General features: G+C 30.9%; 7 protein-coding genes and 1 long non-coding RNA gene across 12 annotated transcripts in view; all 8 read right to left on the minus strand.

The window, feature by feature from the left end:
- Positions 1–19485: 19485 nt before the first annotated feature.
- Positions 19486–24495, minus strand: LOC119684827 (lipopolysaccharide-induced tumor necrosis factor-alpha factor homolog). The gene is made up of 3 exons (XM_038098957.1): positions 23549–24495; positions 19895–20024; positions 19486–19823 (listed from the first exon to the last, which is right to left on the minus strand). The coding sequence occupies exons 1-3, from the start codon at positions 23868–23870 to the stop codon at positions 19700–19702; spliced, it is 576 nt and encodes a 191-aa protein (XP_037954885.1). The 5' UTR covers positions 23871–24495; the 3' UTR covers positions 19486–19699.
- Positions 24496–43761: 19266 nt separating this feature from the next.
- On the minus strand, positions 43762–44582 carry LOC119684898. Of its 3 annotated transcripts, none has more exons than XR_005252768.1 (4): positions 44304–44582; positions 44097–44228; positions 43952–44034; positions 43762–43887 (listed from the first exon to the last, which is right to left on the minus strand). It is a non-coding gene; the product is annotated as an uncharacterized LOC119684898 (long non-coding RNA). The 3 variants fall into 3 exon arrangements; XR_005252769.1 differs by having other exon boundaries at positions 43952–44027; positions 44088–44228; XR_005252770.1 differs by having other exon boundaries at positions 44088–44228.
- Positions 44583–46227: 1645 nt separating this feature from the next.
- On the minus strand, positions 46228–46910 carry LOC119685475. Its single transcript, XM_038099760.1, has 2 exons — positions 46833–46910; positions 46228–46778 (listed from the first exon to the last, which is right to left on the minus strand). The coding sequence occupies exons 1-2, from the start codon at positions 46893–46895 to the stop codon at positions 46293–46295; spliced, it is 549 nt and encodes a 182-aa protein (XP_037955688.1). The 5' UTR covers positions 46896–46910; the 3' UTR covers positions 46228–46292.
- A 4100-nt stretch (positions 46911–51010) lies between these two features.
- LOC119684509 lies at positions 51011–51687 on the minus strand. Its single transcript, XM_038098564.1, has 2 exons — positions 51587–51687; positions 51011–51532 (listed from the first exon to the last, which is right to left on the minus strand). Exons 1-2 carry the CDS (start codon positions 51647–51649, stop codon positions 51047–51049), a joined length of 549 nt encoding a protein of 182 aa, XP_037954492.1. The 5' UTR covers positions 51650–51687; the 3' UTR covers positions 51011–51046.
- Positions 51688–55508: 3821 nt separating this feature from the next.
- On the minus strand, positions 55509–56268 carry LOC119685578. The gene is made up of 2 exons (XM_038099898.1): positions 56202–56268; positions 55509–56138 (listed from the first exon to the last, which is right to left on the minus strand). The coding sequence occupies exons 1-2, from the start codon at positions 56265–56267 to the stop codon at positions 55644–55646; spliced, it is 561 nt and encodes a 186-aa protein (XP_037955826.1). The 5' UTR covers position 56268; the 3' UTR covers positions 55509–55643.
- Positions 56269–62767: 6499 nt separating this feature from the next.
- On the minus strand, positions 62768–63408 carry LOC119685705. The gene is made up of 2 exons (XM_038100062.1): positions 63337–63408; positions 62768–63273 (listed from the first exon to the last, which is right to left on the minus strand). The coding sequence occupies exons 1-2, from the start codon at positions 63400–63402 to the stop codon at positions 62779–62781; spliced, it is 561 nt and encodes a 186-aa protein (XP_037955990.1). The 5' UTR covers positions 63403–63408; the 3' UTR covers positions 62768–62778.
- A 1826-nt stretch (positions 63409–65234) lies between these two features.
- LOC119684841 (lipopolysaccharide-induced tumor necrosis factor-alpha factor-like) lies at positions 65235–66550 on the minus strand. Its single transcript, XM_038098969.1, has 3 exons — positions 66239–66550; positions 66041–66176; positions 65235–65404 (listed from the first exon to the last, which is right to left on the minus strand). Exons 1-3 carry the CDS (start codon positions 66444–66446, stop codon positions 65296–65298), a joined length of 453 nt encoding a protein of 150 aa, XP_037954897.1. The 5' UTR covers positions 66447–66550; the 3' UTR covers positions 65235–65295.
- A 3038-nt stretch (positions 66551–69588) lies between these two features.
- The window catches only part of LOC119685639 (lipopolysaccharide-induced tumor necrosis factor-alpha factor homolog), a 5633-nt gene continuing 3132 nt past the window's right edge, over positions 69589–72089 (minus strand). Inside the window, exon 4 of one of the 3 annotated variants that reach the window (XM_038099985.1) lies at positions 69589–69853. In XM_038099985.1, the coding sequence (XP_037955913.1) occupies positions 69745–69853 (109 nt within the window). In that variant the 3' untranslated portion in view covers positions 69589–69744. The remainder of the gene's footprint in view (positions 69854–72089) is intronic. The other 2 variants (XM_038099984.1, XM_038099983.1) reach the window with 2 other exon arrangements.

Here is a 72089-nt window from a genome sequence, read left to right on the forward strand (position 1 = left end):
TGCTTTATTGGTTAATATCATTTTTAAAAGGTTTCCTAAAAGCTAGGAATTACATCAATTTTCTCCATCTGGTTCCTAATATACTCAATTAAGTATTTTTCTAAGAGTATTTAGCATCATTTGTTAAGATGTTTCTTGTATCGTAATCGAATTTCTAATCACATCAATTTTAATTTTTTCGAAAAAAATTAAAAAGAAAAAATTTACATCATTGGGTTGTTTTTAACACTATCTTAATAATACCTTAATCTAGTTTATAGCTACTATTTACATTATATACAAGTAGACTAGCACCTGATGCTGCTTGCTGCCGAAAGGTAGGTATTTTTTATCACTGCATTCGAGCGATACGACCCATGCGATTCAAAAGGTGATGCACCACTTCACCAACGATCTCGCTCTCCTGTGTACAACTCCCCCAATGCGTGGTGTGAGTGATCAATTCTCCTATGTTGGATTCAAACACGTCGACACGATTTCTATTTATTAGTTGAATCCATATCTCTATTTCTATTTCAACTATTTTACATTTGTCAAATAAAAGATTATTGTCTATTTTTAAGTTTGACAAAAATAAATTATTTTTGGCTCTTTCTAGTTCTCAGTAATTCTAGGCTTTTAAGAAAACTGACCACATTTACCTGAAAAAGGCTACATAAAAACCTAGTTTCATGTGAAGGTTAGTTATCAACTTTTTTTAATCAGCAGACTTGAACCTAAGAGAACTTAACAGTATTCTGAAGTAGTTAAGACAACATTAAGATCGCGAAAATGATGATAGCACACATTAGGAGCGGGTTTATTAACTATATAAATTTGAAATCAAAAAATTTAAGGCATTGACCGTGTATATTGAAGAAATTCAATGCAGCAAGCTTTGATCCACACTATGAAATAGCTATGAATGATGACGATGATCTTCAATCTGTAATTACGAAATCATGGGCATTGACCGACCATTTATATAGAAGAAATTTTGCGAAGGAAGCTCAAATCACACCGTATCTTAATAATAATGAGGTTGAATTCTATTTATTAGTATTATTTATTATTTGATTAATATAATGTTTCAAATGAAATCAACTATTTTAAATTGATCAAAATTAAGATTTTTTGTCTACGTTTGAGTTTGACAATAATAGATTATTTATTTTAGTTATAGTGTACAAATAGAACACTTAAAATTCTTCAGCTTGCTACTCTTGATTCTTGATGTACTCTTCATTCTAATGACACTGAGATTATGAGAGCGTAATAAATAAAATTTCACATTTATAAAATTTAAAAATTAAAGGTTCTAAAATGTTTTATCCAAAAGTCATCATTACTATAATTAGCTGTCATATTTCTAAATTATAAATTTTATTTGAGATAAATCAATTTGAAATAACAATTATATGTTATAATTATTCATTATATTTATATAATAGTTATCTATTCGTATTTATAATAGTTATCTATCTATAAGTAAGAAACTAAAATAGAATATAGAAATCTCCAAGATGTATATAAGAAAATGAACTTGGATTCACGTCCACAGACTGGTTTGTGACAATCTTGATATATATAATATACATTTTTATATATAAATAATTAACATGATATATTACAAATGACATGCTAAGAGACCTTAGAATAGGCCCGGTCAAAAAATACATAAGGTATAGAGCTCTGAAGCTATATGCGAAAACCGACAGGTTGCCCTACTTAGCACTATCTAATCTCAGAGTAATCACTAAGCGCACGGGGCGGCACGCATATTTTATATCAATCAATGAATAATCACGAAGATGATCAGGAATACTCAAATTAGTCAGTGAGATGGCTATGATAGAGTAAAAGTGCCCAGATGCACTAACTAGGAAAAGGCTTAACATAACACAACATATATTCTATTTTCAATAATATATTTGATATATATTGTATACATTTTATATAGTATTTTATAATAAATTAAAATATTTTAAAATAATAAGTTAAAACATGTATCTCAGTTTAAAAATTATACTACAATAAATACATATATAATATAAATTTTTTAAGGAAATTTAAATTGATTTCATCATATTTTTGTTCTCTGTACAGATTTTGGAGTACTACGAACTCATTGTTTCAAATAACAGGCATTATAACTTTCTAAACTGTTTTGGTGAGAACGGAATTCGAATGAGTGAATGCTTGTGCTTAAAAGTGAATAGAACCGAATATGTCAGAATCTGCTGCTAAAACAGAAAATGAATAATAAACTGACTTGTACGTCGACTGGCTTAATAAATGACTTAATTGGCCACTCTCTCGTTTTAGTATGCAGTCAATAGACACTTACTAAATAACTGCTACTATAGACAGATGACATGATCTTTAGTCACCTCATAATATACAAACCATAATTAATTCGCGGTGATATTTAGAACTATTTGTGGTTTATATCAGAGTATTGCATGATAAAACATCTGCTTGTATCTTATATGATTAATCAAAAATGACAAAGTACTGATGTGACAACTTCTTGGTATTAGTCATAAGCAAATTTTATAAAAAGCAAGATAAATTTATCTTTTAGTTATTAAACATATATTTGATTTATTCAGTCATATATAAAATTCTGATACTGTAGCACCTATTCTCGTAGAGTAAACTTATTTTATTTTACTTATTTAATAATTATTATTTTAAAAATCGTACTTTTGTAATACATTTTTCTGTTTTAACTAGCTCTGCGAGCGAGTTCTTAACTGTGAACCCAAAACTGATAAAAACTGATATTATTTGCGCGAATTAAATAGGTTTACCTCTATATCACAATGTGAGTGAGGTTAAGTTAGATTAATTTATGTTGAGAGAGCAGATGCTAATACGACTTCAACACTTTCATCTTTTACCAATTGTGATGCCTAGGACAGGTTACTTACACTAACCGATATTATCTCCATGTATTATTAGATTTGCTAAAGCCCAAAAAGCCTTCGTTTTATATTGATTTACCTCAGGCTATAAAGTCCAAGTGAGTTTACTGTCTTGACAATCAGTTCACAAGTGATTTAGTACCACAATGGGATTTGTTCGGAAGTATTGGTATTATTCAAATGAATTTAAGAGCCTCTTGATATTATCTCGTCTGGTGTCTCATTTTCTTCAATTTTTCTATGTCCAGGAAAAAAGCAAAAATAGACTTAGTGATTTTCGGTGTTTTTTTTAGTAAGGCTTGACATATCTTTATAAACTTAGTTTTTTCTCTTTCTGAATTTGTTTGCTTTGATTAGTGTACAGTTACTCTAGATACAGTAATAATCGAAGTTCGAGTTGTGCTAACTTGTATAAGCCGCGCTGTTTTTTGAGTTTCGTATATCGCAATCATTAGGTCCTATGCTCTACAAGGAAAAGTGGACTACAGTAACTAAGTAAGTAAGATCACAATCTAAAAGATAGTTAAAGTTTAAGGAGTCGGGATGACTTCTGCATATCTCGGAATAGATAATTTATAATTTGAATGCTTTAATGATGAATGCAGTTAAGGATAACATATATTTCTCTCTCTCTTTCTCCAATTAAGCATAATACTCATATCACATGTTTGTTCTTCAGTATAGGGTATTTTGTAGCTATGTTGGATGATCTCTTTTTTGTTAGTGTACGAGTGTGTACTATAATTTTTTACAAAACTAATGCATTACATCACGTCTAAAAATATTAAAAAATATATAAAGAATAACTTACAAGCGAATATCCGTCTGTCCGCCGAGTTAATTGGCGAAACCGTGCAAATTTGTTTTTGTGCAAATATTGAAAATATGTACGGATATGTATGGATGTGCAATTTTCTAGATTCATACTTGTATTATTAATTTGCAAATAAACTTTAAACAAATAAAACGTATTGACAATTTGTTGTCATTTTGCCAAGTATTTACGTGCCCCTCAAAAAGAAGCGTTTTGTTTATTTTGCATGAGGCAGTCTTTGATAAGCATTTGGTTTGCATTATAATTTATAAAAAAGATTAATAAGACTTTGGAATTTAGAATAATTACAAATAAAAAATAGAAAATAAAAAATAAAAAACATTGAAGCAGAGAAACCAATTTTGTTTGGATGATTTTTATAAAATCATTCTGAAATTAAACAAAATTGATAAATATCAACAATATATAATATTTGAGTCTTATATGTATATATGTATATCGACCTCTGTTGGTAATGAGAGCAAGTAAATTAAGTTGATTGATGGGTTAACATTCGAAATATCAGTGAAATAAATCTTATCAGACGCGATGTTATATAGTTCCAGTAAAATAAAGCAACTTATAGGGATTCTTTGAAGTGGAAAGTATCTGATCTAAGCATGATATTTTTATACACCTCAGTAGGTAGGTAGAAATTTTGTGACCGTAATGGAATTATTTTTGTTTTAGGAGTACTGAATTTTTTCAGGAGTGAGATTGAATAAAGTTTTAAATAAATTAAATGATCTAAATTTATTTTATATTTTTTGTATTAGGAATATATGTGTATATAGGAACTACTGATTTCCTATAAAATCAATACGGTTGCGCCTGAGTTCTTCTTCTACTACTGACTAAACTTAAGCCGTCACACTGAGTATGGATAGATTTATTTTTCTTGTGATAGAACTGTCATTCTTTCATCACATCATCATTCATCATCACTCTTTATTAAGATAGTAGCACCAACTGAAGTGAACTGCTGAAACCTCAGCTGTTTTTATTACTAGTGTTGAACTTGAGTCTTTGTTGAATGTGGCTAAATTTTAAAAAAACTTTTTAATTATAAAAACGGAAAAAAAATTGAAAATTTAGTATATTTTTTTTTCTTTAAAAGTGAAAGTAGTACGGTAAATAAAGAAAAAAATCCGCTTTCAAAATTTTGAGAAAAATCTGGATTTTTACAAGTATATTCCGTTAGTGGAACTGCTAGAAGTATTATTTACGGGTAAAAATTTGTTAACGGTAACTTTTATCGATAATATAGTAATTATCATATATAAAAAAAAGTAAAAATTAATGGTAAATTTTTTCACAAGAGTAATGGATTTCTGAAGAAGAATTTGAAGAAACTACTTAACAACTTTTTTGTGGCTGCCTGGTCTAGTCAGTAGCAGAATAGACTTTCTCTATGCAATTATGTCTTTTAATCTCTTACAGAACTGTCCGTCACTGAGATAAAAAATATTCTGGGCTTAATTAGGGCCTCGAAAAGGTACTATTATTAACATAAACTTAAGGTCTTGTATTAAGTAGTGGTACAACAAATTAATGTAAGGTCCAAGTGAATTGGGTAATTGAACTGACTACCATAGTAACCTAGGTTATATTGGCGATCCTTAGGGTACTCACTTGGGGCTATTGGCGCATTGTGTAAAGTAATCAGTAAACAGTAACCTAACTTAACCTAATGTATTCTAAATAAATTCAAATTAAAGTTCTCGATAATATCACATTTTGTATTGCAACATCTTCAAAAAATATAAAATCTCAGATAATTGATTGGTGACACATTATTTTAATAATAATGTAGACATAAGAGGCTAACACAAATGTCTCAACTAATAACAGAAGACACCACTACAAATTAATGCTAAAGCCCAAGAAACTTACAGGCATTTTTTTTTCTTCTGTTAGATTGAATATGGAACTCCTTTTCTGAGTTCATCAAAAAGTTCAGGTACATCATTTGATATTTCTTCCACTTTTTTCATTATAAATATTGTAGATTTTTTTACTTACTTATTTTAAGTACTTTTATCTGAAGTACGAGCAAGTGCTCATACTCTGTAATGTCTCAAATCTGGGTTATGTGTGAATTAAGCCAGCAAAGTTGAGGGGTTCACCAGTATTAAGTCAATATTGCGGCTTAAGTAATGACTGTAAATTCGACCCTAAGTGTAACTTAGAGTACTATTTTCGCAACACTTTCTGACTTCACCTCAGTCATTATTAAGACATTCGGTTTAATTATGTCGTAATTGTTACAATTTTATGACGTTGAAAACAGCAGGTAATAAGACGTTGATAAAAAGTAATATTGATATAATACTATCAATAAATAGGTAAAAACCACTAAATAAAGTAATATTAATTTATTATTATTAATAATTAAATTGCTACAATATATTATTATAATTATATGCTTTTACTTAGATAATTTTTAGGATACGTCATTTAGCAGCCATTGAATTTTTTTAAATTTATATAAAAAACTTTCGGGAAGTCTTGTATCTTTGTGCAGAAGATACTTTATTAACGAACTTTTTTTTGGAGTATTGAGATGGCTTTATATTGTTTGAAAAAGACATGAATTGAAACATAGCAGCAATTAAATGGTGTTACCCCCTTTTTCGAACTCAAAATTTAAATAACTCGGCTGCTTCAATATTTTCAAAAATGAAGTCTATTCATAAGTTTTGAATCTTTTTGTAGAATTCACTTCCTTAGCAGATTTTGACGAGTGTTGCAGTGGATTTATATTATATGGCAGGGACACATATTGGACCACATCAGCATTTAAACGGAAGGACCCCCTTTTTCGAACTTAAATTTAAAATAACTCCATTGCTTCATCATTGTCAATAGTGAAGTCTATATCAGAAAGCTTTAAATCTTTTTTTTTGAGCGCACTTTGTTAGCAGAAGTGTATATCTTTCTTAATATAGACTTTTGAAGTGAAGTCTATATTAGAAAGTGAAATTAATCGTTTATGTATTTCGTCAAGTATTAAGGTGCATTTATATGATATGTAAGGGATACACATTGCACCAGATCTGCACATAAATGGTGTGACCCCTTTTTCGAACTCAAAATTTAAATAATTCAGCTGCATCTTTATTGTCTGAAGTGAAGTCTATAGCAGAAAGTGAAGTCTATCGTTTGCTGATTTTGTCGACTATTAAGGTGGATTTATATCATATGAAAGGGACACACATAGGACCACATCAACATTTATATGTAATGACCCCCTTTTGTGAGCTCGAAATTCAAAGTGATTTTTTTTCCTAATATAGACTTTTCAAGTGAAATCCGTATTAGGGAGTGAAGTCTATCCTTTACGGATATTGTCGAGTATTAAGGTGGATTTATATTATATGGTATTATTGGATTATTGTATTATATGGATTATTGGACCACATCAGCATTTTAATGAGATTTCCCACTTTTGCGAAATCGGAATTTAAATAACTCTTCTACTTCACTATTTTTAGAAGTTTATATTCGAATTAAAAGTTATTAAAAAAATTATTTTGTGAAAATGCTTGTTTTTCTTATCTGTAGATAATTATTAAATAAAACAATCTCTTAACAACTTTGTTGTGGCAATTTTAGCTTAAAATACTGTACAAAAATTTTTTATTTTTTCGAATTTCTTAAAATTGTTCATTTACTTTATGATAAAATACTTATATCGTTGTTGTTGCAATATTATTTGATTTGTTTTGTTGTTTTGTTGTTTTTTTTTTGTGTTTTTTTTTGTTTATCAAAACTTAAGCATGTGTGTATCTAATAGATTTTTTCTATCGCCAACTAATTTTTCAGTTGCTTAGTTGTTTTGTACTGTATCTTTCGGATGTAGCTTACGCTGCAGAAAAAAAATGTATCTACAGTTAAAAAGTAGCTACGAAAGCGTGAAAAAAGCTTTTGCCGTTTGTAAAATAAATAGGTCGGTGCTTGAAACTACTTTTTAAAAGTGTATGTACATATAGTTTAGAAAAAACAAAATAGAGAAAAAATATGGCGACTATGGATTGTGTAAGTATTGGTGTACATAATGGTTTTCACAGTATTTGTGCCACAAATGGAGGGGAACAGAATAAAGCTTTAAGCATGAATCATGCTATCAAAGTCTATACGCTTTCAGTCGAACATATCGCGTTTGCATATATACTTTAGCTAAGCTTTTTCAAGTTTTTAATCAATTTTAATTAAAATGAATTTCTAATACTTGAAATGGTAAAGACAATTAAGTATTTATAAGACCAAAAACAACTCTTATAAGGGCGTATAAATTCACTTGCATTATATTTAAAAACTTTTCTCAATAGCAAACGGAAAAATATGCAGCTTAGCGCCATCTTTGCGACGCTTTCAAGCACTTTTGTTAGAAAAGAGTTTAATTTTTTTTTTTTTTTTTTTTGGAATAATGTATGTAATATTAATTATATACTTTTTTAACTTTTTAGTTTTTCTTCTTAATTTTATTTTTATTTTCATTTTTATTTTCATGTTTTTGTTTTTGCTTTGTGTACGCTTAATACGTAAGCGACTAATTGGAAATAAATGACTTCAGGTTTTTGTATTCATGAGGTCATAACGCCTTTATACACAACTTTGTGTTTTGTATCTACGAACAGATACTATCTACAATATACATCACAATATGTATATATATATATATATATATGTATCTGTGTGCTATCTGTGCTTTTAATCTAACACACATTTATGTATTTATCTAACATATACAGTGGTATGAATGTGTAGAGCTTCTTGTGGATACCAACAAAAAGATTGGAAGCACATTCTATGCTTGCGCATAAGCTCGCTAGCTACTGAATTCATTTAATAAAATATATATCTATAATATATATTATACACACATTATATATATATATGTACATACGTAAACATAATTATGTATCTATGTAGCGCGTTCATTGCTTATGTTTTCATTTGTATCTATGAGTACGTACTGTGTTTTTCCAACATTTCTTCATTCTTCATTCTTCATTTCGTCTTTTTCACATTTTATAGGCTATGTTGTAGGGAAAGTAGGTCAATTGCACGTGTCGTTTATATCTTTTAATAAAAGCCAACAACAGTAACAACAGTAAATTCACCAGCAGCAACAACAGCAACAACAGCAACAACAATAACAGCAACAACAAGAAAAGCCATTCGAAACAGACCCACATTTAAATCTACAGATACTTTTACTGTATATATAAACACATTTGTAACAGCGAGTATATAGGTTTTTTTTTTTTGCTGTACATTTGTATCTATAATATTTAGAAAAATACGTTGTTTCAGTTTCTTTAGATTTTCTTCGTTTTCTACTGATTACATTTTGCTAATAAACGTTTTTTTTCTCTTTATTTTCTTTATTGTTTTTACTTCAACGTTTTCTTTTCTTCCACTTTTGTGCTTGACTCTATAATAAATATCTTTGCGGTTGACTGTTTTCATGGAATTAATCTATATTTTCTCAGTAACAACTTCCCTGCCCCACCCAAATCTTATTTCGCCACATCATCGTTGAAATATTAGAAATTTATTGTTCAGTGTTTTTATGCGGAAAATATAAATTTTATGGTGTTTTGCACTAAAAATTAGGTTTTTCTTTTTTTTCTTCATTTTTTCCATTTTTCCATTTTTTGAAGTACTTTCTTCACAATTGCTAGTATGACACATGCGAATCTGTCGCCATACAACGCCATTGTGTGGGGTCTCCAATGGCATCCGATGAGAGTCATTGTAATTTGTGTCAAGTGCTTAACTATTTTTATAACAAAAAGTTTTTAAATTTTCCATTCAGTTTTTTTAATTTTTTTAAAGTTTTGAAAGAAGATTGATTATGAGGAACGAAAAGTACTCATAAAAATTTATAAAGGTAGTCAAAATATACATTTTTACTTCATATATTACATTTCTCAATATTATGTTGCGGGAATTTATATTGCTGCCTAGAGAGATCTATAGTGATTTGTTCATTACATTACAGAGTTTTGTGTCTACATCCGATATGAAATGCACATCTATGTACTTCTTTTCTTTATGTATCAGAGTCGGGCAAAGTCCCAGCATGTGTCTTGAGGTCTCAAACTTACAACAGAAAACAATATAAAATATAACAAAAGACATAAAGTTATCTATGGCTTTATAGATATTATAATGCGCTTCACACAGATAGCTTTCAAAACCAACAGTTATGAATCCTTTAAATGTCTATCATTATCCTCATCTATCATCATAATAAGGGTCCCACAGTTCATTGTGGGTTTTGAATTGTATTTGCCTACTTGTTTTTAACACCGCATATATTGGCGACCCAATGTCAACCAAACTGCGTTATTCTGTAGTTCGGAGTACTATAGTAACTTATTTTTGTAAATATACCTCTCGCAGACACATTAAGCCTATATATTCAACCACTTGTCTAAAGTCAGACTTCTATTAGTTACTGCACATCTATAGTATACAAACGCTACAACTTCATTTAAGCATTAAATTCATAGTTGCCTCTTTCTCGATCATCTTGACTTAGATTAATAATCACAACTTCGTTGAACCGTGGTTGCTCTTTTTCGATAACCATAATTTAGACTGAATACTATAACTTCGTTGTACCGTTAAGTCGGCATTCTTGAAGTAGCCTTCACTTCGTATCCATGATTTAGATTAATAACCACAACTTCGTTACACCGTAGACTTTCTAAATTGATTATGTTGAATTGGCGTCATTCTCGTTTTTCATGACTTTCATGAAAGCCGTAACTACTTTTAGGTCACTAACGCTGCTTAGGGTCCACGAAGATGTCAGAGTAGGAATAGTTAACCGTAGGTCAGAGAGACAAAAGGATATCACTAAATCTATTTATCTTCTCATAATAATAAAGATAATAAATCGTTTACAAGCATCCGATGCATATTTCACTAAGAAACAAACGTCTTCATACACTAATATATGTTACATACTTTCTTTTTAGGCAGTAGTAAGGAGCAAAAGAAAAATAAAATAGAAGAAACGATATTAAAATATATAAAACGACCCAGACCTAGGTTGTTTGATTGTCTGATTATAAAGAATTAATCATTATCTCTAGACGAGTAGATATAGATGATGAGCGATCTGAAAAATCATGTTTACCTTTTAGTATATATTAAAAACTTTGTCAAAAACATCTCTAAGGTTATCAAGAAATTATATACATATGTATGTGACGTATTAGATGCAATAGAATGTTTACGCAGCTTAATTCAATGAGGTTACGAAAGAAATACGATCATAAATGAGATAAGTATTTGAAAGGTCTTTATTGGTTACGAATATATCAGATGATTACCCGCAAGGCCATAGACTGAAGTCCGCAGGCAAGCCGACGAAGAGGCCTACCGTGTCAAACATGGACTGGAAAAACCTGGGCAGAAGTGAACGCGATTGCATCAAACAGAACGGAATGGAATAATCTAATAATGGCTCTTTGCTCTTTATAGGATATAAGGGAACTAATACACATATATAATATATCAGATGTGGGACTATTTCCTGATTATTTTCACAACTGTGAGCTTGTTCAATAAAATATAAGTCTTTTAATCTGATTACGTTTAGGAAAATGACATATTAAAAAGCGCACTAGAGGAGATAAACTTTATTATAAAATTATAGGACCGTATAAAATAAGGATGGACCACATCAAGTTCTGGATATGTTACTATAAATTATAGATAGATCATTTAAAATTTAAGATAGAGCAGACTAGCTCTTGTATATATATATAATATATTGTATACTGCAAATAAATGACCGTCTTAAAATGAGAGAAGGTCGGATCAGCTTTTATGTACATTAAGACCGAAAAGTTTTCGGAAATTCTCATTTAAAATTCGCGCGCTGTATATTTTCCGATATTTTAAGTTTATGTAGTTTGGCAGCACTGTCCTTAATTACTATGCCAAAAATGAGCGCGATCTGTCAGACAGTTCGTTTACGGCAGCTGTTGAAACCAGTTCACCTCAGTAGGGCGTTGCGAAAAAAACAATGGAAAAAAATATTGAACAAAGAGTTTGCATCAAATTTTGTGTTTCGAACGAAATTTCGTGTGCAGAATCGTTGCGAATGCTACAAAAGGCTTATGGGGAATCAGTTTTATCGAAAACTCAAGTTTATGAGTGGTACAAAGCCTTCCAGGACGGTCGTACGACCGTCGAAGACATTTCGCAACGCACTACTGAGGTGAACTGGTTTCAACAGCTGCCGTAAACGAACTGTCTGACAGATCGAGCTCATTTTTGGCATAGTAATTAAGGACAGTGCTGCCAAACTACATAAACTTAAAATATCGAAAAATATACAGCGCGCGAATTTTAAATGAGAATTTCCGAAAACTTTTCAGTCTTAATGTATGTTATCGTAAGTTATTGCTCTCTTATATTTGTCACTAAAGTATTCAAAGTTGGAGTATATATGGTAGGTAGTAGGTTACAGATTTAGAAAAGCCATCATGTCTTGAAATATTTGAAGTGTTGTCCATGGAGTATACTAAGTATTTTATTCTGATATTTACAAACAACATTTTCAAGGCGGATAAAGTTTGGAAAGGGTAAGAAACCGATATTTAAGCTACTTATAACTTTGAACTCGAAAATTTTAAGTCAGACTCTTGAAAGGACGTGACAGAAGCAACGAAAACGTTTTATGGTTTAATAGTTCGCGGAATGAACTGAAAGAGAGTGGCAGAAGCTAGGGATAGATGGAGGCAGATCGTGAGGGAGGCCAAAGTTCATACTGGACTGTAGTGCCAAATAAGAAGAAGAAGTCCGCGGAATAAAGTGGACATAAGCTGTTGTCAGAGAGGCCAAGTCTAAAGACCAGTGCTTAGAAGTCTGCAGGCCGTGCAACATAGACACAAGAAAACCAATTGTCTTTCTATTGTTTTCATAACCTCTACAGGCATAGGCATAGGCACAGGTAAAAGGCTTTGAATTTTGTAATATTTCCAAGGCATTAATTGTCTGTTTACGAATACAAATGTGCAGCCGTCCCTTCATATATTGCTAGTGGGAAATATGGTAGAAATTCGAAAATGTTGCTAATAAATTTTTTTCTTCTTCTTCTGAAATAAAATTAAAAAATTAAATATTTTTCCACTCAGAATTGTTGTTATCAAAGTATTTTTTATTGCGGTAATATTTTGAGTTTATCAAAGAGATAAGAGCATATCTTGCCGATAAGATATAACGGAAATTTACTATAGTACAGTACATACATATGTTCATATTTTAATAAAATTTCGTAGAAATTGTTCTAAATTCAAGTATAAACATGTTTAAAATTGCTTCCATCGGGAATAGCAAATTAGAAATTCCTTTGAAGCACTTCGAATTGATGACTACTGATTAAGAGTAGTTTCTGACTCAGAATAAATATTTGCTCCACATCCATATCAATAAATTCATTTTCCCAATAATTAAAATATAAATTGTGTTAATTTATGACCGCATTAACCTACATAGACAGTTGACATTCGATCAGCGGGGGATCTATTTTCAACGCATCTGCTGCAGAGGGTCTTATGTCACTACGAAATGGGAACAAATCAAAGTTTTTCTCCAGGGTATGCAGTGATGATGTAAAAATGTTTATATGTTAACTAAAAAAGCATATACCACGCAAAAAGTATAGGAAACGGTAATAACTTTTTTGAAATGAATGAAATAAGCACGTGGAATACATACTTTTGGGTGAGGCTGGCGAGGGTTACCAAGTATTTCGGCGCGGACCGAAATACGTAACGCTTGCAAAGTTGCAGATATCATTCGTTTCATACGTAATCGTTTGCAGTTTGGCAAATACAGAATACAGAATATAGAATACAGAATACGGAAAGAGGTCACATGGTCTCGAATGGAAGGATGGAATGATGGCATTGGTAAGAATAGACGCAATCCGAAGAAAATATGTGCAGGCATGTGCCCGACCCAATCATTGTAATGTTGTTATACAAGTAAACACTCACACACACACAAACAATTTCATCGCAGTCAGCAGCAGAGGTATGCGTAATACTGGAGATGGACTTGGTTGGAAAGTGGGTCAATCGATAATTTCGCAACCACCCTCAAGTGTGTGTCGTAGCGTATAAGCCACGTGCACGAAAGAGATAAGAAGCCAAATACGGAATAAAATACAACAAAACAAAGTAAAGGAAAGCAAAGTAAAGCTTGTGTTGCCCAGCAACACATTTTATTGAAAGCGACAAGCTTTTTGCAGTAGAGTTCAAAGCTTTTGTAGCAGACCCCACTCCGGTTATACAGAAGTCGGGGCGAACCTTTGCAGACAATGTGTTGAGTACATGAGCAACGTTAAGCTTACCAAATACACTAAACACTGTTATATAAACAAAATATATAATATATATATTGAATTATATATTATATACCTATATGTACTTTAGGTTATACGACATGTACACAACTGTTTAAGAATTTATCGGGGTTATTTTGTGGGGTTGAATTATTTTAATTTTTGACACAATTTCGTACTAGCACAGTGCGGGTGGTGCTGTTTGAGAAGTGCTGGGCGACACAGGAGTGGGGAGTGATTTTGGTTAAAAATAGCATTTCACAAATACACTTCATATTGACCGAGTGTTTGGCAATTCTAGACTTTTTGCTGCCAATTCTCGGCATACATTTTTCTCTTTTGTTGACTACAGTGTTGGCTAAAAGTACTTTTCGCCTTTAGCCCCAAACACTTGGGCACCACTAATGCTGGGTATTCAAATAGTGCACCCAGCACTTTGTCCAGCGATGTTCGGCTCTTTTTTTTCTTAGTTAATAATTCAATTCTGCTGTATATCCTTTCCTTCCAGTAACACTAACAAGAAGGATGCTATTGATATTCGACAAATAAAGCAATTCCCACTTTGACTATTAATTTTTTGCAGCACGAATTCTTTTGGGTCTTGCCTTTTTATGCTGATTTTTTTGGGGGGTTTATTTGTGCGCCTCCAATGTTGCGGAAGAAAATGTTCCAAATGTGGGCAGAAGGCTGAAGTTTGATATTTGCCAACTCAATATTTGCGAGTTGTGTTAATTCCACACTAGTAACGCTAAAAATTAAAGAAAAGAATTTCAATAAAATTTTCACTTTCAATGGAATACCTCACTTAGGTGGTCCATATATACACATGGCTTACCTAATTGGGACAGCACTAACTTAGTTTTCTTTAGGAGAAGATAGGAAAGTAACTTTAACTAAAAAAATTTATAGTTTAGAAACAAAATAAATCATAACTTAAAGAAATATAAATTAGTTTCCCATACAATAGAAATTCGAGCTGATATACCTGAGTACATGTTGTTGTTAGTGTGGCAATTCCTTTAGTGCCAATCTTTGCGAATGATAAAACTTCAATGTAAGTGGTTAATATCAGGGACGAGAGAGTCTTAGATGTGGTCCAGGAGTCAACCTTTCTTTATATCTGACCACCGATTGTTGAGATCTCCATTTTTGACTGATTGATATGGGATTGATATTAAATAGTATCTACAATTATTCCTTAGTGTGTAGGCAAAAGTGAATAGCTTATGGATATTTATAAATTTTTAGAGTTTGTTTACAGGAAACGGTAAACATCGATTAAGACACTGTATGAGACTTTAGCCCACTAAAACCAACGTTTGGGACTAATTTGTTGATAAAAATACAAAACCCAGACCATGAAGGTCCATTGTGCTGTGGGTCACATGCGATATTAACAAAAATTGTCACCTTTTTTGAGGAAGCGGAAGACGGTGAAATGAAGAAATGAACTGATATGTGAGTTACTTATTATGACTGACTCAAGAACTTTAGAACTTTAGTCAGGGTCAATCTTGAGACGGCGCAGTTAAACAACGAAAATATGCCATAGTGTCCATGGTGTTCCATGCTAAAAATATTAACATCCGACGTGCTGGTATTAAAATAGGGGTAGTAGCTGCAGATTTTGTGTTATTTCTTCAATGCATTTATCGAATTTGAGTTTGAGACAACCTCTCCGGGAATAGTTGAATATAACATTAAGAGCTGCTTCTGCAATGGTGAAAGCGTCTGTATATCCCAGAAGAAAAGTTCTTTGAAGATTGGATAGTGAAGCTTTGATAGCAGTATGGTAACGAATTTATGTTGAGGAAGTGGCAAACTCTCAATACTTCTTTTTATGGTAGAGACAACTATATCAGCTTTAAGAGGGTTGATGCGAAGTCAATTTAGATTTGGGCGTTCGATACGTATTAATAAGAGAAAAATTGATAGGATGATAATATCATCTGCTTAGGTTTGTGTGTATACTCTGCGATTATTTAAAACTGTCAGAAAGGAATTCACCAAAGTAAAGAAGATAGAATACTGCTGTTCAGATAGTTCCTATTCACACCAGTCATAGTATACTGGTCATATAGGGTTACTTTAGGAGTTAAGTATGAAAGACTATGTATATAAATAACCATCTTTTTAGTTGGAAAGTTTTTGTGCATTGTCCTTGAGTTATTGTTCAATTTACAGTAAGTATCCATTATTCTTATATACAATGTAGGCACAATACATCTTTTAAGTCGCAGTCCAATATTCCTTTTTCCATAATATATGCAATGTAGAGTTTGAGATTTAACGCTATATATAAATGTGAAGTTGTTTACTGGCGAAGGTTTGGATTTGTAAATGACTTATAGCAAGGAGATTCATGAGATTGATAGACTAAAAGATAAATTTACCTAAACCAAAGATAGTAAGTAAGATAAGGAAGAAATATTGTGGTCTATGAAGCTGACGAAGAGCTAAAAATCGGTTAGATTGCGTTAATTATAAAGTCTACATGCCCTTGATTGTCAGTAATATATTAGTGACCTACAATTTTGTCTGTAAATATAGATTTCAATGAATAATTTATCAAAAGAAACTGGTTCGTTTCTTAAAAAATATATGTAATAATTTATCAGGTTGAATTAGGTTATATTTACACGTATGGTTCTTAGCTATATACAATTTCTTTCAATTAAAGGGATTATAACTAGCAATAATTAAAACTTCTCACTTGTATATTTCTGTTTTTATATACTTTATAAATGAAATTCGAATTTTTTAGATCGTAAATTCTTTAAAATTCTCGTTGTTATACGATATATGTAAATGGTTGGTTTTTACATAGGCTGTAGACCGTTTATATTAGTTTCAAACCTAATGAGATGTGTTGGCTTTTATCCACTTAACCGTAACAGCTGCCCTCTAGGTGTGAGAATAAATAAATTTATTAATTCACGATAGCATATACAATTGTGAATTGCTTAGTGTTGAGTTTTATGTCATTGGTTGAATGCCTTAACAGTTTTTATGGTTTGACTTGTTTTTGTGCTTTTATTACTTATTTTATGTGTTTTAAAGTTTATTAGAACAACTTAATTGTAAAATTAATATTAAATTCACAATTTCATTAAAAATATAAACATGTTAAATTGTACATTTTGTCTTAAATTAAGAGTATTTACAATGAATCCATCTATGGTGAATATTATGACAAATACTTTATGAGCAAAATGAAAATAAATTAAAGGCAGTTGGTTTGCATACATACATATAATGTATGTATATACAATATACAATAAATGTACATATTCATTATATGCTGAATGTAATAGAAACATATTCAAAATATATTTCAGATTACTGAACAAAAGAAAGTAAATAGTATTGTATATTAATTCATTCTCACCACTGTTGTGGTGAGTCTTCAAACATTTGCTGTAATGTAGAAATAAAATATATATGACGTCATATTTATTACAACTGTTTCCCACCACATCCAACCCTTACAATTTTTATTTAGATTTTGTGAAAAAAAGTTCTATTTACGCTTTCATTTTAGTGAAATTCGTTCACTTGCTTATGCTTTAAGTTGTTGTTGTACTTTTAATGTAAGTTAATAAAGGAGCACAAATAATAGACATTTTGTAATATGACGTCATTTCAATTAATGGTAATGGTTAGCATACTATTGTACAGGTACAGAACTCCTTTACTTGGATCCATGTTGTTCAAAACTACAAAAAACGGATTTGTGAGACTAAAAAAAATTATTTTATAAAATATTTTATTCATTTTCAAAACAATTACTGCAAAATTCTGGAGTTCCTGGAAAAAATCCTTGAAAAATCCATTTAATTTGGGGGAAGTTATCTATGTACGCCTAAACTCTCGGTCTTTAAGTATGTAAAGTATCGTTCGAGGGTTATCTGTACATTGGTATATGAAAAAAACGAAAATTTTTGTAATTGATATATATGTATATCCAGAAAAAAAGATATAATATAATAGTATTATCTATTAATTCACACATTATAAATTTCGTTAATCCTTTAATTTTACTAAACTCAATGTAATATCCACGTTATATTTGAAGCTACTAAACCTCTCATAGCCTAAATTCTAAATATTTTGAAATCACACTTTCCTAGGTAATGACATAATTTTTACAAGAAAATATGCTTATTCCATTCTCTCAGGATGTGTTTGTAGATGAATCATTACATTCACTCGTCGTATTCCGCGTGGTTGGCGTAATACAGTGCATCACACCTTCCTAGGAAATGACATAATTTTTACAAGAGAATATGCTTTTTTCATTATCTCAGGATGTTTCTGTATAATCTTCCTATGGTAGAGATATCATTTTTACAAAGGAACTTAATTATCATACTCTGGGTGGTCTCTATAATGAACTACAATCATTCATTATAGAGACCACCATTCTAATCTACCCTTGGCAATAATATAATTTTTTAAGATAACTTGAGAAATTACCTCTAAGTAAAGATCTTAGTTCGCTTGTGGGTCTTTGTGGTCTTTGTAATGCATGGTTCCGTTCTTTCCTTGGTGATATTAATTCTTTAAGAAATCATCAATTATATCATTCTGGGAGGTCTCTGTATGGCATGCTTGTAAATCCACAATAGCACTCTTTTTTTCACTCTAGGTGGTTTTTGAAATGCAGATTGTAAATGAACCGTCCCTCTCTTTACCCACTACTGACATCATTTTCATAAGAGCACATATTTATTTCACTTTCTTGGACTAACACCCATTCATTTATGTATTCATTATCAGCTGATATTTATTGTAGTATGTAATTTGAATAATTATAATTTATTATAATCAGCAATCAACAAAAAAAAATGTACTACAGAAGGTGTAAAAATTTTAAAACTCAATAATACCATAAATGGATCTTCTAAATTTAGACTTTTTAGTTTTCTTGTCTTCTTCTGTCACGATTATTTTTTTGTTTTATGTATTTTTTAGCGCCGCATTAAGCGAACAGATCGTTTCGGCGTAGGTGGCAACATGGCTTCGAGCTCAGCCTAGGTTAAACAAATTCTTGTTCCGTGTGATGATTTTAACAAAATAAAAGGTACAAAGTCTATTCATGCCAAATGTTAACAATTTAAATAAAAATTAAAAAATGGAAATACAAAATGGAAAATTACGAAAAAATCTATTGTCGTTGGAAAACAGCTTAAATACGAGTATAAAAATGTTTATCGCTTGCCACTGGGTTAGTGCAACTCGTTTCTTATATCTTAACATGTTTGTCCAAAAAAGATATATGGGAGCATCAAGCAAACAGCGCCATTCAAAGATAAAAAAATATTATTAATAAACAATTTTTCACTTTTTTTAAATTTTATTTTTAAATAAAATAAATTTGCTCTCTTAGATAAAGATATTTTGTTGTTATAAGTTCAGTACATTTTAACAAATAATTAAATAATATTTATAATATTTTTTAGAGACTTAATTTACACAATTGCCTCAACGTCCACCAGTCAGCTCTAATATCTTGTATAGTTCAATGTTAAATATATTTTATTTAATTTTTTTATTACATAAGATTTTATTCTCTACATTTGACTTTGGCTTGTTAAATCAAAATTAATTGAAAAGACCTTGATGTGGATTAAAGGAACCCAAAAATGTATTGCATTTGGTGCAGTAGTGGTTACCGGTACGGCAGCTGTTCATGCAGTAGGGCACACAGCAAGCACAGCAACACCAACTGAAAATTATAAAGAAAATAATTTATTCTAAAAAATAACAAATGTTTAAGTACCAGGTAACAGGACTTACCCAACTAAACACAACAGTAGGGCGCATAAGTGTGTACGCGAATTTGGTGTATAGCACATACGAGTTGTCTTATATGTACCACAATTGGGACATCTGGCAGCACAAGGATTAGGACCAAGTTTTGGTGGCTCTGCAAATCGACAAGAAATATTCAACAATAATAAGAAATAGCTTTATATTTAAATAAATAAATAAATCATATTTAAGTCAAACACTAAACCAAATTAAAAATAATTAATTATTGAGTGTGAAAAATGGCACTACAAATAGTGCTTATGCTATCTTATTTTATAATTACTCCAAGTACTGTTTCTAGAATACTTTGAACATAAATAATATTTTGGGTTAATTCTTAATAGATAAAATGAGTTAAAAATAACAAGTTCACTTCTTAGCGTATTTGATATTTTATATATTCATACCTGCATATATACATACTAACATATAAATAAAATAGTCAACGTTTTCAGTGAAAAACAATAGTCAAAGTGCCAGTTTTTTTTGCATTTAAATATACTATGATAACATCGAAAATAAAAAAATGTTAACTAAACTGAAAACTTTTATGAAAATTAGAAAAAAAACAGAGACTAAAAAGCTAACCAAGCGTGTAGCAACGTAGGCTGGAAGGACCCTCACTGCTCGACATTCTAAGATTTAAATTTAAAATAGTTTAATTGAATGAAATGATCAGTGAAGTTCCGCTCAATATCTTATCTGTTATTATCATTACCTAAAAAAAAAACTTTAGGAATCGTTTTCAATTACCGTATACGATTGCTTGTTAATAGAATCTATCTATCCTTTCCTCATCGATGTATCATATTTAGGGATTTAGGGTCAGTTGTTAAATCTTTGTGGACCCATTTTGGTATGTCCATGCATAAATGATAATAAATTAAGTTTCTGTATAAACCAGCAAAGAGTAGGACATAATTAATTGTTGCGAAAATGAGTTCACACAATTTTTATAGAAAACTTTATAAAATATATTATAAAATATATATATAAAAATTATTTAATGTTAAAAATCATTATTTTATATAAAACAAAAAAAATTATATACAATAGTATTTAATAAGAGTACTACAGAGCCTTTTTGTGTTCCAGAATTTGAAATTGAATGCAATGAACATGGCTGCTAAATATAGAACCCACTAGATAGTCGTTTTTATTGATTGAATGATGTCTTCTTCGACAACAGAATACTAGTGCTAACCATGTATATGATCATTGTACTTAAGAGCTATGGATTCATGTTATTTTCAGAAGGGAAGGATTTTATTATTATTATTAACTGTTCTTGTTAAAGAGATTACATAGTTTTCACTGGTTAATTTGAGCAGAGTTAATTAGAGGTAATTAATTAGGGATAAATAATTGTTAAAAAATTTAAGGATATCGAACTGTAGCATTTTAAAGATCACAAGGAAATGTGAAAATTGATAGAGTGTAAATAAAGTGATATATTGTTATGGGTTGCTGTTATAACTATCATCAGTAGTGAAATTGCATCAGCTGCGGTGATATTTTTGTTAGTCATAATATCGTTTGTTCAGAAGGATAGTATTCCATTCGAATTCTTTAGCAATATATTATATGAGTTGAAGAGAATCTACGCCTGGGTTAAGTACAACTCATTTCTAATACTGCGTTCATTGTTGGGGTATTGTGTTGAAATCAGTAGTTAGAGTCCTAAACAGTCCGCGTCAAGGCATCCATTTATGGGCCATTGTATCCAAAAAAAGTCTTAAAGTTCTGTTATTTGACTTTATTTTTGATTGAAGACTTTACTTTCTGTTTCGGTAGTAGTAGTATGTTCTGACTACTAAATAATAACTTTAATTATATAGTATTATATACATTGTATAAATTCATATATATGTAATACAAGTATATATTTAAATTAAACATTTAAAGTATATTCCATTGCCATTGTAGGTTGATATGCAGTTGACTTCGCAAAAAAAAATATGAGCGAGTATTCGCAATAAAAATCCACTTTAATTTTAATAATTTCCAAAAAATATGTACAAAATTACTTAAGGTTATTTCAAATAAGAAAAACTATCAAATAAACTATAACTTAAGTGTAAAACATAACGCGAAATTAAAATAATTACAAATATTTGAGAGGTTTTAATAAAAATGAAATAAGTCTTGCATAACATTTTTAATGCTTAACATTCACTCTATAAGCGGTCAAATAAGTTATGACATAGTTGTCATTACATATTTTAGTTTAAAATATTTATTTATTAATAATTTACATTAACTTATCTTTAAAGACTAATATGCAGATTTATACAGGTATATGTTATAATAATTTGTTAAATAAGTTTTCAGAGCTCCATATTTAATATTCCCCAAATTTAGGCTCTTCTCACATCTCAAGAAAATTTTTTCTTACCTACCGAAGACCTAACTGAATGATCGTTGAAATAATTATTTAAGTTGATGGAGTTTATTATGAGAAATAAATTTATTTTTACAACTTAGCATCTCCTTTTTGTAAACAGTTCCACTAGTTTATTAAACACCTTAGTAACATAACATTTATCCGATTCTGTAGCATCACAATATTTCTTCTATGGCAGATATCTATTTTCAAGTATAGGTAATACTAACTGTGATTATGTGACACATTAAAATTTTTGAGCTTTTTTTCAAATAAAATTAATTTAATATAAGTGAGAAAGTTTAAGCAAAATTTTTTGCATTTCATTAACGGACTATCAGTTCCATGTGACTTTTAATCATTTTGGGACTGACCTATAATAATAAAAAATTTGATAAAGTTTCATTGCAGCCGTTTTAGATTGTAATTTACTATTATTTTCACTACTTGATATATACATTTAAGTTGAGTTGAGGGCTAGTTAATATGAAGACAGCAATTTACAGACTGAAACCTGTAACCATGGTGTAATGTAATTTGAGTTGAGTTGAGGACTGATTCAAATATAGGCAGCTACTTCCTAACTGATATGTTACTCCAGAACCATGGAGTAATGTAATTAAAACATTATTTGAGTTGAGTTGAGAACTGGTTGATATGGGGGCAACCATATCCAAACTGAGGCGTTACTTCAGAGCTTTGCAGTAATACAATTTATGCATTATTTGAGTTAGGTTAGTTTGAAGACTGGTTGTTGTGTAGGCAACCGCTTCATAGTTTTAAAAAGCGTTACTCTAGAGCTATGCAACTTATGCATTACTTTATGCAACGGAGAGTGTAGATGATAGTTTATACCCATACTATTGACAGGTACAGGTGAATGGAATGTAGAAACTATTTCGTTGTGCGTGCTTCGGAATTGGGTTGTATGAACACAATCGATTTGTGTACATATTCCGAAATAATATATATTCTTTATTGAATATTGAAATTTGTAACGTAATTATTTGTATAAAGAGTATACCAACAAAAAGTAAGTCGACTTAGTAATGATATATAAAACATTAAAAATGATGTTGTGATTTAAGAGTTATAGCTCTTAAATTAATTTACACAACTAGTATTATTAATCAACTTCAAAATGTTTTTCTATGATTTTGTTATGTGCCGATTGTAGGGTATTAGTCGAAAATTAGTTTTTGCAATATTAATAAATGTGTATGTTTATTGCACTGCTGCAAGGTGTGTGCACTCACCTGTTGAAAATTGTTGCTGTTGTGGCGGCTGCGGTTCTGGTAACAAAATTTGTGGTAGTTGTTGCGAGATCGGTTGCTCCACAAATGCAGACGTTGGAGCCTCGCTGTTCGGCACATAAGTCTGATGTGGTTGAAAACCAATGCTAGACACTTGTGGAGCTGTTGGAGTTGTCCAATTTGGACTACTTATTGCCATATCATAAGATGGTGGCGCTTCTATAGGCAGTCCAATTGAAGCAGAGGCTGTTATGCGTTGCTCGTGGGGCATTGAATTAGCCCCTGACTCAATGGGGGGATACAGCATATCGTGCTTTTCTTCCATTTTTATTTTCTACACTTTTTCTTTTACACATACACTTACATAAGTCCACATAGGTTATTTTTTAATTAGGTTAAAAATATTGCCACTTTTGAACTTTAGCTCATTGCACTTAAATACTTTAAAAATATCCGCACGTGAAACAAACTCCTCTGCTTCGCTTCCGATTCAAGACTAAAACTAAAAATGTTAGGTTTTGTTTGGAGCTTCGATTGAATGGAGTGGTTTACACAATTTTTTAATTAGTTTTTGTTTTTATTTTTGTTTTCGTTTTTGTTTTTGTTTTGGCTTGTGTTGTTTTTATTGAGTTGTGTTATTTGTAACTTGTTCAGCTTGACGTTGGCACCGCTTCAGCTGATTTCCTAATGAAATATAAAACTGCAGCGAACACAGCTGAAAAATTAAGCGATCCAACAACAAAAAGTATCTGCGTTTCTTAAAGTTGGTGTCAGATCTCACGGAATGTTTGCTTAGCTAATAGCTCTCACGTAAGTGAATTGCTCATGTGAGTTGTTGGTCTTTGGGAAGATGGGTCGGGGAGTGAAATGAATTGGAATTCTCTGAAATCAGCTATGGAAAAATGGAAGCAAAATATGGTGAAAAAAATTTAACTGATAAGATTTTTAAGAAGAGGAAACGCAAATAGATAATGAAATACCTCATAGGAATAATAGATAAGGAATAAACACTGAGAAGAAGAATGTTGTAGCATCTGTGAGTTAGTATATTGAAAGTATTATTTAAAAAAATTTTTTTTTTATTCATCTTTGACTAAAACAGTGTAAAGAAAGAATTATTTTTTATTATTACATCGTTTTTCAAAGAGATTATATGGTTTTGCTTCATTGATTAAGCTGAGCAGATTGATTAGGGAATGATTTTAATTTATAAAACAGATCTATTATCGTGATGGTATAAATTTATAAGATGTATTATAACTTAGCGAAGAAAAGTTCAAAAAAAAATGTCAAAAAATATCGATGTAAGATATTTCATCCAAAATGATTATATGTGTGAGATGGCAGAAGACAACTTAATATATATAATTTATTTATATTATAGCTTCTACATCTAATTTTCTAAAGGCGTATTTTGTATTTTATTATTGCATCATACTTTTTTTTAACCTAAATGATAGTAAAATTTCTTAAGCAATTGAAATCAAGTATATCTAAATAGAGGTCCACGTATCCCTTAAAAAAAGTGTTAGATCTAAAATTTTGCGGAATGTCCGAAATATTGAATGGTTGAAATATTATTTAAAAAATTCATGGAATTACTTTACTTTATTATTTATTTTATTACTCATATATACATATATAACCACAACACAATGGGATCTTCAATCAACTTTGCCCTGTAAATTTAAGTGTCATAGCTTGATATTCGCATCTTCGTGTGGAAGATTCGCATCAACGATTTAGAAGCGTTCCGTACTACCAACTGGCGACAGCAAGCAACTGATCCAGCTGGCTGGCGTAGGATACTCGACGCGCATAAAAAAGACTCACGTCTGTAATGAGCAACTAGGTCAGTAAGGTTGAAAATTATGAATGCTATTTCGGCAAGATTATGTCGGAACCGGTATGTTTTTCCGATTTTTTACTATTTTACAATTGGAAAAAGATAGAACACCAGAAGATTGGTATGAATATTACCGAACAGTCAACTTACTTGATTTGGCTCTCAGCGATATCTTCCGGTTTGAATTATTTAAGAAACCATGGTTTCTTGGTTAAACAAAAATCCAATTCTAAGAATTGGTTTGGAAATTGGATATAGAGCTGGCATAAAAACGTTTTAGTCAATTTAGAATATTTTGAAGAGGACAATCGATAATCCGGAATAAACTTATGTTTTTAATATATGAATTCCTGAATCTTTTTCTTTGAGGTGGTATATAATAAAGTGACTATAGAATATAAATGGGGGTTGAAGATTGGTGGGATCTAAAAATAAACCACTATTAAAAAAAATAATTGTATAGCATTAGGTAGGTTATGGGATAGGTTATGGAATGTTATGAGTCTATAAGACAGGGGGGAAAGGGGGGTTATATGGTCCAAATAAAACCAGCATTTAAAAAGAATTAATGTAAAATACTAATATGGCAGAGAGTATTATGTACAAGGCTACACACACACGGATGTAAGGTTGATGTGGTTTTTGCCCTATATTTTCTAGTGCACACAGTTGAGTGGAAAAGTATTATAGCATATTTTAGATTTCGTCAAGTGTATATTTCTTGTACGCTTACTGTACAAGGAGGCTGTGCATGAGTTATGATGATGAAGACCACTTTCTATGTGTTTGTCCAGAATTTAAGAAATTATTTATTTATTATCCAAGTAGAGATAATGAAGGTAGACTTATTAAACCTCCATAAATTGATATAGAAGACCAAATGGTTTGCCAAATATTGCATACGAAGTTCAGTCACATTCGCGTTCGCTGAGCGAAAGGTTCAAACGAATCTCAAATAATTAAGATACTGCATACGTAAAATCTCCAATTCACAAGTATGAATGCGATTTTTATGAGTATATGGCGTTTTAGTTGGTTTCAGGTCGGTTATTCAATAAGTGTTAAGAGAGCATGCTAATAAAATTATCTGATAGTTATAATTTGCATTATTAAGTTCTCTGTCTATAGTTCTGATCAATGTTTGGGTTGGTGCGCCAGGTTTTCTAGAGCCTGAGTGCTGTTCTTGCAATATGGTTCGCAGACCTTCGAAGTGAGTGGTCAATCCATCGCTATTTGCGTCAACCAATCTGAACTGGAATGGTTTCTTGCTGTGTTTCTTGCTGGCTACACAAGTTTTCATTTCTTATTCTTTCAGGCCATCTTATGCCAAATATTCTGCGAAAGCACTTGTTTATGAAGGTCTATATTTTTGGTTGGAAGTTCTCCATGTTTCATAGCCATAGAAGCGAACAGATTTTAAGATTGATTCGAAGATGGGGAGTTTTGTTTTATAAAATATTTGGCACGATATCCATATATTTCTCAGTATACCGAAGGTAGAGTTTGCTTTGTTATGTTTAGGTAGTGCATGTATACAAACATATATTTATATTTGCTTATGAAAATATAATAAAAAATATTAAAAACATACAGGTCTGCTCCGTTCCAATGTACATCTTACAGGAATGGCTGTAAAAATCAATCACGTTTAATTTATTTATAATTTTAATTTTATTGAAATAAGATCTGTATAAGATAAACGGTCATCTGTATAAATGAAAAACGGTCATATTGTTTAGTATTTCCGATTTTCTGAGTCCAAAACCAAATAGTGTAAAATCTAAAATTTTACATTATAAATATTAGTTAGTTATTTTTTATATTTAATAAAATACTCTAATCGTTTCCAAATTTTCGTTTTTATTATGGATTCAACAGCTTTGGTGCCTGAATGTGAATTGGATTGCTTTATTAAGGTTCGCTACAAATCGCAAAAAAAGGAAAATAAAAAACTTCTAATAAAAAGGATTATATATAATTTCTGATTTTGAAGTTAAAATAAGTTTAATTAAAAAATCAAGAACTTATTCTATTTTCACGCTATTGGTGTTACCTTGGATTTTTTTATATATGCAACTATCTGATCCATAAATTCTTCAAAAGTTGGTTGTACTGTCATATTGTAGTCATACTAAGGAAATGATTTGTTGTGTCCCAAAATTTATAGTTGATTGCTATATTAAGTGGATTAATAAATTTGTAAGAAATTTAACATGTCTATTTTTACCTGCACGTCCTCAGTGTTGGATTGGTGATAGTTCTTAAAATTTCTCCTTCCTGCAATAAGTACTGTACATATAAATGGTATCGTCATAACTAAATTAATTATGGCCCCCTTAATCATATCGGTGAGAATTATGTTTTCAGTGCTCAGATAGCAAGTTTTGTCACATACAACAGGTAAATGTGACAATCTGTATAACAACAGAACCAAAATAATTGGCAATAGTATTTTGGGCCACATATTGTTGAAGATCTTTTAGAATTTAGAACTGCTGTTTGACGTATATATAATTTTATGAATATTATTTTAAACTTATTTTTCTTGAAATATCAAAAATTAGATTATAAAATTGGTTACTAGTTTGAATTTAGTTTAAAATATTTATAGTGACTATTATTTTTTTATGAATAATAAATCAAAAAGTGTTTTATGTTTTTAGTGACAGTTTATTATATATGTTTAATTGTTTGGGGCAATCGACTATGAAATTTAGTTTTTAAAAAAATTTAGTAGCTTAGATACGGCCCTCTTTGTTTTACTGGCATCACTAAGGACTAGGGTTTGTATAAATATCATTCAAAAGGAACCAGTACTAGTATATAACTTGTTTCTATAAATTACCATCGACACAGTGATTTAGATCTGCTCATTGCCGACGAGATCGTACAACTGTCATTCGAATTTCCACTCTACGCTACATGCTCAAGGTTTCTTAATGAAGAAGTCTAAACTGTGAACTAATATTCCATAATTATTCTCAGAGCATTTGCTACTAGAAATTTGAGTGAAACATACGAAGAACGAGAGACAATGAACTAATTTGTGTGATACTCGTAATTTTGTTGATTGAATACTTCAAAAGTACAATAAATCGTGTTTATATTCGTGTCAGATTAACTCAGTATCTTCAGGGAATGCATTCTAATGAGGCTCTATGTGTACAGTGTACACTCAATATTTTTATGCTCATCCATATTCTTTTTAAGGTGAATGTGAAAGTGAAAGAATGTATGAACCTAATTAAATTGTTACTAATTAATATATACCATGCATATTTAAACCACCATTTAAAGAGTAAGATATGAGTTCTTCGAATTATGTACTCACAAAATTGTCGCGTCTAAAGTAGGAAACTCTTGTCATTATGAGAAGGAACTAGACCTTATCACGTCTATAACAAAGAATATAATTGTTAATTCGAAAACGACTTTTTGAATGTTTCACTATTTTGTAGGGTTAAGTATATGTAATGAGTATTAGATATTGAATGTGATATTAAATATATTTTTATTACCTTCACCCGTTTAAATTCTGAGAATTTAATTACAATTTAAAAAATTTCTTAAAATAAATAATTATTTAATTTGATTTAATAAAATATTTATAAAATTCCAGATATTCTCTGTGTTTTTAACTCATTGTGTATATTGTGCTTCCTTGGGGTATCCGTGCTTTAAAGATTTCCCGTAGTGGTAACTTTTGCAACAACCTCAATAGTAATATTGTTGGGTCTTAAAAAAAGTATTTGCAATTTATAAAATCCAGAGTTCAAATATGGCCAATTAGTTGTGTTTGCGCCGCATTTATTTAGTTCGAATCGTCGTTTTGTCAATGGAGCCTTAAACTCTGTTTTAAACTGTGGCGAATTCGGCGCACATTTACTAAGCCCTTCCATCAAATACACTTTATAAACATTATTCATATAGTACTCCAGATTATTGGGTGGCATTTTAATTGCAGTTGGGATATATCTATCATTTCCTGAAACACTTTTCAACACATTCACTTCTATTATATAATTATTTGACATGTCCTCTTTAATATCTATAAAACCGTTTAATCCATATTTACCACGAGATATGCGATATATACTTAATTTCGAGTCAAACACATTGGGATTGGATGTATGAGAAAAAACACTTAGCGGTTCATAAGTCCATTGAACCTAGAAAATATAAATTATACCTGTATTTAAAGTTTCCACAAAATTATTGGTGAAGTCACAATAAAATGTACCTTTCCAAGGGATGTTTCACAAAAGAGTAAACTCCACAATACGAAAACAATAGTCCTCTTCATGGCTTATTTATTTCGTACTAAGTTTAAAATCTTTGTTCTGCAATTTATATTAAAATTTTTCATATAATAATATAATAAAGTGTGAATATTAATTTCAATGTTTTGTGAATTAATCGATCTATTTGATTCTGGCATGTGAAATAACAATGAATGTACATGAGGTTGTAACAACGTCCGATAACGTCTATAAAAACTAATGTTAGGAGAAATTTTATTACCTCAAATTCTCATTAAATAATTTAATTAGTTTATTTGTTATTATTTCTTTACATGAAATATGCACTCGATTGTTAAATATTTGTTTTATAAATAACAATTTAAACACAAGTCGCTTAAATTAATCCTTATTTCAGACTTACGGAAAGTATTCAGTGCTTGATTCCTCAAAAGGCATATATTCACAATTGGTTTTTAAATTAATTAACAGATTTGTGATACATTCATCTCTTATGTTTCCTATAATTTTGACAATAATTTTATAGAAAGTTTTTTGAAAAAGTACTTATTCTTATTTTTATTTGGATTTGGATGAATTCTTATTCTAGGTGTTACAATTATTTGTACAAGGTACAAGGTACAAGGAAGAATATAATAACTGATGTTTTTGGTTCATCGGTTTGGTTGGAATTTATGATCTGGATCCTAATCTAATAAGTTTGGATTTAGTATACCCTTCTAAATAATTGCAACGCTAATTCTATATTGAGTATATATTTTTAATAGTTTACGTTATTCAAAAACGGGCCTATAGCAGTTTTCTTTGTTAATTGATTTTGTAAAAAATAAATAACGTTTTTAAATTTATTTAATAATTTTTTGTCTTCATTGATATATATAATTTGTTTCTTTTATATAAACTTGGTTATGGATTCGTGTTCTTAATGAAAGGGGTCATGCATATTCATATACCTAAGTCATATCAAGACCATGGTGCGTGATCCCACATTACACCCTTCTTGTTTTTCATATTGATTACATTCTTGTTTGATCTGTGCCGATGAGTTGACTGACACTAGGTCAGTGTGTCTGTAAACGGAGGTCGTCGTAAAATTCATTTTGCTTCATTTTCATTTTGGGTAAAATGAATCTCTGCCCTGATCGACTTTTCCTTATCCGCAATTCGGGGGTTTGAAATATAAACCAATCAAATAAAAATACTAATAAAACAGGAAGCTCGGGAAGCATTAGACACTGTGTGTTCTTAATATGGCACCCACCGTGTTTTTGGGCGGTAATAAAATAGTGGCCACAAATAACACTTCTGCTATTTTCACTCGTTCACACGGTCACGCCTTCTTCGACGAGAAGTTCTAAGGAACTCAGCGTTCCTAAACTCGTCGAAAGATATAAAAATATTTCGGCTACGTCCGAGTCCCTTAAGTTCAGAATTGTCTGGGCTAAGCAGGTCTTCAATGTCTCTTAGGATAATAAACAGAAACCTGTATCAAAGCGGCAGCGCGCATTAGATGAGTCAACTTCAAAACCCAATGCTAAAAAAGCAATGATTGAGCTTAAGCTCAATGATGTGTACAGCGACGTACCAAAGGACTTCCTTGATAAAATTATCACCCATCTTGATAGCGAACAATTTCAAAGTCATGCGAAGTTGATTGTCTGCGCATTTCGGCGTTTTGTAAATCTTTATCGCAATGCCATCTCCAGAATTGATGAGGTATGGTCAATCGACAAAATCAAGGTTGTTGTAAAGAAACAGATCCCTAGCCAACCAAGAGCGTATTCTTGGTTTCTTGCCGAACCGTCTGATTTTCAACAGATTCTGAAGCTTATTCGGTTGGAACACTATGACCTTAGAACTGCAACGTGAAAGATCACGAATCTAGAGGAAGCCAAAGGTAATTATAGATCGGTCAGTTTTTGATTGACATAGCATCTTTGGCTTCTTTGGCAAGAACTAGTCTCATTCATCACAATGAGAGTTTATAAAAGGGATACGGAGTAAATTTCTCCTAATGTGAGGTGTCTAGCTGTAGTACTGCAAATTATTGCTGAAGTGGGCGATAATAGAACTGGTAAGACTTAAAAATCGGAAGATAGATTGATAGAGACGGATGTATAAAGAAAATTATATAAATATATGATATAAGTGAATTTGTTAATAAAAAAGTTTCGCTTTAAAAGAAGCGCTGACTCTGAGCTTCAAATTTGGCAGTTCGATTCCTGTTACTTGCAGTCTCAAAAAACTAGAATTATTAGAATTATTGGCTCAAAAACCTATTAAATGTTTTATTATTTTGGAAACCCATCAAATGGTCGGTTTAAGTACATGTAATGCATGTTTTATATTGAAAGTGGTATCGAATATATTTTTATTACCCTCAGTCGTTCAAATTCTGAACATTTTATCACAATTTATTAAATTTCACAGAATAAATAATTATTAAATTTTGATTGACTTTAATAAATTAATTAAAATTTCATATATTTTCTATGTTCTTAGTTTTTAAATAAAAACTCATTGTGTGTATTGTGTATACGGATACCTTAAGGTATCCGTATTTTAAAAATGATCCGTAGTGGTAGTTTTTGCAGTAATCTCCCAACTTATATTGTAGGGCTTAACAAAATGTATTTTCACTTTATAAAATCCAGTTTGCACATATGGCCAATTAGTTGTATCTGGTAGGCATTTATTTAGTTCGAATCGTCGTTTTGTCAATGGAGCCTTAAACTCAGTTTGAAACTGTGGCGAATTCGGTGCACATTTGCTTAATGTGGTCATCAAAGTTCTTTTGTACACAGTATTCATATAATTCTCCAGATAAATAGATGGCATTTTAATTGGAGTTGCAATATATTTGTCATTTCCTGAAATACTTCTCAACACATTCATTTCTATCATATAATCATTTGACAAGTCCTGTTTAATATCTATAAAACCGTTTAATCCATATTTACCACGAGATATGCGATATACACTTAATTTCGAGTCAATCACATTAGGATTGGATGTATAAAAAGAAACATCGATTGGTTCAAAAGTGTTATTAAACTATAAAATATAATTTTTTTTTGCATTTAAAGTTCCTTAAAAAATTATTGGTGTTTTCGAAATAAAATTTACCTTTCCAAAGGACGTTTCACAAAGTAGTAAACTCCACAATAGAAAGACAATAATCCTCACCATGGCGTATTGATTTTGTACTAAACTTGAAATCATTATTCTTCTATTTATATTAAGATTTTTTGTAATCGATCTATTTGATTTTGGCGTGAGAAAAAGCAATAAATGTGCATGAACTTGTAACAACTTTATAATAATAGTCTTTTTATAAATATATGTTATTATATGCATTATTAATATATGCATTATTATATTATTATATTATATGTTTTGGAAAGTAGATAAAAAAATATTGATGAAATTCCGTCTACCAAGATACGCGACAGAACATACTTCATCGTTACGGCAATATTTAGAAACTCATTGAACTGAAATTTATTTTAATCACTGTAAGAGTTAATTACCTGTTTAGAGGCGGAGTTTCTTATTTCGCCAATTTAGTCATCTGGTTATTAATCATTTGATTACTCTAGATTTACACTCAATATTTATGCAGTCATCCATATTTTTTTAGTGAAATATCTGTATGAAAATGAAGGCGATTGTTACTGATTAATTTATAACATAATCCTGCAGGATGTCATTCTCAATTTCACTATCCTTACATATTTTAAACATTATTTAAAGAGTAACATCTGATTTGTTCTCATAATATACTCACAAAATTATCTCTTCCAAACTATGAAACTCTTGCCATTATTTAGAAGAACTTGACCTTGTCACACAAAAATGTTGCAAAGAATATTATTATTTTATATTTATATATACAAATATATAAAATTAAATATGTAAATTAAATATGTATATATTTTATATTATTTTTTGTTTTATATTTTTGTATTATTTCATATTAAACTAGAATTATTGGCTCAAAAACCTATTAAATGTTTTATTATTTTGGAAACCCATCAAATGATCGGTTTAAGTACATGTAATGTACGTTTTATATTGAAGGTGGTATCGAATATATTTTTATTATCCTCAGTCGTTCAAATTCTGAACATTTTATCACAATTTATTAAATTTCACAGAATAAATAATTATTAAATTTTGATTGATTTTAATAAATTAATTAAAATTTCATATATTTTCTATGTTCTTAGTTTTTAAATAAAAACTCATTGTGTGTATTGTGCTTCCTTAAGGTATCCGTATTTTAAAAATGATCCGTAGTGACAGTTTTTGCAGTAATCTCCCAACTTATATTGTAGGGCTTAACAAAATGTATTTTCACTTTATAAAATCCAGTTTGCACATATGGCCAGTTAGTTGTATCTGGTAGGCATTTATTTAGTTCGAATCGTCGTTTTGTCAATGGAGCCTTAAACTCAGTTTGAAACTGTGGCGAATTCGGTGCACATTTGCTTAATGTGGTCATCAAAGTTCTTTTGTACACAGTATTCATATAATTCTCCAGATAAATAGATGGCATTTTAATTGGAGTTGAAATATATTTGTCATTTCCTGAAATACTTCTCAACACATTCATTTCGATCATATAATCATTTGACAAGTCTTGTTTAATATCTATAAAACCGTTTAATCCATATTTACCACGAGATATGCGATATACACTTAATTTCGAGTCAATCACATTAGGATTGGATGTATAAAAAGAAACATCGATTGGTTCAAAAGTGTTATTAAACTATAAAATATAATTTTTTTTGGCATTTAAAGTTCCTCAAAAATTATAATAAAATTTACCTTTCCAAAGGACGTTTCACAAAGTAGTAAACTCCACAATAGAAAGACAATAATCCTCACCATGGCGTATTGATTTTGTACTAAACTTGAAATCATTATTCTTCTATTTATATTAAGATTTTTTGTAATCGATCTATTTGATTCTGGCGTGAGAAAAAGCAATAAATGTGCATGAACTTGTAACAACTTTATAATAATAGTCTTTTTATAAATATATGTTGTGCATTATTATATTATTATTAATATAATAATATAATATGCATTATATTATTATTAATATTATATACCATATTATGTGTTTTGGAAAGTAGATAAAAAATATTGATGAAATTCCGTCTGCCAAGTTACGCGGCTTACTTAGGCCCTAAGAGCTGAGCCCGTTATAATTCCATTTCTGAACGTTACCTTTTTAATGAATTTTACGTAAAGACAAACCTGGAGTCACCCAATCGCTTTAGTTAAATGGACAATATTTTTAATGTCTCTACTCGTGATATCAGACAAACACTTGACACTGTCAAGTGCAATTGTGCATAAAGATCCTGTTGAGTGCTTTATCCAGCTGAGTAAATAGATGACATTTTTTTCCACCTCTGATCCACAGTTACGACTGTGTCGCATCATTAAAGCTGCTATTCTGGGTTTTAGCTAAATTTTTGACTACAAAATAGGTTTTGTTTTGTGCTAATTAAGTTAGATAAAATATTTTCAAAAGTAATCTAAAAGAGTATCTATGTTTTACTAAATAAATTCATATTCATATTTTCATTTTGCTTTCATAAATGTGAATTACAGCAAAATAAACTGAAACATATGTTACAAATTTGTTTCATGTTTCTATAAAAAACCGACTCCACAAAGTAACGATTTTCAATAAAATGAAACAATTCTAATCTGTACTAATTAGTTGATTTAGGTTTGATTACATTTAATTACATTTAATTACAAACAAGGAACGTTGTTTTGGAAATAAATCAAGATAAAATAATTATTTAAATATATGTTTTCTATTTAATTTAAATCAATTTAATTAATTTTTAGTTTAAATGCAAAATGCAAGTAATTAAGTTTCAAATTTTTCTATTTTTTTCTGCTACATTATTGGTGCAATCCTATGGACAGGTACTTATGTAAATAAGGATAACTTAAGAATAAAAATAAGGTAAAGTTTTGGCCTTGCAGAATAATTGATCCTATGAATTTATATATGTTACCATAAAGAAATCTAGCACTAAATATCGAGATATCACTAATATTTCTCTTATCGCACGTGAAAAATACACAATAGATGGTTTTATTGAGATAAAGGAGGATACATCAGAAAAGTGGATGACAAATGCTTCAGTACTGCAAAGTGTTACCAGTAACAATAATTTTAAGCAAATAATATTATTAATGGAGTCTAAAAGCGATTTGTTATGAAATCGGTAAGGAATTGTACAATAAATGGAGTGTTTTTCGAAGGCAACTTTCAACGGTAGTTAACTGAGCGTCGATTAAAAGTAAATAAATGCAATGTTGAAACAGATACTATGCCTTATGTATCAACTGGTTACTATAGATTATATGGTCAGGCTTTGGAACCACAATATTTAAGTTGGGATATTCTTGTATTGAAATATTCAAAATGTATTCAAATCCCACTTTATAGTAATCTGGAACATAATAATAATACTTCAATTAGAATATATTACTAAAATAATACTAAATTGTAAATACTTAAAAATATTTACGCATTTATTGTTTATATTTAAATGAAATAATTTTAATTAATATAAAAGAAATGGATTTGCCACACAATTAATAGATTTCTATTTTTACACTTCAAAGTAAGATTTGTGAACAGGACAATAAAAATATCTAAAACTGAGTCATTGTATATGATAAGATATATGTATTTAGTTAATAAGTTTTTGATCACCATTTTTGGTTAAAATATCCTTATAGCCTTACTATTCATACAAAATATCACTCACTTAAATGTCCTGGTTTTACTAAATAATGTCGTTTTCCATAGTATTCTTCAATAGAAGTATAAATGACTGACTTCTACATCAAACTTTTGGGAGGATTTTATATTTTTTAATTCGACAGAAGTATACTTATATAAAGCAGCCCTTTTAGCCGTTCAAATTTTAAAAATATAGAACCAAAATTCGATTTGATATCAACTCGATCAGAAACATTAAATTTTTTTAGCCTCTCGGTCGTACTGCCTGCTTATCAAATTTAGTTTGGTTTTCCTTCTATCATGGACTATTTTTCTGTAATGTAATCTGCCCACTAAATGTTTCAACTAAAATTTACAAATTTATTAAAAGTTATTATTAAAAAAAAGGTCGTCAGCCGTCAGATACACAGGGGGATAAACACGTACTTTGTGTATGTGCCGTAACTGCTGTATACTGTCGGTAGTGTGATTACATCCTCTACGCGGGGGCGGCTAGAAACAGGCTCATAGTATGGTCATGTCTCTACTATGAGTGCTGGCTAATTGTAATCGGGCGGACGCATGTAAAAGCGTCTTAAATCAAAGCTCAAATCCAAGGTGGAACAGCATATGCCGAGGGATGAATGGCCATGGATAGTTGGTCTTTAATATGCGAACTCTGGATACCTGTCGACCTCCAGTTTTAATTTAGACTTCTCACGATAAACGGGCTATGTCGTGTGTGACCTTCCCATCCCGAATTTAAACAATTTTTGTATGGACAAATTAAACATTTCAAATGAGCTTGATGTCACTCTAACGGCATCATCTTCAAATAATTCCTCTCCGGAATTATCTGTAGCTGAGTGTGTGCCGGCCATTGGGCTGGAAGCCTCCACCCATTTCGACAGCGCTACTGTGTGCGTCAAAATGGATCCGGACGGGCCACCGTCTACTTCTCCGCTTGCGGAAACGGTGTACGCACCAGCAGTTACTTCGTCGCGATCTCAGGTAAGGCGGCAGGAAATTATTGAGGTCTTGTCCTCAAATTCCGAAACCGTTGAATCTGATGATTCCGACACCGGCAGCGTGGTATCACAAAAATCCGGTCTAACTGTCGTTGGATCCAAAGTTGGCAACCTCACTTTGGAATCTCCAAAATTTACTCACCTTAAAAGAAGTGAGAGAAGAAGGTTTAAGGCGGCAATGTCTTCAGGCCATAGCAGGGCAGAGGCTCTTAAAATTGCTATGCAACATCCACCTGCAAATAAGCGGGTCAGATCAGAGGAGCAATCCCCCGGTTTGTTTCCCGCCAAAAAACATAAGGTGGCTCACGTGGGGCTCACCAAGCCATCGTACAGCCTAGCTGTTAAAGGCGTACGAAATACAGCCGGAGTTCGAAGGGTGTTTACCTAGAACGGGGTGGCTGCTTATCGTCTGCAGTGATGCAAAAACTGCGGAGTGGGTCAAGAAATTTTCAGGCCACATAGGGGCCAAAAGCGGACTCGCTTTAAACGTGGTAGAGGAAAAAGATTTCCCACGAACTCATGTAGTTCGTGGCTATTTTCCTCAGAGTTTGACACTGTCAAACGAAAAAGTTCTGGCTACCATTGGTACCCAGAACAAATTCTCCACCACGCGGTGGAAGGTGATACGCAGGCTGACGCAGGATCAGATGCTTCACCTAGTCTTCGTCATTGATGACGAATCTATGAGGAAGTTATCCGAACTTAAAGGTAGGATTGCATACCGGTTCGGACACTTGAGATTGATGCTAAAGGGAACCACCCCCGCTCATTCTCACCTCATAGATAATACTCCAAAGGTGGTTCAGGATGATAATATAATCCAATCATCCTCGGCTCCGGCAGCATCCATTACGGATGATTGCCCAACAGTGACTGTTCCTGAGGAAGAGGAACTAGACACACGTCCCTCCACAAGCAAGGCTGTGTGCTCTGCCAGTGGGCGTGCTGTTCAGATTCCCACCTCGGTAACAAAGTCCACAATGCCCTCCACGGGCACGGCAACTGTAGCAGGTAAACCACGGACCGCTACCAATAAAACACCCTTAATCGGTAAAATTTTACCGAAGCAATCAAAGGGTGATAGAAATAAAGGTTCTCGACGAGACAAGCGTGAAAGTCTCGTCCGTAAGTCTCTTAACGAGACATAATGAGCGCTCTTGAAGTGCTCCAGGCAAATCTGCACCATGCTAAGGGAGCATCGGCCACCTTGTGCAGAATTGCCCAAATCAATAACATCGCTCTAGGACTTATCCAAGAGCCGTGGGTGTTTGATGGCCAAATACGGGGTCTCAACACAAAATCAGGTAAGCTGGTTTATGACCGTTCGATAGCAGTGCCACGTGCAGCTATCCTAATCGGTGGAGATGTAAAATATCTTCCGTTAACAAACTTTATTTCTAGAGACCTAGCAGCGGTTCTAGTCGAAGTCCCAACACTAGGAGGGGCCACAGATATAGTCATGGCCTCTGCCTACTTCCCAGGTGATGAAGTAACCATTCCACCATCGGAAGTCCAGCAGCTGATCAACTTCTGCAAGTCCACTGGGCGACAGCTAATCTTGGGCTGTGACGCTAATGCCCACCACACAGTGTGGGGGAGCAGCAATGATAATAAAAGGGGTGAGTACCTATTAGATTATATTATGTCGGTAGGATTAAGTATAGCTAACAAAGGTAGTAAACCCACTTTTATTAATGCAATTAGAGAAGAGGTATTAGATCTCACTCTTTGCACTAGGGGTATTGAGGAATCTATATGGAATTGGCGAGTGTCGGACGAAGTGTCCCTCTCAGACCATCAACATATTAGGTTTGAAATTCCCAGTATATCCGAGCAGCAAGATAAAGTGTACCGGCCGAGGAAAACCAACTGGCTTAGGTACAGGGACTTGGTGGGTTCCGAAAATTTTTCTCTAGCTAGGCCACTAAGAACTCGTGAAGAGATAGAGTTGGCTGCAAACCATTTAGGTGAGGTTTTACTGACCTCCTTTCACAACAGCACGGTTGCAGGTAATGCTTCGATTAGAGGTAAGGTTCCTTGGTGGAACACGCAACTAGCTAATAAGCGTAAACTAGTAAGAAGCTTATTCAATAGAGCAAAACGCTCTGGTAGTTGGGAACAGTATAGAACTGCACTCACCGACTACAACAATTCAATCAGACAGTCCAAACGGGCCAGCTGGCGTAGCCATTGTGATAGTATTGATAGGTTGCCTGAGGCTGCTAGACTACACAAGGCTTTAAATAAGGTCAAAACAAATGAAGTAGGACTTTTAAAAAAACCCGACGGATCATTCACTACTGGTCGTGAAGATACCCTCGAGTTTCTCTTGCAAACACACTTCCCTGGTTCCGTATCCGGACCACCCACATCACATTCATATAGGGAAGTTACTGCTCCTACAGGTCAGGAATACGCACTATCTGGTGTTATTTTTGACAGGGACAAGGTGAAATGGGCGATCAACTCATTTCAACCATTTAAGGCGCCTGGAGGCGATGGTATCTACCCTGCTCTATTGCAGAATTGCATAGATATCATCATAGACCCATTAATAAAACTCTTTAGGGCTTGTTTTACTATGGGTTATATCCCTCATTCCTGGAGAGGAGTGAACGTGATCTTCATTCCCAAACTTGGGAACAAACCTATGGACCAACCTAAGTCTTACAGACCCATTAGTCTTACGTCTTTCTTATTGAAAACCGTCGAAAGGCTGATTGATCTGTACATACGGAATAAATTGGAACAAACTGTCCCACTCCACTCCACCCAATATGCCTACTCAAAAGGCAAATCTACAGAGGTCGCGCTGTATCATTTAGTCAGCAAAATCGAAAGCACGTTTCAATCTAAAGAAATCGCCTTATGTGCATTTCTGGACGTAGAGGGAGCTTTCGATAACACATCTTACGAATCCATATCTGGAGCACTGGCCCGTAAAGATATAGACTCATGTACAATAACGTGGATAGATAGAATGTTGCGTGATAGGAACATATCCTCCAAGTTAGGTAGCACTATCGTCAGCATTAATGCTGTACGGGACTGCCCCCAGGGTGGGGTTCTCTCACCATTGTTATGGACGCTGGTAGTCGATGACTTACTAGTTAAACTGGAGCAATCTGGATATCATGCCATAGGTTATGCAGATGACCTGGCAATCATTGTTACAGGTAAATTTGACACCACAATTACAGATGTAATGCAAGCGGCATTACACAAAGTCTCGAACTGGTGTATCAAAGAAGGCCTAAGTATTAACCCAAAAAAAGCGGTAATTGTGCCTTTTTCCAGAAGGTACAAAGTAAATATTGGGTCCCTATCTATTAAGGATACGGCTATCGAATGCTCCGATGAAGTCAAATATTTGGGGGTCACCCTAGATAACCGTCTTAACTGGAACACTCACCTGAATAATATAATTGGCAAAGCCATCCGGGTCATGTGGACATGTAGGACCTCATATGGTAGAACCTGGGGCATAAGTCCTAGAATTATATCATGGTTATACCGCACAATGGTCAGACCCATTGTAACCTACGCAGCTCTTGTTTGGTGGAATAAAGCGCAACAAAATGCTGCAATAGTCAAATGCAATAAACTGCAAAGACTCGTATGTATCGCTATGACGGGAACTATTCGAACATGTCCCACATCAGCACTGGAGTCCATAGTGGGTCTCACCCCTCTGCATCTCTTTATTAAAAAGACAGCAGCTATGAGTGCAGCTAGGCTACACCCTGTCATCGACATGCACGGAAGTCTCGTCAGTCAAAACTCTATCTGCAGACTAGTTCCTGGCATAGAGATCTGCGATAGGACAGATCGCATGAACATGGAACTTCGCTTCGGTAGGAAGTTCGAAGTCCTTATACCCGATCGACTGGACTGGGTAAATGGCACTCCTGGATTTGAACCAAAAGTGATATCATGGTATACTGATGGCTCAAAAACCAAAGAAGGAGTTGGTGCTGGAATATTTGGTCCTAACACCAGAATCTCGCTCGCGCTGGGTATATGGCCCACTGTCTTCCAAGCAGAGGTTCACGCCATCGAGGTCTGCGCTCGTATCAACATTAACAAAGGGTTGAAAGGCGCCCGAATCTGTATTTATTCAGATAGTCAAGCAGCAATTAAAGCGTTATGCTCCTGGAAGTTTTTCTCAAAGCTTCTAGCAGACTGCTATGACACACTGCAGCAGCTGGCAAGCAATAATAAAGTGACACTGTGCTGGGTGCCTGGTCACACAGGAATCCATGGCAATGAGTCTGCCGATAGTCTTGCACGGGCAGGATCCGCCACTCTAATATGTGGCCCAGAACCTTTCTGTGGATTAAGTTGGTCTACAACTAGGTCTCTAATCAATGATTGGATTTCAACCGAGAGAAGTCGCTACTGGCGCGACAGTCGAGGTAACCGTCAGGCTAAAGAGCTGGTTCTCCCTTATAGCTACAATAAGATATCCACTTTCAGCAGAACAGAGTTGAGGATGCTAGTGGGATATCTAACGGGTCACCATGGGCTACGTTACCATCTCAACAAAATGGGCCTATCTGAAGAGATAGATTGTAGACTCTGCTTAGAGGCAGAGGAGACAACCAGCCACATCTTATGTGACTGCCCAGCTCTGATCTGGGTCAGGAGGAGATCACTGGGTCGGGAATTGCTTTCACCTTCCGACATTAGGAAGTCCTCAACAACCGACATTTTGACCTTCATTCGAAAGGCGGAATGTCTATTGTTCAGTTAGGGTCTGTTGTAGCACAAAAGATCAATCATGGTCGCAGTGCTCTGCTCAAATGGGAGCTAGTACCCTGTTATTTCTATTCTATTCTATTCTATTATTAAAAAAACTAACTACCCAATTCTCTTACAAGAACACAGTGAATGAAAAAATAAAAATTCCTTAAAAAGAAAATATTCAAACGATTATAATATATTGTCATACGAAAGATGAAGCAAAGGAATTGATCCAAAATTTTGTTAAAAATAATGTTTTCGGTAAAAAATAGTTCACAATTTTTAAACATGTTTAATTGATACTAGTATTAATTCGTATACCATCATCAGTGAAGTCATCCAATTGACCACCCCTAAGCTTTAAGCATCCTATTCTATACTATTCTTCCAGAGTAGACATGGTGTGAAAAAACTGCCAAAAATGGTTTTCCTAGCAGGCACTCTCTGCACTCCTACAAGCCATATGATCTACCAACCAAAACCAGCCGAACTTAATTTTTGTAGTTTTACCTGCTTCAAGGTAGATCGCGTCCAGTTTGTGCTTGTATCATTTCTGTAATAGTTGAACACGACTAAGAGATCAGATTGCTTCTCGCTAAGCACTAAAGTTTCCGATTAATACGTTAGTATTAGTAGCACCATTTTCTTATATGCAATTAGATTGGATATTAAAATAAGATTTCTAAATTTAAAAAGCCTTGCGCAAATGTTTTAGACTGTGTTGGACTCAAGCAGCCACCGGAATTATCAACTACTACCATTAAACCAAGATAACTGAAAATTTGCCCTACTTTAAATCCTGATTGTGTCATCAACTATATATGTTCTTATTGCAATAAGAACTGTACTTTTATTATATATATTTTTTTTTTCATTTACCGTAATGATTGTTGTATTCGTCTATTGTAGCTTATGCCATTATCTGAATGGATTTGGTGAAGATCTACTCACTTGTTGAAGTCTCAGACTCTCGGATTGTTTCTTCAATACTATATTGAAACGGTGGCATGTCAGATCATCTAGTTGTTAAATGTTGTTGTTGATTAATTTAGATAACAATCCTGTTAGTCAGGATTATCCTGCTGCTGTTGGTTAATCTATATAGTAGTGTCAGTCTATTAATAATTAGCTTACGGCATTTAATTCTAAAAATTGGTGGTAGATGGTATAGTGTTGTAATGAAATATTGAGTTCTATTGCTTCGATTTCCTATTGTTTTTCAATTAACTGTCTACGTGTGGAAATCCAATAATTTGTTGATTTAGTTGATAAATGGCCAAATTTCTCTTGTGAGATGGATTAGATTATTTAATAGGAAGTATTCAGTAATGTTAAACCCGTATAATTACTGCATTCTTCTTTACCATCCTAGGTATATGACATATTATATATTGTATTGGTACTTTTTTTCGTATAAAGTTTAAAAGATTGACCAACGTTTGATGCGAATTTCAAAGGATGTCATAAGTGAATGACATACTGCACAAGAATATGATAGTTATATATAAACTATAAGGCTATATACTATGTATAAAATGGTAAAACACAAAATTTTTTTGAATATTTGGTAGCTCATTGTTCCACATTTATTTTGATTTGAAAAATAAAACTTTAGTAATAAAATAAAATTTGTCTTTAATTTTATTAGTCCTTTCCACTGAGAAATGGAAACAGTTTCCCCATACGTCCGTGAGAGGAATATTCTATAGTGATATTTTTTTATATAAAGAAATCGTGGTTGTTAAAATTTTATAAAAAATAACTTACACTTAAGTCGTAATATTTTCCTTAACAATTACTTTAGCCTTTCAAATAAAAATGTTAATTTTGTCTGCAAATTAGTCTGCAAACTAAGATATTTTTAAAAACAGAATTGAGCTATTTTAAAATATTTAACATTTACAATTATTACTGAGTAATTTCTGCTGTTAGAAATTTTTGTCACCCCTCCTCCTCTTCTGTTTTAACAATTTTAAGAAACATTACATTTCTTAAGTTGCAGGTCCATTCCATTTTATTTCCACCAATGTTAAAAGAATTTTAGCTGTAAATTTCAATAAAAAGCAATTAAAGTATATTCTGTTGACAGATATCGATAAATTCAAATTCAAATTAGTACTTTTTGAGACCAGCGCGCCTACGGTAATTTTTGATTATATGCCAGAAGCCCGCTAATATTGCAAGTAAGAAAGTAAATAATATTCCACAGCTGATCATACAACCTTTTACCATTTCCATAATAATTAAATTTTCAGTGGTTAAAAAGCATACTTCATCTCCAATAAAATATATATGGATTATTATTGCTGCCAGTAAAGTTAGGAGAGAAATCAAAAGCAGTTTGGACCACATATTTGCAAAAATAATTAAAATTTTAAACGAAACGTTAAAAGTTGAAATTTTTATGTCTATTTCTTTAAATATTTAAATATGTCAAAATTACGAACATTTAAATGGCATATTAAGGTTAAAATTAAATAAGTTAAGAATTAAATATTTATTAAATGAAATATCTACTTTGTTCGCATTGGGGGCCTACAGACCTTCTTCGATAAGTGCTTGGAAAATCATTGCATTCAGCATTTTCAAATCTATGCGTTGACGCTTCAATTACGTGCACTCATGTTTAAATCAATTCCGTTATGCTGAAATTAGCAAACCCATTTTTTTCTTAGACAACTGGGTTTTCGGTAATAAGCGGTGACAATTCAAAAATATGGACTTCTTAAGAAAACACGATAGTTTTAAAGATATAAATCTTCTATTTTCAGTAAATCTGCTACAAATTAATAGATAAATATTTTTGTATTGTACATCCTTCTCCAAATTTCCCCAAATTAAGAAAGGGAAGGCCCTTCTATTTATTTGTAGGAAGTTTACTGAAGACAAAAAATTTGTATGGCTTTAAATAAAAATTTTATTTTAATCCTTTAGAGCCTTAATTTTGAAGTTAACTACACTTTTGAACTAGACTTAATGTCTAGAAAAATAAGGGGTTACAGATTTAAATTAAGCAACTATAAATGTACTTAACACAGAGCTGACTTCATCAAACGCTTGTGATGTGTGCTATGCATACCTTTTGGTTATCTCAATTGCTAAAGTTTTTAGCAGCTGCAATTGGATAGTGTATTGGATTTCTTGACACACATAGTTTACTTACATGGGATCATATATCTTTTGAAATGTTCTTTTGTTTAACATCAAAAACAGATTTACTTGACATGATGTGATAGTCTATATCTCGTATTCATTTATAAAAACCGGGCAAATCAAAGACTTACACAATTGATGTATTAGGTCTTGACTACATCATAAATATGTTCGGAAAAAAGGTTCTGTTTGCCGTTTAAATATAGTATTTATAATAATTGTAAGTTTTAGTAAATGGAAGCTAAGATACTTTGTTTTGTGGAAATTATTTCAGGAGTCAAAATTTTAGTAATTTCGAATGCAACTGGCATAATGTAATATTAAATAAAATACAATCTTTAATACAAAAGATTATTATATTTGCACCAATAGTGAGAACATACTGACAGATGTTGGTTAAACGAGTGAATTAAAATCACTAATAATGCATATACTCGTATGCAATAAAAATTTGTCAGAAACTCTTAGCCTTAGGAATTTTATGGACTTTTTATAAAAATATTTCTATTTGGCTATTTTTTAGATATTATTCCAGATATTATTCTAGATATTAGCATATACACTTGTATTAGAGACAGAAACTTAATGCTGGTTGTTAGAAAAATATAATATAGTTAGGATCAATTCCATAATGCACACTTAAGTATACTTTAAGTGTTCGATCTTAGGCACTTAAGTGATAATTAACATTTAAATATATGTCACCTTAGAGTCAACTTAAAACGTAAGTTTGCATTTATATTTACATAGTGATAAATAGTTGTAAATTTGAAAAAGGTTTTTAAAAGGTTTAAATAATTTTTCTCATCTTAACATTTTTTTAGTGTTTTTGTCGAATCATATCTCGGCTACAGCAAATCACTTTAACATATTAATCATAACATCAAATTGCTCCTTAAGACTTTATTAAATAACCATATTATATTTTAATTCACATAAATTTTTAAAAAAAATATTAATTAACAGCCAATATTTTAACATTAATCTCCCATTTCATATCATAGGGCTTAATGACACGAAATACGAGCTTATATAAGCCTGGTTCCAAGTGAGGAAAATTGTTCGTTGCTATCTCACATTTATTAATTTGAAACTTCTGTTTTTTTAGTGGAGGCACAAATGAAGTTTTAAAAACTGGTGCATTCGGTACACATTTCTGTACGGACTCCATTAAATAACGTTTATAGACATTAGTCATGAAATCATCAAACTTTGAGGCGGGCATTTTGAATGGAGTCGGAATGTAGTTATTATTTCCTGCAACGCTTTTTAAAACGAATAATTCAACTATCCAGTCACTTGTGACATCTTCTTTTATATCTATAAATCCGTTTAACGCATATTTACCCCGAGAAATTCGAACAGCTGTGCCCTTAGAATCCAGTTTGTCAGGGTTAGATGTGATAAAGTCTACGCTTAACGGTTCATAATTCCAGTTTGACTGTAAATAGATAAAAATATTTTTATATTCATTTATGTATACGAATAATGTTACCTTTCCCCAACAAACAATATGAAGAAACATACACCATAACAGAAAATTGACGGTCCTTAACATCGCGAATTTCTCTATTTCTCGATATATCACAAACTGATATTTCAGCTTTGTTCGCTTTGTTTAAATATGAATTCTTTGTCTGATACATCTCCATTTAAAGTAATTAAACTAATTATAATTAATTAAAATAATTTGAAATGTTATTTGTTCTCAGTAACAACATTTGATAAGAGATCAGTCATGTAATAAAAGGCACAATGTAACATAACCAAGTCTATTTAAGCTGTAATTAATAAATCAGATCGCTTTTATTTAAATTATAATCTACATTGATAAATCTGCAATAAACAATATTTTTAACTCATATAATTTTTTTATATATCAAAACATTTAAAATCTTCTGAAACGTTTTGGGGCACCCATTGGTTTATTAACTATTAACAATAAAAAAGATCTGTTGTAGACAGTCTCGTAAGGCTTATATTGTTTCGAAGGCTTATATTGTTTGTTGGCAGTGACGATTGCTCTAAGGTGCGGAGGTGTGCGGTGAACACCCTAACATAATTTGCAAAATGTCAAATAACATAGGTATATAAATTTATTAGGTATCTTCACATCAAGAATTATTATTAATTATTACATTTCCATATACATATATATTTTTTAAAGTTTTAGCAAAAACAATTAAATATAATTGTCTATGAAAACTCAATCAATTTGCTTCTGTTAGCTGCTATCATAGAGTATATATACTCTTTGCTGCTATACTTGTTAGGTGTGCTCATATATTTGCAGCTCAAATCACAGAACATTTCTATTTTATTTCGTCTCTCCCCTTTGTGTGCAAAGAAGTTGGCAGCACATTCATACGTTGCATATGAACAAAATAATGTGCGTGTGCTCCCGTTCGTAATATCAGAGATAGAGATTTATATAGTGAGAATTGTATGAGAGTAATTTTCTGTTCTATTCGAATATCAACTGCATGCATACGAATCCAACATTATGATTTGCCAAAGTGGTTGCATGGCGGCTGAAGTTTGCAGCTCATCTCACCATACATTTCTATCACATTTCGTCTCTCCCCTTTTAACAGCAGCACCCACGAATTTCTGTTCTTATGGTGCGGGGTACTTGTGCGCACATTGCAAGTGGTTTCGATTTTGTTTGATCACTGCACAAACATGTATGTTTCTAAGTACAAACTCTTTTGTTTGAAAAAAGTTGGTTTGATGTTACGAGAATTATGTGAAATGTTTTGTTTCTTCCATATTGATATAATATTAAATTTATATATAAATTATTAATTTAATTTGTTTAATATGTTATTTTGTTAATGAATTGTTAATATAATATTGCGAATATATTGTTGCCTAATATAATATGGTTATTATTAATAAAACATCTCATATATTTTAATTTAAGTGGTACATGTAAAAAAAACATTAAAGAAGAGCCGCACACCCTTCCAAATAGGGCACGCGTCGTCACTGTTTGTTGGACTATTTGCGATCATATTTAATCTTTTTGATTGGAAATTTGTTTGGTAGATTATACCATACAGTATCCTGTTATCATTAGTATTTCATAGAACGAGATTTGAACAAAATAACACTATTAGATAGCTTAATTAATTAATAACCTCGATTTTAAAGATTAGCTAAATAGGTTTCCTCCATAAATAGTAGCATAAAGTATAGGGGAAACAGTGTACCATTATTACCAGAGAGGGCTGTGAGTCCTCTCTAAGAACGTGACCGATGTACTGATTGAAAAGAAGAAGGTAGGTCATGATGTTTTGACATATCCCACAACAACCCCCACTCAAAAACAAAAAAAAAGTTGGCGAAAGTACAGAAGTTTGTTTTTGCAGGCAGTTATTCAAACGAAATCTCTATTTTGATGACCTCTATCAATTAATACATGAAAATAGATAAAAATAGTTTTTAATTACCAGAGAAATTACATAATAACTTTAATACAATAACTGTTTGGTTTTGGCTTGTCAGTTTATTAAAATGTGCACCCCTCTGTCCAATTTGTTGAATACGCTCACGCAGATAGGGTATATCTACATATGGTAATAGGCGATAAAAACCCATTAGATACCTCCTTTTATTGATTTAAGTGGTAGAAACTTAAGTGCCCATAATATTTGTATTGTGCTGTTTCCCACAGTACAAGAAATTATGTCCTTACGCATGGGTTCTGTAGGTACCAACTAAACTTGTTCTAATTAAGCATTGATCAGGGCATTATATCAATCCGAATGTTAAAAATACCGCAATATTATACTCGTTTCATCATGGCAAGTAATCACGTAAATCGTTGCAGATGTAATACACGATTACTCAATCTCAAAATAATAAATCATATAAAATGCAATCTAAACTAAAACTGCCAGAGATTTTTCAAAGATTTTATATTTGAATAACAAATAAAACGTATTAGTATAACCTTTGTAAATGTATGTCTTGCTATCTACAGTTGTTGGGTCTGAATGGTTTATGTATTCTACGGTCATGTATTGGTTTTGATAGTTATAAATTACTTAAAACATATGATTCGTTACCATTTACATCATTTTTGTGTTTATTTATAATGTATAGAAATAACATACCTGTAAGTAAAATTACATATGAAAGTTGATATATTTTACAATTTAATTATGTTAACGGGAAGAATTCGGGTAATACAGTAAGTCAGGGAGTTGCCTGAAAAAATTTACGTTTATTAGCCGTATTTTCTTTTTTTCAGAGCAGCAAAACAATAATCGCAACTTGCGAAAGACGAAATGTAAAATAGCAGAAATGCTCTTAAAATTTTCAAATTTTACTCGCAAACAGTTTTACGACTTAATCTTTAGTGCGGCCAAGTTCAGAAATCAGTCTATTGTGAATGTTGTGTACTTTGCCAAATTTATCATCAATTAGTCGATTTCTTCTACATCAAGGACAATTACTTTCTTATAATTCTTTATTACATTTTAATGTAGGTTTTAAGTAGGTGTAAAGTCTACTCTTGTGGAAGTTACAATAAATGCATTATCCATAATAAATATATATAGTAAACCAAATATTACATTTTCGCAATTGATCATTTTTGGTTTAATATTCTCACTTATGAAAAACTTTCATTTGTAATGATAAGTAACATATTGTAGAGTCTAGTATTTGATGATAGTCTTAAAGTTCGCCTTCATATGAAACATGCATTTTCATATATTTATGAAAACATTTTATATTAATCATATTCTAAAATTCTATATTCTAAAATCAATTGTTTTTTCCATTAATATGATTCATTAAATTAATGTATGTTATATTATATACCTGTTTATGTATATCCGTCAATGACTACTAATTTATGACAAAGATGTAACAAGTTACTTTACAATCAACTCTCAAGTGGTATACTGAGATTTAAGTCTTTGTAGTAGCTGGCGGGAAAATAAGGCCAACCCTCTGTTCGTAAATTATACTGATACAGAATTTGGCGACGTTTTGTAGCGGGAGGTGCCAATTTTCCGTTTGTTGTACAATTCCTTATTGAATTTATAGTATTCATTCTTTTATTGAAACTATTAGAAACGGTTCTTGACCCACTTAACAGGAACACTATCGAACTGACTCTGGCAAATTGGCAACGGAGGCACTTATTTCACAAGTTGATAAATTTATGTTCTTTATGAAATATACTTTTTTCTTTGATATTGATATCAAAGACACCTTCAACACGTTTGCTCTTATATTGTAATAAAATCCTTCTCAGATTTGAATCTGGACGAACATTTGGTGAAATTTATTAAGGTATTAGTCAAAACCAGAATTATCAGTTCTGGTAACAAAAGTTTTTAATCTCGTAGAGTGCATTGTATCAGTAAGCCATAGGGTGGCGTTCTTTCATCATTCACATTCAAGTACATGTCACCTTAGACTCAAGTCATGTGTGCATTGGTCCTTAGAGAAATATATAAATTATTTTAATATATATATTTCATATCTAGTAATAAATTGTCTTAAATTTGAAAAAGGTTTTTAAAAACCTTAAACAATTTTTCTCATCTTAACATTTTTTTAGTACTTTTGTCGAATCATATCTCGGCTACAGCAAATCACTTTAACACATAAATCATACCATCAAATTGCTCCTTAAGACTTTATTAAATAATCATATTATATTTTAATTCACACACATTTTTAAAAAAAATATTAATTAACAGCCAATATTTTAATATTAATCTCCCATTTCATATCATAGGGCTTAATGACACGAAATACGAGCTTATAAAAGCCTGGTTCGAAGTGAGGAAAATTGTCCGTTGCTATCTCACATTTATTAATTTGAAACTTCTGTTTTTTTAGTGGAGGCACAAATTTAGTTTTAAAAACTGGTGCATTCGGTATACATTTCTGTACTGACTCCATTAAATAACGTTTATAGACATTAGTCATGAAATCATCAAACTTTGAGGCGGGCATTCTGAATGGAGTCGGAATGTAGTTATTATTTCCTGCAACGCTTTTTAAAATGAAAAATTCAAGCATCCAGTCACTTGTGATGTCTTCTTTTATATCTATAAATCCGTTTAACGCATATTTACCCCGAGAAATTCGAACAGCTGTGGCCTTAGAATCCAGTTTGTCAGGGTTAGATGTGGTAAAGTCTACGCTTAACGGTTCATAATTCCAGTTTGACTGTAAATAGATAAAAATATTTTTATATTCATTTATGTATACGAATAATGTTACCTTTCCCCAGCAAACAATATGAAGAAACATACACCATAACAGAAAATTGACGATCCTTAACATCGCGAATTTCTCTATTTCTCGATATATCACGAACTGATATTTCAGCTTTATTCGCTTTGTTTATATATGAATTCTTTATCTGATACATCTCCATTTAAAGCAATTAAACAAATTATAATTAATTAAATAATTTGATATGTTATTTGTTTTCAGTAACAACATCTGATAAGAGATCAGTCATGTAATAAAAGGCACAATGTAACATAACCAGACCAACTTTGGCTGTAATAATAAATCGGATTGCTCTTATTTTATTATTTTGGAATCAATTATATGAGATTTGAAGCTATACTGTCAACAATTCTAGCGGTTCTAACAAATGTTATGTCACACATATCATTTTTGATCTCCGAGAGACATGCTAGTTTATGTGTTTTGATGTTAGATTATTATTGCTTATTATTACAAAACCGGCTGCTTGAGTTTCTAAAATATAAAACCCTGTAAATCTTATATTAAATGAATTTTCTAGATGAAAAATGATCGTTCGTAAATTACACTTATATAAAATTAATCGACATTTCCAATGTCGAAATGTTGTACAAATTCTTATTAAATTTCTTGCAAATCGTGTATAAGGTCCATTGATAAATTTGTAGATTAATCTATTTGGTATCTACTATGAAGTTGGATTCAATTTCAATTTGCTTTTAAAAACACGTCGTAAAAAAGTTGTTTTTATAATCCATTCATCCATATCTGTCTAAAAACCATAAAACTATCAAAAGCATTTACATGAACTAACTCATAAACTTACTCATATATCAATTAATTACATTTGATATTATGTGTTTCTGTTATAGAATATGACATGGTGAAAATTATATATGATAATCGAGATTAATTACATGTATTTAAATGTTTTTTTATTGATAATCAATTACATTGATAGAGCAGTAAATTTATTAAAACAAGTGCAATTGTTGGGATGCAGGGTCTGCAGCTTCACATCGGAAAAAACACCAGCTGTGCAACCTTCTTTGCAAAATAAGAAGAAGAAGTGTATTGTGTCATTTAATGATTTGATGGATAACAAAATAAAAATTTGTTTTTAGAATGAAAAATGAATTAATGATCAATTTTAATATATAATATATTCCTTAATGTGAATACAAATTTTCCCAGACAATGTACAATATAATTATCTCCTCGCCAGTCACTGTGACAAAATAATGACAAGTGATTCACGAGTACTCTCCGCCAGCCAGACCGATCAGTGACGTGCTGTCGCCAATTGGGGCAGTACCGATCGCTCCCTAATCGTTGGTTACCTGGTCCTTCCAGGTGAACGTCCTCTATCACCTATGGGTACCGACTCAAACACCATTCTAGCCACCGTTCTAGCCAACTATGTCAATGTCGCTGTATAACTCATACAGCTCATCGTTCCATCTAATTCGATAGTCGTTCCATATCAATAGAAATATCAAATTATCCACGTCGAAGTCGGATAATTTTTTTTACCAGATCGAAGTATTTTGATAGATATTATAGAAATAGACTGAAGTTCGTAGCTCCTTGTTGCCTGCATTGACAGAAGTGTTTTCAAATTGTTAATATTTAGGAATCATAAATCATAACTTATTTAATACCTTTTTACAAGGTTCCTGGATTATTATAGCAAAAGCAAAAACAGATATTGTAAGTCTCTGAAAAGTAACCATTTCGATACATAAAGTTAGACTGGAAGATGAATATGAATCTGCCGTGTTTAAATAGTTAAACATATATCAAGTAACTTAAGTTGCTTTTATGTATTTACGTAAGGAATTGCGATAGATGTAAGATAGAATTAGGATCACTTGTTAAATGTATTTTATTGTTTTATTAACTTATGGTATAATATTATTAACTAATGAAATTAGAAATATTTTAAAAATCAGTTAAAGCGTCGATTTTGACCAGTGGTTAAAAAAGAAATGAATCATATAAAACATTTCGTCCCATTGTGATATAAAAACATTTGTTTCTTGAAAAATCAGTTCTCATAATTATTTTATTCTTACAGCAAAGACGTAACACAGAAGTTAAGAATTATCGTGATTAGTAAAATTCTATGTACTTTGAAAACTAAATGAAAATGAATGAATGAAACTATGAAACTATAAAAAAACAATATTAACTTTCCATAAGGTACATTACATTTACCAAGATAGTCTTTGTACTGTTGTGTATTTTTTATATCTAAAAGTAATTTAGGAAATGGCCTCAACTTTCTAGAAGTCGTATTTTAGACTGAGAATGAACTCATCAACCGAAAGAATTTAAAGAACTGTTTATGGAAAATCCATACGGAACGTTAGAATATCTTCTAAAAACATAAAGCGCTCACAGGACTACTATTTGTCAATATCTATATTCATTGAACATAGTACATAGTGGTAGGAATTGGACACCATATCAATTTAATAAATTAAGTTTTAAATATATAAAAATTAAATATATTTCGCAAAGAGGCTAGTAACGAAAAATTAATTTGTTACGACGACTCAAATCAAAAATTTTAATTATAAAATTTATCTTCGATGTGATGATAAATGACAAATAGATAAAAGTTATAGTTTTTGTTAAGCAACGCTGTAAAAAAATGAAATTTTTTTCGATCAAAGAATATAAGTTCTATTTGAAAAAAAATATACTGTAACCCATGCCCAATCAAACTACCTAGAGGATCTAGAATATGCTAACGCATTTGCCTTCTCTTAACACGACAACTAGATATGCAAGATAAACTTAACGACTTAGTTCACGTATCGCGAAATGTTGGTCTTACAGTGAACACGGCAAAGATGAAAGCAGTGAAGATAAACAATTCTGACTCTACCGGCAAATTCAATCTAGACGATATAGAAATCGACAACGTAAACAGATTCACATATTTAGGCAACTTAATATCTTCAGCCGGTGCCGCCACAGTCGACATCCAAAACCGAATTAATAAGGCATGTTCCGCCCTTTCGTTGCTGAATAAAGTATGTAGCTTGTCAATACTTTCCCGGCATATCGAGCTGCGATTATTCAACAGTAATGTCAAAAGTGTTCTACTCTACTGCTTCGAAACTTGGCTCACTACCAACAACTTGATTCATAAACCAACGGACGGAGTTCCATGAAATTCCATCATGGCCCAAAAGACTTTATAAAAATCGCTTTTAAAATCGATTCGTCAATTGTATCCGCAAAACCATCAAGAGCATATATCCACGTGAAATCTGTTTAATTTTTAGATCTAAGTTTAAACAGAATAAAGTTCACAAGTCGATCATATGCAATTTACTTTATTTATGACTTTTATATTCCATTGAGTACCCTTTCAAAGGATTTCTGTAGTAATATTGCAAATATTACATTTAATTGATTTAAATGTATCCATTGCAATATATGCAATTCAACTAGAAGATTAATGTGAATCGGTCATATTTAAATACAGTTTCGTAAATCAAATAACTAAAGTTGATATTATGTGTTCATGTCTTGTAATGTGATGGGAGTAAGATAAATTTAGGATTACTTGCTATATAATTGCATGTATTATGAATAGATTATAATTAATTCATATACATACCAATTTAACACAAATTCTGAGAATTTCCTTTGAGTATTAATAAATAATTAACAAAAAATTACTGCTTGCTTTTTAATATAAGGAACTATCTCGAGAAGATGTTTGAAGTTTATATTAATATGTTTTAGGTTAATACGAGTAAGCCTACTAATTAACAATAAATTTTTCTTTAATATAATATTTATACGAAGAGGTTAGTGATTCTCGATAAAACTTTTATTATTAATGAACTTTCAAAAACTCACTACACATTTGTAGAATAAATTTTTGTTTTTTTTTGTAATTCATTACATTATTGCTTAATTCTTCTGTTAATACCAATTTACAATTAGGACCATTAATTAATTTATTAAACATTAATGAAATAGTTTGCAATGATCAATTACAATAAAATGTAATTCTTATCTCCTTCAGATTACAGAAATTGTTTTAAGACGGTGTCATATTAGAAGTGATTTTTATAAGAAATTCCCAGCTTGTATATTGTGGTTGTAAGAGTTGCAAAATAAATTTATATACACCACTGGAAAGGTAAGGCCAATCATCCGTATTTATATTGCACTTATTAACTGAAATGCGACGTTTTGTTAGTGGAGGTACAAAATTTCCTTCAAAATATACTCCATTTGTTGTACAATTCCTTAATGACTTCATAACAAATCGCTTATAAGGCCCATTAATAATGTTATGAACTGTGTCCGTTGGTACCTCAAACGGCGTTGGTTTGTAGTTATTGTTCCCAGAAAGACTTTGTAGTGTCGTGACATTTGCTATCCACTTATCCGTTGTGTCTTGTTTAAAATGAACAAAACCATTTACACCGTATTTTCCGCGTGAGATGCGTATAATTTTCAAATCGCTATCTACGTAGTCTGTTCCAGATTTATTTATGGTAACAGATATAAATTCATATGTCCACGTCACCTTTGTGAATATAAAATACTTTTAATTTTTACTTCATTTATCACTTAATAATTTATCACTTACTTTTCCAAAGGATTCGTGCAGGATCGTTGCGAAAATAAATATTATAAATAATTTTAGTTTAATCATATTCGATTTTGGATTGAAACTAAAAATTTATTGCTCAGACTGTATATTTAAACAAAAATTATATCACGACAGAAATCTGGAAACAAAATAAGCTTATTTCTATTTTGTTATTTTACATAATGGATGTAAAATATTATCAATTTTCGGTACAATAATCTACTATAATGCAAATTTTACAATTAATAGTTCCTTTAAATAAAATCATTGCAATTTATTCAATTTAACTGAATTATTAATCTAATACTTACGCTTGTATTCAACATATAAAGTAGATATGATCTGTTCATGCTATATAATGTGATTGGTGTATGATAAATTTAGGATTACTTGTTATATAAATTAATTGTTATTAATAATTCAGTTACTTGTTATATGAATTGATTGCAATTAATTCTTAATAAATAAATTAAATACAAACAACATTATGAAATTTAGAGTATAGTTCTCATTTCTGCGAAGGGGCTATAAACAAAATTAACCATAAATACTTTCCGAACTAAGGGACATTCAACAAAAAACATTTTTATTCGAATGTTATCCTTGTGACGTACAAGATTTAAATGAAAATTAACAAGAAAGGGATTCTACCAACTTTTATTACACTTAGTATTAAGTAGTAGTAGTAGTAGCTTTATTTTTACTTCATTTTAAAGTTATTATATTACATCGAAGTTATATAATAATTATAATACATATAATTATAATAAATATACATAAAGCTTACAGCTATGGCATTTTAGCCGTCTGCCGGAAGTTTAGATTAATCTAATAGCTAATTAACTAATAACTAATTAATCCAATTTTTATAAATATTAAATAGGTATTCTTGCTTATGAGCTCAATACAACATAAAAATTAAATTAAATTACTTTAACAAAAATAATAGATTTTATATAAGTTAATTTAAAAGTCTTCATTAATAATATTTTGCCTATATTTAAATGTAGTTTTAATAAACGCCGTTAACAATCTCCAGTTGGGGCCATTCAGTAACCGTATGGTTTCATTGACATCGAGCGCGGGTTTACCGAAGTACAGCAATCTATGTTCTTTAAAAATTGGGCATTCACCTACTAAGTGTATAACATCGCCTTTCAATTTAAGGTTGCATATCGTGCACAGCGTGTCTAGACTTTCATGCGGTACGTAGCACAATCGTAGGAGCTCGCCGCGGGTTTTGAAGATTGTCCTTATTGTTTCTAGGTCATATTGCTCGTGAAAGTAATTATTGACACCTAGATCATAATTCAACTTACTATATGCATCTCTCGATATACTGTTTCTTGCCGTTTCTACAAAATTTCTTCGTTCTTCAATACTTAGTTTCGTTATTATATTTTTTTGCCACATTTTCCAGTTTTCATTAATACTCAAATCATTAGTTATATTTAACTCGGATGCCAGATTTGACCATTTTTCAAAAAATAATGTTTTTTCATTTATTAGGTACTGCGCTAATGTTTTTTGAATCCTATTGTCTGGCAAATTCCTAACACGATTGATGTAATCAAAATGCAATTTTAATGTTTGGGTATATAGTGTCGGTAGACCAGTTTCTAAATGCACCATATAATTTGGGGTATTTTTCGGCAAGCGAAACGTTCTCTTTATATAAAATGTCTGCAATTTTTCTACTGCGTCATATTTATCAACACCCCAGATTTGCGCTGCATAATTTAGAACTGACTTAACTGTGGCTTCAAAAACTTTGTATTTTACGGGCAGTGACACTTTCGGATTTCCTAAGACATTTATCCAGGTACAATTAATGGCCAATTTAGCTTCCTTTAACTTCTCGTTCAAGTGGTTATCGAATTTTGCGTTATATTTCATATTTATTCCTAAATATTTATAATTATTAACCACTTCTAATTGATCATCGTTAAGGTACCATTTTTCATCATTTCTCAATCTTCTAGCATGTTTCCTAAATACCATCACTTTTGATTTGTCTGTATTTATAGATAGTCCCCATAAGTTGCAATATCTATTTAATTCATCTATCATATTTTGTAACATTATTGGAGAATCTGCAAACAACACAATATCATCAGCATATAATAGTACTTTTAGGCACATATTGGCAATCGTAACACCACCAGAAAGAAATTTATTTAAGTCATCAACGAACAGTGCAAACAATATAGGGCTTAAGACACAACCTTGTCTCACTCCGGTACACGTTTGGAACCATCTCGATGTACTTCTTCCGTCCCATACTGTTGACTCATTGTTGCAGTATAGACTTTGCAGTATTTTCAAAATTTTTGTTGAAAGACCCAGCTGGCTTAGTTTTTAAAATAGTACGTTTCTTTGTATTGTATCGAAAGCAGCTTTAAGATCTACGTAAAAAACATATAACTTCTTGCTTTTTGCAATAAACTCTTGCGCTACACTAGTGATGACGAAAATATTATCTACCGTGGAGTAACCTTTTCGAAATCCAGCTTGAAATTCGCTTAATATGTTGTTTTGATCAACCCAATTTTTAATTCTGTTATACAGGAGTGTTGTAAATACTTTAGCTGATGTATTAAGAAATGCTATTCCTCTATAATTTGCTACATTATTTGGGTCACCTTTTTTAAATAGGGGAAATGTTATGGCTTTTTTGTAACTATCAGGTGGGGCTGCATTTTCAAATATATAATTGTATGATTCAGCCATATGCTCTATAAATTGTGGCGTGGCATATTTTAAAAACTCAGCTGGAATTCTGTTTTCACCTGCGGCTTTGTTATTTTTTAAATTCTGGAGCACTGCATAGACCTCTTCAATCTTTATTGGAGCATCTAACGCTTCATTTATTACATACGGCAGGGCATAACTGAAAGAGTTGCTTACTATATTGCTATTTAACTGGTTTTTAAAATGTGCCGCCAAAGCTTCGGCGTCCACTTTAATTCCTTTTATGTAATCTGCACGATTTATTTTTTTAACTCCACTCCAAAATGATTTGCTATCAGCTGCTTGGGATATCGACATTGCCATTTCATTGAAATATGACTTCCTTTTCTCATCACACAGCTTTTTGTATTCTCTGTTTACATTTTTGTATTTCTCTAAATCAGCTATATCACCACCTTTTTTAACTGTTTTGAGCCATTTAAATGATTTCTTTCTTGCAGTTTGACATTCAAAATCATACCATTTTTGTTTCCTATTTATACCCGCCGAATTACCCTGAAACGATTTTGCTGCTTGTTTTACACAATATTGAAGAATGTCATCTCCTTCCTTCGACGCAAATGTACTACCTTCGCATGCATTAAGGGATTCTACAAGCTTTTCTTGGTACAGATCTTTATATTTATCTTTCCATATCAGTTTCGGTAGCAACTGCATTTTATTTTCATTTGAATTAGAGGCATCTAGATTTACCATAATTTCCAGTGGCTGATGATCCGAGTATATCATGTCACGTATTTGAAACTCTTCAGTTATTATTAACCATACTCCTTTCACAAAACAATAATCTATCGTTGACCTTGCTACACCTCTGATAAACGTAAATGTACCCTCTCTGTCGCCTTTAGTGCGGCCATTTAACACGGTGACACCAAATGAATTGCAAATTTCTAGTAATTGTTTTTTCATTTCTATCTACAATTGTATCCATTGCTACTCTGTGGCCCAATAATTCAGTCCACTGCATATTTGGGCTGAGTTCCAGACATTGTTCTTTGCCTATGCGTGCATTGAAGTCACCTATTATCATGACATTTTCGTTCTGAGCTTCCACTAATATTTCACATAAGTTATTGAGATCATTTAGCCAGTTATTGCAATTTAGGTAAACTGGGATTAAACATAACTTTTGATTATTAGTGGTTATCTCGATTATTGTTGAGTTCATAATGTGCTTGAACACCACAGTACCGCAAAATTGCAATTGCTTTCGTACACCATACAATTTTCCTCCACTGGCTCGACCTCTATTTGTTGTTTTTGTTGCAGGCACCCAATGAAGATTGTATTCTATAAATGTGTTTTCAATATAATCTGTCTTACTTACTAAAAATGTTTCAAATAATACAAATATATCGAATTTTTTAACATACTTCATAAATTCTATAAACTTATACTTATTTGCTAAACCAGCTACATTATACGATAATATTTTAAATTTATATGCTAATTTAGTGTCTGACCTGGCGGTATTTTCAATTTTTTGTTTGGCATCTTTAACGATTTCCTTTTTTACTAACAGTTTTTTGGCTGATTTATTTTTTTAAAAAGCTTGTTTTTCTCGAGCACTTCTTCCACTTCAATCTCACCATACAATTGCTTTAATTGCTCAACAGCGTCACCATCTTTGCACTTTAGTTTCTTGTTTTTATCAAAGTGCATCCATTTTCCTGATATATTTATACTGTCATTTTTAACATAAATTTTGTGAGTCTTTCTGATGGCTTCCAGATCTCTTTTCAGCTGTAATAAAGCTGATTTATTTTCCTGTTTAGTCACGCTCAAGTCCTTTTCAATATAAATCGGAGTGCCATGCAGTTTTTTACCATTCTTTAAGACATCTTTTGCCATTTCTGATGTTTCCAATTCTGCAATTACACTCACTTTATTTTTCTTTTCAAATATTACTTTTGTGTCTCGAACTTTAATACTTGTCATAGCCATTTTATCTCGGAAAATTGCCTCCACATCACTTTTTTTTGCTTTATCTTTTAGTAAACCTTTCAATAGTACATTACGACTTTTACTTTGTTCGACAAGTCTTTCGATCTCCCTCCTGTCCTCATCTCTATCATTTCTTAATTGTTCTAATTCTAGTTTTAGCCTTTGGTTCTCGTTCTCCAATTTTTCCATTTTCACAGACACGTTGCCTATCTGTTCTTTAAGTTCGCTTATGTCACTCTTTGATGCTAGCGTAGCTATTTGGGAATCAAAGTTGTTACTCAAGCCTGCAATATTCGATTCGAATTTATCCGTCATTTGCTGAATAGACAGCATAACATCACCGAGCGATAAGTCTGGCGAAAGCTCAGATCGCATACGTTTTTCTTGCCTCTGTGCTTGCCTATTCGGTGTGCACAGGTCCGATTTACTCGTGGCTTTTTTTGCGTCTGCTGGTGGCGATCTTTCAACTGGCATTTTATATATATATGTTTTATTTAATATTATGATATAACTGAAAAGTTAATTTTTTAATTTTTTAAATTCTGCTTGTGTTTTCTTTGAAAGCATAAAATTCGGTTTGATACACAAACCCGACAGCACAGACAAGAACCACTCAGAGCTTTATACTTAGTATATTTTCTATAATTTTGTATCGAGCTTAACGCTGAATATAATTTTAAGTTCCACTGATCGTAAGCACTTTTGTGTATATTTGGTTTTTTACTGTTGTTAAATACAACGTTAGTTTGTCCACTGAAGTCTCAATAAATAAAATTATATTATTATCAAATTTTTGCACAACATTCCAACGCGTAGTAATTACACAAACGTTTATTTTCAGTAATCAACCAATTGTCATTAGTTTCTCACGATACAACTTAAATTTTTCATTAAACTTTTCAGCGCGCGCACTTATTAGATATCATTCAATAGGGTTGCCAATCCAAACCATCCAAACCACCAATCCAAACTTAGTATTAATAAATAAAGAATTACACTAGTTAACAAAATCAAACAATCTGAATGAATATATTAGAAAAATTATTTCAATAAATATACATTAAAAGTATGCGGAATTCGTTTTCTGTAAATGATCTTAGAAGTCACGTATATAAAGCAGTAGTGGAACGTTATCAGAAAAGGACTGTTCTTTCTGTCAACTATTGTTTCGATTGTGGTGAGTGAGCTTCAGTGCACGGAAACGAGAAATGCGAACAAAAAACAATTGACCAAAATTTCGTTTTAGATTAACGAAATATTTTTTTCATAGTACATATTGTCTACAGTAGTTTAATATAAATGTTAAGAATTTCGTTCGATGGGTTTGATTTGAGAAATTATCTCGAGATGATATTTAAATGTACATAATATGTAATAGTCATTAATTCTGTAGTAATTAATTTTCTGTTACATTTCATGATATATAAACTAATTTTATTTTATGCTCATAAGCCTATTAATTAACAACAAATTTTTCTTGAATAGAATATTTATGAATAGATTCTTTATTTAATAGTTTTGTACATCATACGGTCATATTAAGATATCTAAAGGTAATACAGATAAAACAAAAATATAAATTCAAATTAAATCACAAATTTATGTGGCGTTGCTTGACATGATACTATGGTCAAAATTTGCTCGTTAGTGAGCCTTGATAAAATTTTTTGATAGTTCTTTAAAATATTAGTTTGAAAATGAATTAACCAATGAATGACAGCCAATGAATAAGCCAATATTAATAAATCTCACGCAGTGTTTTTCTAGACTACACAACACTATTGTTTTATTTTCTAATAAACAACAATTCACAATTAGGTAAATATATATAAATCATACTATTTGTAATTTTTATCTCTTGAACATCACAAAAATTGTCTCAAGAGGGAAAAATATTACTAACGGCTTTAAAAGAAAAATCCCAACTTATATATTGTGGTCCTAAAATTCGCACTACAACTTTATAGACCCCGCTGGAAAGGTAAGGCCAATCTTCTGTTCTTATGTTACACTCATTAAGTAATATGCGACGTTTTGTTATAGGAGGCACAAAATTTCCTTTAAAATATACTCCATTTGTCGTGCAGTTTCTTACCGAATTCATAAAAAATCGCTTGTATGCCCCATTCATAATGTTATGAACTGTGTCCGTTGGTACCTCAAACGGCGTTGGTTTGTAGTTATTGTTACCAGTAGCACTTCGTAGTATCGAAATATTTCCTATCCACTTATCTGTTGTATCTTTTTTAATATCAATAAATCCATTTAGTCCGTATCTTCCGCGGGAGATGCGTTTAACTTTTATATCGCTATCTATGTACTCTGTTCCAGATTTCTTTATGTTGACAGATATATATTCATAGGACCACAACGCCTTTGTGAATATAAAATACTTTTAATTTTTACTTCATTTATCACTTAATAATTTATCACTTACCTTTTCGAAAGATTCGTGTAGGATAATTGCGAAAATAAATATTATTAATAATTTTGAATTGGACATAATGGATTTTGAATTGAAACTAAAAATTTGTTGCTAAATTTTTATATTTAAAGCAAAATTTTTCGTGATAGAAATCTAAGAAACAAAGTGGCTTGTTTGTTTTTTATTATTTTATTTATTTTATGTAAATTGTTATCAAATTTTGGTACAATGATCTACTACATTCCAAACTTTACAATTTCACGTGTTCTAATAAAATATTTAAAATTTTTTGAATATATTGTAATGTACTGGTAAGTTATAACATGTACTAGTAAACAATGTAATTTTGCTATATATATTATAATACTATTTTAGTACTTTAATGTTTTTATTTTACTATATAGGATACACACACGATTCTAAAGCACTGATGTGTTCTTATGAATTATTGGTAATAATACTATAATGCTAATTGTTTTATATGATTATGTATAAAGATAACAATATCAATAGGTTAGTATACATTCCGTGCTCCCTAAAATTCAAATTGTTGCTTCACTGAATAACAATATCATAAGATATCTGTCGCTACTACAATAATTCATAATATTAATTTTTATGTTTATTGTTTAGATTTATATTTTTTCATTAATTCTTTTTTTTTTTAATTAATTGTGACTAATTAAAATAAGGTTTTTGATTATCACCGAGTTTATGTCGTTTATTTAACTCATAAAATTATAAAAAACTACATTTATTTATTCGTTTTAAATATAATTAAATTATTAATTATATTTAAAATATTAAATATAATTAATAATATTTAACACAAAATAATAAGTGTAATTTTTTATAATTTTATGTATTGAATAAACGACCAAAGCTCCCGGGGATAAACAAAAATTTTAGATTTATTTTTATAAATAGGATAGTTTTCCTTTTCATATTTTTTATGACCCTCTTTATATGTTTTTTGTTGGTATTTCATCCCGAAATGGCGATATTTATATAGATAATAACTATTTGTTTTCGGTTTTTTATTTAAAAATAAAAACTAACAAACAGATAGATATAAACACTACGATTTCTTGTCAAGAATATTATATATAATATCACCAAGAAGCTATTGTCTGCGATACAACGCCAAATTTTGACTCTTAAGGTTTTCGGAATATATTCAATAATGTCATTGAATACATATATATACGTCATATGAGTATTGACGTCATATGACCATTTCTTATAAGATATTAACTACTTTTACGCAATTAATCAAGAAACCATATACTTTTATATTATTTTATAAAATATTTTAAATAATAGAGGTTAATTTTTACGCAAAAGCCTGAAATGATCAATTTCTTTTTATTTTCTTCTGACAGCCCAATGTACCGTATACCTACACTCTGTTTTTTATTCATATTCATATGGTGAACATCATTTGTATTCCGTTTCATTAAAGGATATATTCTAGCTATGAGATTGTTTTCGGCCAATAACTAGTTTTTCCTGCTAATATTTGGGATTTCGCATGATGAGTTGTAAATACAATATTTTGGATCTCTTGAACTGTTAGATCTTTTGAACTTTTAGTGTGGTGTCATTTCCGTATCGTACGTTGTTAATAAAAACACCATTCAAATAATGTTGGTAATCGAATCTGAAAAGATTTTCTTGCAGTATATTTTGAATAACCCTCAACTATAGAAAGAAATGTTACGAAGCGTCTGACGTTAGATTCTTAACAGCATAAATATTATATGTAAATATGTTAGCTCTAATACCATGAAGTTGGTAAACAGTTTTAATGGAGGCGTCTTTGCTATGCCATAATAATATTTTGAAAATAATACAATTTCGAAATTGAAGTGAATTGATAATTTTATTTCTTATCTTTGTTGTGAGTGATTATTAATACTATTTCAACAAATTTCAAAAAATTTGATTAAATTTATGTATGTATATATTTATTCATGCACTACGTCTAAAAGTGCCTAAATATCTATCACAAATGCCACAGTAATGATTTGTGCTCATGCAACTTCCAATACAATACGGTAAACAAACGCAGCAATACAATCTGAAAAATGTATTACATTAAGACTGAAAAGTTTTCGGAAATTCTCATTTAAAATTCGCGCGCTGTATATTTTTCGATATTTTAAGTTTATGTAGTTTGGCAGCACTGTCCTTAATTACTATGCCAAAAATGAGCTCGATCTGTCAGACAGTTCGTTTACGGCAGCTGTTGAAACCAGTTCACCTCAGTAGTGCGTTGCGAAATGTCTTCGACGGTCGTACGACCGTCCTGGAAGGCTTTGTACCACTCATAAACTTGAGTTTTCGATAAAACTGATTCCCCATAAGCCTTTTGTAGCATTCGCAACGATTCTGCACACGAAATTTCGTTCGAAACACAAAATTTGATGCAAACTCTTTGTTCAATATTTTTTTCCATTGTTTTTTTCGCAACGCCCTACTGAGGTGAACTGGTTTCAACAGCTGCCGTAAACGAACTGTCTGACAGATCGCGCTCATTTTTGGCATAGTAATTAAGGACAGTGCTGCCAAACTACATAAACTTAAAATATCGAAAAATATACAGCGCGCGAATTTTAAATGAGAATTTCCGAAAACTTTTCGGTCTTAATGTATTTATTAGATATATTATATATATATATGTATAATGTAAATAATAATTCAGAATTAAACTCACTGTAATAAACAGAGCAACAAAGCGATTAAATGTGTTTTGGAGTTAGGTTTATGACGTATACGGGTACGTGTAAAATTGTGACAAAACGGACATTGCACATCAACCGGGTGTGGACCATAAGGCAAGGCAGCTGGTTCTAAAGATTAAAAGGTTTTGTGAATATAAAATGTAATGAATATAATATAAATACAGTCTTACGTGTCACAACAACTATTGGGGTAGTGTCGATCGAGGTTGTTGCTGCTGTTGCGGTAGCAGCAGGTGTAGCCGTAAAAGCTGGAGTCGATGTGGCTTGATCGTATGAGGGTGGAGATGGTGGCAGAAGTGTTTGGTGCTGTTCATTTTTCACTATGACAGTTTCCAACGGTGCTGCTGGATAAACTCTTTCTGTGCCAGATTTTTCCATTCCGTATTTTCAAAAGCCTCTTACTTGTTGAGAAATAGATCTTATTTTATTTAATCTAATTTTTCAGTATTTATGTATAAAATTTTGGTAACTGATACGCCTAACTATTGACAATGCACTAAAAGCAAATTTGTTAATACCTTTTTCTTATCATAAATAAAAATATTTTGTTTGTACTTATAATGACTACATTTCTTATCAATGTCGAAATATTAATCTAAAGCTGTAATGAATTTCGAAATTCGAAACTCAGGAGTTGAAGCCCAAATATACAATTTCTTTTCACTTATTTACTTATTTCATATTTCATATTTATACCTATTACAAATGATTCTTAAGTACAATATTAATATACCAGAATGGAAAGAAAATTTGCTGTAGCTGAGACATGCATTCACAAATGTTTTTTAGACTAGAATCACATATTTTGGGCTGCTATGTATAGGACATAAGTAATATATTTATATTGGTTTATTCAAATGAAAAATATCTTCTTATAAACACTTAAATTGAGTTATCAAGTTTCTTAGTTATAACTGATAGGACCAATTGAATTGTTAGTAATATTGTATAATATTTAAGAAATTAACTGCTTTCATGTAAAAATTAATATATATTTGTGGACTAAAAAAGTTGGTTGAAGCAAGTATTAGTAATCGTGAATGCATACAGAAAAGATGACTCGTTTTAAAAATCCGATCAAAAAATACATAAAGGATAGAGCCCTGAAATTATTTACGCAAATTGACAGGCTTACCAACATCGCGTATCTAATTTCAGAATGGTTACAGACTCCTCGAGGAAGTATGCAAATCTGAGGTCTAATGAAGTAATAAACAGTAATCCAGTCAAGGCTTAGAGAGGGGTTATGAATAAATCTCGCAGTTATTAGAGAGTAAAAGTGCTCAAGTGCACTGACTCAACTAGCCTCAACATAATAATTTGTATATATTATGTATATATATATATATATATATATGCCCACTAATTTATAAAAACGTTTGAATAACAAGCAAAGAAATACAATTTGAATAAGTGAATACTTGCTTAATAAACGAGTACGTAAGAAATGTAGAGTGAATTAAATTAAAGTAAGCAAAAGGTAAAATTTATCTGCAATTGTTTTGCAAACATACAAAATAGCGTCAGTATCAAAAGTTGGGTTGGGTAATACTGAATAACTACTAACCTATATGACTACATTATGTTATAAAAAATTTGTTTTTGAGTTTTTTACAATAATTTAATCTTATAATTCAATTCAACAAACAAATGATTACAGACTTCAATTTACCGTCACAGAAATAATTATTTAAAAATAGATAGTATTAAGACATGTCTGCCTTTAGTTGTATAAATTATTAAATAATGTCATTTTTTTTCAGAATAATAATAATATCAAAATAATTAAACTTGAAGAATTTAGTAAGATTATCTTACAATAATCTATAATATAAGTGCTATTAACTTATAAATTATTTAGTATAAACTCAATCAATTGAACTTATATTTAGATCTCATCTATTGGTATCATATGCTCTTCTGAATCATTTCAAATAAGAAACAACTATAATTTATTCAACTTCAAAATCTGGGTAGTTTTAAAACTAAATAATATATAAAGAATTTTATATATCTAGATTAATCGCAATATTTCATTTTTGTTTAGTATTTATTATTTGATAGGTTGGACTATTTGAACTAGTTGCTCAGATTTAGATATGTATACTGTTTGAAAAATTGGAAATATCTAAATACGAGTAATATTTATAAATAATTACGAAAAATTATATATTTTTATTTTAAGACTTTCTGCAGCTGCTCTCCAACTGCTATTTATATCTTAATAAAGTAATCAGTACAATACCATACAAATAGTTTTGGTATATATTTTCTAATTCTGGTATCAAAATATTAAATATGTTTTAGAATAATTTGTGGCATTATCTTTTTAAAAAATAAAATGATTAAAGGTGAAAATACAATATTTTATGGTGCAAATGGCACCTGTCCTCGATCAGGCGGTTGACAAACCTTGATTATCACCAATAAGAATAAATATCTTATAGCATTTTAGATTGGTAAAATTGGATTCAATTTAGATTCACTTTCGATCTATCAAATTTTGTTGAATAATCGAACATTTTTAGAGTAATTTAACATTTTTGCAGTAGTATTAGAACACATTTATATTTGTCATAAATACGTATATTAAATCAAATCATACTTTATTTGTCATATATCATATTATTTATCATATATCACATATGTCATATTATCATATTCGTCACATATATTTATCATATGAAACAGCTGTTAATTTCAGAGTCATTTTGCTACTCTGGTAATATATCTAGAGTATTATAAATTAATATTAAGTGTTAAACATTTTGCTCGAGATTTATCAATCGAAAATGAAAATTGCAGTAAAAGTGAATCTCGATTGAAAAAGTTACTTCAGATTTACCAATTGCAAACGTCATTAATTAATAAAAACATTAACAGTTGATCGTGAAAGGTAAAAAAAAAATTAAAATATAGTAATTATTTTTGTTACAATATTTAAAATATTCAAATTATTCAATTATTTAGAATATATGTGTGTTATGTTATGTTAAGCCTTTTCCGAGTTAGTGCATCTAGGCACTTTTACTTTATGATAGCTGGGGGGATTTTGCAGAGTCCCGCCCATCTCACTGACTAATTTGAGTATTTCTGATAATCTTCGTGATTATTCAATGATTGATCTAAGATCTGCGTACCGCTCCGTACGGTTAGTGATACTCTGAGATTACATAGTGCTAAGTAGGGCAGCCAGTCGGTTTTCGCATATAGCTTCAGACTCTGTCCCTTAACTTTTTTTGACCGGAGCTATTCTAAGGTCTCTTAGTATGTCATGTGTGTATTAAAAAATATAAACTATTTATGTAATGCGATTAAAAAATTTTTGGAATTATTGAGTCCAAATTCTCATGATAAATAAAAATATATTAAAATGAGGTTTTGGTTGTTTTTATTTTCATATAATATTTCTTTTGCAAATAAAATTTATAGTTTCACATTACCAAAAATTATATTAATTAACACATTTATAATATAATAAAGATCAATTAGCAAATATAGCTTTGAACTGATTAAATAGACATTGTTTTTTAAAAGCATATATCATATTCACATTACAATAATATAAAGTAAAATTAAACTTTTATATATTATACATATTTATGGTTTTGTGTTAGTATACAATACTTTTTAGAGATTTTTAAGTTTTTACTAATCATTTATATAAAAGGTTCCTTTACAAAGTCGCGCCATAGGTGCCTAAAAACTTATTGCAATTCCCGCAATAATGGTTGGCATTCATGCAGCTTCCGGCGCAGTAAGGTAAACATACACAGCACCAAAGTCTGAAAAAAATAAATAAATAAGTTTAATTAAAAAATGAATCACTTTTGAATTTTAAATTATAAGAAAACATAACTTTATCACACTCTTCATTTGGTTCTTATCAGCTTCAAAACAAATGTTTACAATATGTTTCTTTCTGTTATCTATTTTATGCATTTGCGTATGAAAGCGATAAACCGATAAGATAGAAAACGAAATTGCAGCGCAAAAATTATTGTTAAAATAATTTTTTAGATATATATATATATATATATATATATTATATATTATGAAGAAATACTAATACTATTAACTTAAGTGTTCTTATTATAATTAATGGATAAAAACAGATGTGCTAATGAGCTGCATGTGATATATTCTATTGAACTAATTTATTCTGAGCAATTCTTTCAAAATATTTTATATAAGTTAATTAAAACTAAATTAATAAATGAACAAATAAAAATTAAAAATAAAAATAAATTTACAAATATTTAAGTCATTATCTTTTGTTTAATATAAATACAATAATATTCATAACAACAATAATTGTATAGAATATATAATACTTGATAATGTCTGGCGGCTAACGTTGTGTTATAGGTACTATTCTTATATAGCTCATATAGCTTTTATCTTTGTCAAACTATAGGAATGAAAATATTTTTTCTTAAATGTCGTTATGTACTCAATTCAATATATGAATAACAAGACGTTTAGAAAGGATTAAAGCCTTCACTATCTTTCATTTAACAGCTCTGCATAAAGTAAAAGTGATTATAAAATACATGTGACAGACATAAATGTTTACCCCACATTAGTTTATATTTGATTAAGCTTTGACGTTAATAAGCTATTTTCTTATGATATACATGATGAATTTAGAAGATTTCGGTTTGAATAAAATTTGAACGTAAATATATTTTTACTCTGATGACCTTTCCTTCTTTTATATATTATGAAAACATACTAAATAAATCTTTATCAAATAGGTTCGGACAATTTTAATGTATGATTAATGAAACATTTAGTTAGTTCTATAGGTGATTTCTTTGTTATATGGATGTATTTTGTGAGACTTAAACCAGATTTATTTGTTAACATATGTTATTATAATGTATGTTAATCAATAAATATTTATTGATAATACATTTGTATTAATATTAAGAATACTGCGAAAGATAACCTTTTAGCTTGGTTTTTTTTTAAATTATTAAACAACATTATGTATTTGTTATTTTTAAATTATGAATTGTTATTCCGAAACTATACAAACACTATATATTTGATATTCCTAAACTATATACGTAATTACTCGCCCTAAGATGTTGAGTCTTCGCTAGCATGGTCAAAATTAGCTGTAAACCAAAAAGAAAACAGCTTGGTCATATAATAGTATGGTAAAAAGGCAAAGTAATCTTAATTACAACTAATAAACCCAACCACAGCGTCTGTGACTAAAGTCTGTGACTAAAAAGGACTAAAATTACATCAACCATATCTTTTACTATATTCAACCATATCTTTCTGGTCCATAGCTCTATGCATGACATCAACCATATCTTTAACCATATTCAACCATATCTTTCTGGTCCATAGGTCTATGCATGACATCAACCATATTTTTAACCATATTCATCCATATCTTTCTAGTCCATAGGTCTATGCATGACATCTTTATGCCAAGCAGTTCAACCCACCCATCCACTTACGCCTATTTTCAATATTATTTGCACAAAATGGATTCCAAAATTTGAAATCGTTGAAATGCAAATAATTTCTATCATTTTTTGAGAAAATAGTTGTCAAATTATGGTATGTTTAACTTTGAAGATTGTATAATTACAATTCGGATTCAAATGTTCAGATGTGAGAATAACATGTCTTAGTAATGTAAGTTAATTATTATTTTTATATTAATTGAACGTATGTATATATAAGTTTCGAAAATTGATTTAATCAGCAAATTTGTCTAAGTCTTAGTAATATTCAAATAAGTTTTTATACATGACGTCTGAGCTATTTATCAGTTTTATCGATTAAATGACATAAAAAGTTTTACAAATTTGCTTAGACATCAAAACGTGGACAAATAAAAAAATAAATATATTCAACATTAATCTATATTGACAGTGAATAATCGTAAACATTATAATAAATTCTTCCAAAATTTAATTTAATAGCAATTTTGTCTTTAATGGTACTTCTAGGTACATATAATCGCAATCAATACGAATAATAAATATTTTAAAATTC

This window comes from Teleopsis dalmanni, chromosome 2 (genome assembly GCF_002237135.1).
Source record: "Teleopsis dalmanni isolate 2A chromosome 2, ASM223713v2, whole genome shotgun sequence".
NCBI lineage: Eukaryota > Metazoa > Arthropoda > Insecta > Diptera > Diopsidae > Teleopsis > Teleopsis dalmanni.

Excerpts from the sequence above, each read along its gene's own strand:
- LOC119684827 (XM_038098957.1), bottom strand. The coding sequence starts at position 23,870 with ATGGAAGAAAAGCACGATATGCTGTATCCCCCCATTGAGTCAGGGGCT. Across the intron at positions 20,025-23,548 it reads ACAGCAACAATTTTCAACAG|AGCCACCAAAACTTGGTCCT; the intron begins GTGAGTGCACAC and ends GTCGATTTGCAG. Across the intron at positions 19,824-19,894 it reads CTACTGTTGTGTTTAGTTGG|TTGGTGTTGCTGTGCTTGCT; the intron begins GTAAGTCCTGTT and ends TATAATTTTCAG.
- LOC119685475 (XM_038099760.1), bottom strand. The coding sequence starts at position 46,895 with ATGTTAAGGACCGTCAATTTTCTGTTATGGTGTATGTTTCTTCATATT. Across the intron at positions 46,779-46,832 it reads ATATTGTTTGTTGGGGAAAG|TCAAACTGGAATTATGAACC; the intron begins GTAACATTATTC and ends ATCTATTTACAG.
- LOC119684509 (XM_038098564.1), bottom strand. The coding sequence starts at position 51,649 with ATGTTAAGGATCGTCAATTTTCTGTTATGGTGTATGTTTCTTCATATT. Across the intron at positions 51,533-51,586 it reads ATATTGTTTGCTGGGGAAAG|TCAAACTGGAATTATGAACC; the intron begins GTAACATTATTC and ends ATCTATTTACAG.
- LOC119685578 (XM_038099898.1), bottom strand. The coding sequence starts at position 56,267 with ATGATTAAACTAAAATTATTTATAATATTTATTTTCGCAACGATCCTG. Across the intron at positions 56,139-56,201 it reads TGCACGAATCCTTTGGAAAA|GTGACGTGGACATATGAATT; the intron begins GTAAGTGATAAA and ends ATATTCACAAAG.
- LOC119685705 (XM_038100062.1), bottom strand. The coding sequence starts at position 63,402 with ATGTCCAATTCAAAATTATTAATAATATTTATTTTCGCAATTATCCTA. Across the intron at positions 63,274-63,336 it reads TACACGAATCTTTCGAAAAG|GCGTTGTGGTCCTATGAATA; the intron begins GTAAGTGATAAA and ends ATATTCACAAAG.
- LOC119684841 (XM_038098969.1), bottom strand. The coding sequence starts at position 66,446 with ATGGAAAAATCTGGCACAGAAAGAGTTTATCCAGCAGCACCGTTGGAA. Across the intron at positions 66,177-66,238 it reads CCCAATAGTTGTTGTGACAC|AACCAGCTGCCTTGCCTTAT; the intron begins GTAAGACTGTAT and ends TTTAATCTTTAG. Across the intron at positions 65,405-66,040 it reads TTGTTGCTCTGTTTATTACA|ATTGTATTGCTGCGTTTGTT; the intron begins GTGAGTTTAATT and ends TACATTTTTCAG.